Source organism: Dendropsophus ebraccatus, chromosome 2 (assembly GCF_027789765.1).
Source record: "Dendropsophus ebraccatus isolate aDenEbr1 chromosome 2, aDenEbr1.pat, whole genome shotgun sequence".
NCBI classification, from domain to species: domain Eukaryota; kingdom Metazoa; phylum Chordata; class Amphibia; order Anura; family Hylidae; genus Dendropsophus; species Dendropsophus ebraccatus.
The window spans coordinates 123,693,956-123,766,044 of NC_091455.1; the positions used below are offsets into that span (position 1 = coordinate 123,693,956).

The 72,089-nt window shown below is 44.5% G+C and overlaps 1 protein-coding gene across 1 annotated transcript; it reads right to left on the reverse strand.

Annotated features, from left to right (window-relative positions):
* Positions 1-20,876: 20,876 nt before the first annotated feature.
* On the reverse strand, positions 20,877-49,596 carry NDUFS6 (NADH:ubiquinone oxidoreductase subunit S6). Its single transcript, XM_069960274.1, has 4 exons — positions 49,341-49,596; positions 45,869-45,922; positions 23,757-23,879; positions 20,877-21,022 (listed from the first exon to the last, which is right to left on the reverse strand). The coding sequence occupies exons 1-4, from the start codon at positions 49,512-49,514 to the stop codon at positions 20,954-20,956; spliced, it is 420 nt and encodes a 139-aa protein (XP_069816375.1). The 5' UTR covers positions 49,515-49,596; the 3' UTR covers positions 20,877-20,953.
* Between the last annotated feature and the right edge of the window lie 22,493 nt (positions 49,597-72,089).

The following is a 72,089-nucleotide window of genomic DNA, read 5'->3' on the forward strand; positions in this document are numbered from 1 at the left end:
AGTGAGGACTGTGTGAGGGGAGTGAGGACTGTGTGAGGGGAGTGAGGACTGTGAGAGGGGTGAGGACTGTGAAGGAATTGAGGACTGTGTGAGGGGTGAGGAGTGAGGACTGTGAGGGGAGTGAGGACTGTGTGAGGGGAGTGAGGACTGTGTGAGGGGAGTGAGGACTGTGTGTGGGGAGTGATGACTGTGTGTGGGGAGTGATGACTGTGTGTGGGGAGTGATGACTGTGTGAGGGGAGTGAGGACTGTGTGAGGGGAGTGAGGACTGTGTGTGGGAAGTGAGGACTGTGTGTGGGGAGTGATGACTGTGTGTGGGGAGTGATGACTGTGTGAGGGGAGTGAGGACTGTGTGTGGGGAGTGATGACTGTGTGAGGGGAGTGATGACTGTGTGAGGGGAGTGATGACTGTGTGAGGGGAGTGAGGACTGTGTGAGGGGAGTGAGGACTGTGTGAGGGGTGAGGACTGTGAGAGGAGTGAGAACTGTGTGGGGAGTGATGACTGTGTGAGGGGAGTGAGGACTGTGTGAGGGGAGTGAGGACTGTGAAGGGATTGAGGACTGTGTGAGGGGAGTGAGGACTGTGAGGACTGTGAAGGGATTGAGGACTGTGTGAGTGGAGTGATGACTGTGTGAGGGGAGTGATGACTGTGTGAGGGGAGTGATGACTGTGTGAGGGGAGTGAGGACTGTGTGAGGGGAGTGAGGACTGTGTGAGGGGTGAGGACTGTGAGGGGAGTGAGGACTGTGAGGGGAGTGAGGACTGTGTGAGGGGAGTGAGGACTGTGTGAGGGGAGTGAGGACTGTGAGAGGGGTGAGGACTGTGAAGGGATTGAGGACTGTGTGAGGGGATTGAGGACTGTGTGAGGGGAGTGAGGACTGTGAGGGGAGTGAGGACTGTGTGTGGGGAGTGAGGACTGTGTGAGGGGAGTGAGGACTGTGTGAGGGGAGTGAAGACTGTGTGTGGGGAGTGAGGACTGTGTGTGGGGAGTGAGGACTGTGTGGGGAGTGAGGACTGTGTGAGGAGTGAGGACTGTGAGGGGAGTGAGGACTGTGTGAGGGGAGTGAGGACTGTGAGAGGGGTGAGGACTGTGAAGGGATTGAGGACTGTCTGAGGGGTGAGGAGTGAGGACTGTGAGGGGAGTGAGGACTGTGTGAGGGGAGTGAGGACTGTGTGTGGGGAGTGATGACTGTGTGAGGGGAGTGAGGACTGTGTGAGGGGTGAGGACTGTGAGAGGAGTGAGGACTGTGAGGGGAGTGAGGACTGAGGGGAGTGAAGACTGTGTGAGGGGAGTGAGGACTGTGTGAGGGGAGTGAGGACTGTGAGAGGGGTGAGGACTGTGAAGGGATTGAGGACTGTGTGAGGGGAGTGAGGACTGTGAGGACTGTGAAGGGATTGAGGACTGTGTGAGGGTGAGGACTGTGAGGGGAGTGAGGACTGTGTGAGGGGAGTGAGGACTGTGTGAGGGGAGTGAGGACTGTGTGTGGGGAGTGAGGACTGTGTGAGGGGAGTGAGGACTGTGTGTGGGGAGTGATGACTGTGTGAGGGGAGTGAGGACTGTGTGAGGGGAGTGAGGACTGTGTGAGGGGTGAGGACTGTGTGAGGGGAGTGAGGACTGTAAAGGAATTGAGGACTGTGAGAGGAGTGAGGACTGTGAGGGGAGTGAGGACTGTGAGGGGAGTGAGGACTGTGTGAGGGGAGTTAGAACTGTGTGAGGGGAGTGAGGACTGTGTGAGGGGAGTGAGGACTGTGAGAGGGGTGAGGACTGTGAAGGGATTGAGGACTGTGTGAGGGGAGTGAGGACTGTGAGGACTGTGAAGGGATTGAGGACTGTGTGAGGGGTGAGGACTGTGAGGGGTGAGGACTGTGAGGGGAGTGAGGACTGTGTAAGGGGAGTGAGGACTGTGTGAGGGGAGTGAGGACTGTGTGAGGGGAGTGAAGACTGTGTGTGGGGAGTGAGGACTGTGTGGGGAGTGAGGACTGTGTGAGGAGTGAGGACTGTGAGGGGAGTGAGGACTGTGTGAGGGGAGTGAGGACTGTGAGAGGGGTGAGGACTGTGAAGGGATTGAGGACTGTCTGAGGGGTGAGGAGTGAGGACTGTGAGGGGAGTGAGGACTGTGTGAGGAGAGTGAGGACTGTGTGGGGAGTGATGACTGTGTGAGGGGAGTGAGGACTGTGTGTGGGGAGTGATGACTGTGTGAGGGGAGTGAGGACTGTATGAGGGGAGTGAGGACTGTGTGAGGGGTGAGGACTGTGAGAGGAGTGAGGACTGTGAGGGGAGTGAGGACTGAGGGGAGTGAAGACTGTGTGAGGGGAGTGAGGACTGTGTGAGGGGAGTGAGGACTGTGAGAGGGGTGAGGACTGTGAAGGGATTGAGGACTGTGTGAGGGGAGTGAGGACTGTGAGGACTGTGAAGGGATTGAGGACTGTGTGAGGGTGAGGACTGTGAGGGGAGTGAGGACTGTGTGAGGGGAGTGAGGACTGTGTGAGGGGAGTGAGGACTGTGTGTGGGGAGTGAGGACTGTGTGAGGGGAGTGAGGACTGTGTGTGGGGAGTGATGACTGTGTGAGGGGAGTGAGGACTGTGTGAGGGGAGTGAGGACTGTGTGAGGGGTGAGGACTGTGTGAGGGGAGTGAGGACTGTAAAGGAATTGAGGACTGTGAGAGGAGTGAGGACTGTGAGGGGAGTGAGGACTGTGAGGGGAGTGAGGACTGTGTGAGGGGAGTTAGAACTGTGTGAGGGGAGTGAGGACTGTGTGAGGGGAGTGAGGACTGTGAGAGGGGTGAGGACTGTGAAGGGATTGAGGACTGTGTGAGGGGAGTGAGGACTGTGAGGACTGTGAAGGGATTGAGGACTGTGTGAGGGGTGAGGACTGTGAGGGGAGTGAGGACTGTGTAAGGGGAGTGAGGACTGTGTGAGGGGAGTGAGGACTGTGTGTGGGGAGTGAGGACTGTGTGAGGGGAGTGAGGACTGTGTGTGGGGAGTGATGACTGTGTGAGGGGAGTGATGACTGTGTGAGGGGAGTGAGGACTGTGTGAGGGGAGTGAGGACTGTGTGTGGGGAGTGAGGACTGTGTGAGGGGAGTGATGACTGTATGTGGGGAGTGAGGACTGTGTGTGGGGAGTGAGGACTGTGTGTGGGGAGTGAGGACTGTGTGAGGGGAGTGAGGACTGTGTGTGGGGAGTGATGACTGTGTGTGGGGAGTGAGGACTGTGTGTGGGGAGTGAGGACTGTGTGAGGGGAGTGAGGACTGTGTGTGGGGAGTGATGACTGTGTGTGGGGAGTGATGACTGTGTGAGGGGAGTGATGACTGTGTGAGGGGAGTGAGGACTGTGTGAGGGGAGTGAGGACTGTGTGAGGGGAGTGAGGACTCTGAGGGGAGTGAGGACTGTGTGTGGGGAGTGATGACTGTGTGAGGGGAGTGATGACTGTGTGAGGGGAGTGAGGACTGTGTGAGGGGTGAGGACTGTGTGAGGGGAGTGAGGACTGTGAGAGGAGTGACAACACACACACACACAACCACAAAAATTTATTACCTATACCACTATTATTTTTAGGCAAAGATAATCTAGTTAAAAGGGTTCTCCAGAATTAAAAACAAAACAAAAACATAATTGTTTTCTTCCAAAACAGCGCCACCCCTGCTCTTAGGTTGTGTGTGGTATCACAGCTTGGCTCTATTAACTTTAGTCAAATACCACACACAAACTGAGGACAAGAGTGGTGCTGTCTGTGGAAGAAGGCAGCTATATTCTTCTAATCTTTTTGTGGCTCTATATTCCAGATGTAGAAGCCTCTTACACAGCTCTGTATCCTTATTCACTATAAGTAATGTAGAAGAATATTCCCTTTATTATTCAAAAAGCCTTGTCACCTGCTGAGGTTCCCTATGGGTAATGTTGGTTGGGGGCCCACTCAGACTCACTCGCCCCCCCTAGGCTGAACCCCTAGCTACGCCCCTGATCAGGACGAATGGAGGATAATAAGGCAGAAGCAAAATTGTGAATACAATGTGTTCATATTCAGTGCCTAAGGCAACACCAACTGTTCTGTAATTACAGCCCCGGCTAGTGCGTTGCTCAATTCTGGTTTTAAATATCCCATATACATAGATGTAATTATGTGTTCTTAACTTCCACAGTGAAGCTGAAAATATTAAGGCTTTATTTAAATCATTGCTAGCATCAACCAAGCACAAAACTGGATTTATCCACTCCATCTTTACTAAAATTGTCTAAGGCATATGGCAGATGGAAAAAAGTATTGCCCATACCGCTAATTAAATGGTTATAAAAGTTCCTAAGAACCTTAATGCATATTTTATACGTCTATGTGCATTTCCAGGATGATCAACTGAAATATAATTGGTTTAGACATTAACATTTTAAAATTTAAATACTTATACAAAAATGAAAATTTAAATCTCACCATGTCTAATAAATTAGTACTGTAATACTGATATTAGGCTCTGAGGAATCAAACCAAGTTTAGCATGACTAAAGAGATCTTGTCAAATTTAAATTTTTCAACTGTTTTTTCAGCCTAAAACTCTTCAATATTTTTACATATAAATAAAAATTAAATGATGGCTACTGTTTAGCCATAATATATAGTATAAATTCTGTTTTCTCCGCTCTTTACGTGCTCTATATTTAACATTTCTATAGTCTGGTAATTGGTCATCAACAGAACCTACAATTTTAAATGTAATAATTCCAATCTTTCCCTCCATTTATTCCATATAAAAGAGAGAAAAAAAAAAATGAGAACAAATGGCGCCGCATGTGCAGAACCTATTATATGGTTACCAGTCAGGTTAGGTAGACACAAATGCACGCTCACCTTGAGGAGTCATACATGCTTAGGTGCCTTCCAAACACCCTCCTGGGGGTCAGTAGCGAATAGGTTCACAACGGAAAGATAGTGGATCCAAGAAAGGCGCCAGAGTTCCTCTTTCAAATGTCCAATTGCCCTGCTCAGGAATATAAAGGTGTCAGGTTCTCTAGTGGTAAAAACACTTCTTTATTGGACAGTAATGCAATGCGTTTTAGGGGTCTACTGCCCCCTTTATCAAGCATGGTGCCCCAGAAACTCTTTGCATTACTGTCCAATACAGAAGTATTTTTACCACAAGAGAACTTGGCACCTTGTTATTACTGAGCTGGGCAATTGGACATTGGAAAGAGGAACTCTAACACCTTCCTTGGACAAATTCTCTTTGAATTGTGCACCTCTGGCATTTAGCCTGGCAATCAGTTACTGGGAGACAATCCTCCCCACCATTCTTTTTAGTATAAAGGGGCAAGTAACTATGAAAATTTCAGCCACATTTGTTGCTACAGATTATCTTGACTTTAAAGTTATTTATATGAAAAATAAATAAATCCTTTCCATAATCTAAGTAAATCATTTCTTTTTTTCAAATAAAAGGGGTAAACAACACATGAACAAACAAACACGCGGAAATGTCCAAACTACTAAAATTGTTATACTTTAGTAAAATAGCATTTTCATATCACAAACAATTTCCTGTTTTACAGTAAGTTTTCTGGTAAAATGAAGGGTGATGTTGAGGAGTAAATTTGGTAAAAGAAAAAAAAAAAAGCAATCTTCATAGATGAAGAAAAAAAGAGTTATAGCGGCACTATCAGCAGGTTCTTCCCAGAGAATACAGTAATACATAGCCACTATTTTCACCCCTCTCGGCCCCTGCATTGTTTTTAAAATCACTGAAGGCTCTTATGCAAATTACTAGCATAAGAGCATTTAGGGCGTTACTCAGGGCCCGGAGAGCATCGCCGCGCCCAGCCCGCCCACTATGCATATTCATAACTGCATAGTGGGCTGTATCCACGGTGGCTGTGCAGAGAAGGGCCGGGCATCAGACTGGCAGCCGAACCTCCCGCCCCCGGGGCACCCCTCCTTCCCAAGTCACAATTTGAAAAACTGTGAGCTCTTCTTGCAAAACGCTCTCAATCCAAGTTACTCTTAAACCAAGGTACCACTTGGTATTTGTTTGCTCTCTCGGTTTTTTATTTTATTTTGCAGGACTAGCCCTCTAAAGGCTTAAAGTTGTTATCCATCATTAGAAAAACATGGCCACTTTCTTCAAGAGACTGCATGACTCTTGTCTCCAGTTTGGTTGGGGTTTTGCAACTCATTTTCATTGAAGTGAATGGAGCGTAATTGCAAGCCCCAAGCGAACTGTCAACAGGGCTCCAGACTAAAAAATTTACCTAGGAGCCATTGGCTCCTAACCTGAAAAATTTAGGCGCCAAATAGAATATTTGGTCGCCAACATTTTAAACCATGTAACATTAATGTTATGTTAAATGGGACTTACTGTGTGCAGAGGCCGCGGCAGCCTCCTCCTCCTTTAGATCCTTTCATTTCTTAGTTTGAAAATGTTCAACATGGAAACTTGCAACCTGACAACCATATACAGTCTGACAACCATATACAGTCTGACAACCATATACAGTCTGACTCAGTACTTCAGCTTCACTTGGCTAGCCTTTTAATGAGGCTTACTCTTCTGAACTTGAACTTAAAGGGAACCTGTTGACCCCCGTGCCAGGGTGACAGGCTCCCAACCCCCCGTTAGAGCCCCCTATACTCACCTCATCGCGCCGGGTCCCGCTTCTGAAGATGGTCGGGTCACGGAGATCTCAGCCGCTGCAGCCCGGCGTGCGCTGAGAGATGAGTCCAACGCTCAGAGAATGACAGGAGAGTCCAGCGCTCCGTCATTCTCTATGAGGGTTGGACTCATCTCTCAGTGTGCGCGCCGGGCTGCAGCGGCTGAGATCTCCGTGACCCGACCACCTCCAGAAGCGGGATCCGGCGCGATGAGGTGAGTATAGGGGGCTCTAACGGGGGGTTGGGAGCCTGTCACCCCGGCACCGGGGGTGACAGGTTCCCTTTAAAAGCTTGCAACAGTCTATACATACTGAGCTAGACTTATGACTGCAGCCATAGTGACCCCCCACAAGATGTGTATATAGATAGATATATCTCTCACCTAGTGACTAATGCAAGTGACCCCCTACAATACAGACACCTGAGGGGCCCTGATAATAATAATTGTGCATATATCTATCTCCCAGTGTCTGCAGCCAGTTTGCCCTCCCCTTATAGATGGCCCCCTCCCCTTATAGATGACCCCCTCTACCCCCATTATAGATGCCCCCTCCTCCCCCCCATTATAGATGGCCCCCTCCCCTTATAGATGACCCCCTCTACCCCCATTATAGATGACCCCCTCTACCCCCATTATAGATGACCACCTCTACCCCCATTATAGATGCCTCCTCCTCCCCCCCATTATAGATGCCCCCTCTCCCCCCCATTATAGATGCCCCCTCTCCCCCCCATTATAGATGCCCCCTCCTCCCCCCCATTATAGATGCCCCCTCTCCCCCCCTTATAGATACCCCCTCCCCTTATAGATGACCCCCTCTACCCCCATTATAGATGCCCCCTCCTCCTCCCCATTATAGATGCCCCCTCTTCTCCCCCCCTTATAGATACCCCCTCCCCTTATAGATAGCCCCCTCTACCCCCATTATAGATGCCCCCTCCTCCTCCCCATTATAGATGCCCCCTCTTCTCCCCCCCTTATAGATCCCCCCTCCCCTTATAGATAGCCCCCTCTCCCCCCCTTGAACATGGCCCCTCTTCTCCCCCCATTATAGATGCCCCCCCTTCTCTTCCCCCCATTATAGATACCCCCTCCCCCCATTATAGATGCCCCCTCCTCCCCCCCATTATAGATGCCCCCTCTTCTCCCCCCCTTATAGATACCCCCTCCCCTTATAGATGGCCCCCTCTCCCCCCATTATAGATGCCCCCCTTCTCTTCCCCCCATTATAGATGCCCCCCCTTCCTCCTCTATGCTAAGCAGTATTTAAAAAAAATAAACACACAAACTCACCTGACAACCCGCTCCCCCGGCGATCCTCTTCTTCTTCGGACGCTGTCCCCGGCTGATGCACGGCTGCCGGGGGTGTCCCGTCCTATCCCCGGCAGCGCGGCGCGTCAGTGAGCTCTCTGTACGCCGGGGCTGTGACTTCTGACACAGGAAGCGTCTCTGACGTGCGCTTCCTGTGCCGGAAGTCAGGGCCCCAGGCAGCTCACTGATGCGCCGCGCTGCCGGGGATAGGACGGGACACCCCCGGCAGCCGTGCATCAGCCGGGAACCCGGACTTAAAGAGACAGCGCGCCGCCGCCGGGGCCAGTCGCAAATGGCGCCCAGATTAATAAATCTGGGCACCATTTGCAAAATATTAGTCGCATTGGCGACCATTTTGGTCGCCATCTGGAGCCCTGGTCAACTAGAGTGGTGCTGTCTCTGGAAGAAAGTGGCTATGTTTTCTAACGATGGATAACCCCTTTAAGCTATTAACACATAATGTACCCTAGTCCCTAGTATTTTATGTAAAACCTTTGAAGAAATACTCATGTAGTACTACAAACATAGTTTCCAAAACTTTAAAGAGTCACTGTTGTATTTTTTTATTTTTTATTTGCAGAAATCAATAGTCCAGGTGATTTTAAGAAACATTGTAATTGGGTTTATTAGGCAAATATGCCATTATCTGCATTCAAAAAGCCTTTTCCCAATTCCCCCCCCCCCCCTTCCCTCCTCAAAATATCAGGATATTGTGACTTGTTGCATCAGGCACAACCTTGTCTGTTCTACAGAGAGGGGAGGGGGAGGAGGGAGTTAGTCGTCAGCAGAGAGCAGACAACAAGGGATTACACAACACGGAGGTGGGTGACATCAGTACTCAAGAGGTCTGAGAGGTCAGTGCTGACTGTCGGGTGATTAACTGTAGATTAACTCTTTGTTGTCCTGTTTTGGTGCCTCATCTCTCTCCACCCCTCCCCTCTCCATAAGCATGCCATGAAGACAGGGGGAGAGCTTCAAAATGTTTTTTCATGATAAAAATGCATAAACCCAATTACAAAGTTTCTTAAAATCGCCTGTACTATTGATTTTTGAAAAATAAATAAATAAATGAAACGACAGTGACACTTTAAAATTTTCTTACAGGGAAACTGTTACTGCTGATAGTTTCCCTTTAAGTTAATTAAAAACCAGGAACATTTAATTAAACCCATTTTTTACCATGTGATACATATATTAAAACTTTACTGTGAGATCAGACGCATAACAACAACCTGTATACAGCCCTGCAGATTATGCTGGTGCTCTGTAAGCATGACAGTATCACACAGCTGTCTGCAAAAGCAGCTCTCTTAATGGAGTATACTGTATATAGTTTCAATGCAAATCAGGTTTTTATGACATTGGAGATCACACCCTGGTCTTGTATTCTAAATTCATAGGAAGCCAAACAATGCATCAGTTTGCCAGCGGAATCCTCAGTTATCACTTATATCTGTCTGCAAGTGAGAATGAGTTATGTGGATCAACAGGAGTTGGAAAGAGGTAATTAGGTAGCAGAATGAATTGGATGGTGGCGTTTCTCGTGTTTAAGAAAAAGCATGGGGAGTGTCACAGACTGATTCTGCCAAAGGACGTATTAGGCATAAACTTGTGTATCAAACTGCTACAAAGATAGTGCTAATATGTTATCAAATATACTTAGTTCTTGTCTGCCATCGGGATTGAGAAGATTTGCAGCTATTGCAGAGGAGAGGGCATTCCATGAAATATAAATGACCTTATACATTGAGTGACTGCTATCCCTGATACTGGTGAAAACAACTCACGAGTGACCTACTGCCATGGCATATTACAATTAGTTTGTGGTCACCTGAGTTATGAAATCTCTCGATAAAAGAATAGAGCATTATGGATAAGCCATTAAGTCACTTCAACAAAGGGTCCATGAGGAATATATTGCTTAAGTGTACTACATTTAAGCAATGCTCTACCTGCTGTTATGAAAGATACATGAAACACTTTACTTGGTACCATGGGGTTTGTATTGATGAGCTGCCAGTATGACTTTCATTGGCTGTGTGTGCACACCATCAAGCCACTGCATAGCTATTCCTTTTACAAAACTTTACAGGATTTTTTCAAGAAAAAATTGTCACAATAAAAACTACTATAGCTTATTTTAATGGTTTAAAGTTCATATGGAACTGAAATGCTGCAGATGAGCGGCAGATTTATTGCGGACGCACTTCAGATTTTGACTTGAATAAAAACTTCAACAAGGCATATGCCTATTAGTAAATCTGGTGTGGTTAATGGGGGAGGCGTCAGTGGATTTTGGCCTTAAGAGTCAGGCCAATTTTCATTTCTTTCCTCCTTGCCTTCCAAGAGCGATAGCGTTTTTGTTTTTCAACCTAAAGGGCTGTTTGGGGTCTTATTTTTTTTATTTGTTACACTTTAACCTCTTAGTGACCCATGACGTACCGGTACGTCATGGATCCCTGTCACTTAAGGACCCATGACGTATCGGTACGAGAGTCCTTTAAGAGGGCGCCGCGGGCCGCCGGGTCGCGGGAAGATGGCTGCTGTTTACTACAGCAGCCATCTTCCTGTGTTATGTAGGGGGCATCCTCACGCCCCCCCGTGACGGCGGTCACTGTGATTGGCCATTCAATTTTGAACGGCCAATCACAGCAATATTCCGGTATACGGGAGGGTATCCCGGAATTGAGCTGTGATTGGTGCTGTGAGACAGCACCAATCACTGCAGTGCCTGGGCATCATGTGCCTTTAGCACTGTGCCCCAGATCATCCGTGATTGGCCGGTAGCAACCAGCCGGCCGATCAGGGGCGAATCTCCTTCTCTCAGAAGGATCGTGTCCACCTGATGCCGCCGCCGCCACTGCCGCTTCCTCCCGCTTGTGTCCCCGTTCTGTCCCGCTGCTCAGTAATGCCGCCGCCGCCGCCTCCCTGTGTGTCCTCCTGCTGCCCCACCTCCTCTATGACACCGATGCTGCCTCCTCCTCTGTATGTCCCGTTTTCCCCGCCTACTCCGTTATGCTGCTGCTGCCGTGTGTCCCCCGCCTGTCCCTCTGCCTCCTCTTATGCTGCCGCCTGCTCCCCGGTGTGTCCCCCTACTCCCCCTTCCGTGCTGCCGCCTCCTCCTCCCTCTCCCTGCCACCCTCCATCCGCTGGCACCCTCCCCCTCCTGGAACCCTCCAGCTCCTGCCACCCTCCCTCTCCGCTGCCATCCTCCCCCTCCTGGAACCCTCCAGCTCCTGCCACCCTCCCCCTCCTGGCACCCTTCCTCTCCCTGCCACCCTCCCCCTCCAGGCACCCTCTCCCTCTGCTGCCACCCTCCAGCTCCTGCTACCCTCCCCCTCCTAGCACCCTCCCTCTCGCTGCCACCCTCCCTCTCCCTGCCACCCTCCTAGCACCCTCTCCCTGCCACCTTCCAGCTCTAAACACCCTCCCTCTCCCTGCCACCCTCCAGCTCCTTACACCCTCCCTCTCCCTGCCACCCTCCACCTACTAGAACTCTCCCTCTCCCTGCCACCCTCCAGCTCTTAGCACCCTCCCTCCGGCTCCTGCCACCCTCCAGCTCCTAACACCCTCCCTCTCCCTGCCACCCTCCACCTCCTGGCACCCTCCCCCTCCTGGAACCCTACGGCTCCTGGCACCCTCTCCCTCTGCTGCCACTCTCCCCTCCTGCCACCCTCCCCCTCCGGGCACCCTCCCCCTTCTGCCACCCTCTGCTGGCACCCTCTCCTCTCTCCTGCCACCCTGTCCTTTTTCCTGCCACCCTCTATCCTCTTACCCTCTCCTGCCACCCTTTCCTTTTTCCTGCGACCCTCTCCCCTCTGTCCTGCTGCCCCCTCTCCTGCCACACTCACCTCTTGCCACCCTCTCCTCTCTCCACTGCCACACTCTCCTTACCCTCTCTCTCCTCCCCTGCCACCCTCTACTCTCTCTTGCTTCCCACTCTTACTTCGTTTTGCTTTGAGGGTTCTCGGCAGGACGTCCCGCCCAGCCAATCAGTGGCTGCGGCAGTGCAGCACACTGATTGGCTGCACGGGATGAGCAGACGCTGGGAACCCCCGAAGCAAACCGGAGTGGGGAGCAGGTGATGTATTCTCTGGCCAGCGGGGGGGGGGGGGGGGGGGGGGGTTTACTGACTTACATGCAGCGGGATGTTAATCTCGATGCGTGTATGTATTCTCATAGGGATGCACTGACACTGGATTCACAGCGGATTTAGCTGCGAATCCACAGTGTGAAATCCGCTGCGGATCCAGTGTGTGTGAAGGCACCCTAAAGAAAAACAAAAAAATGGCCCACAGGTTGTTCTTGGCTGAGGAGGCATTTGTCTGGATTGCCTCCGATACTGAGACAACCAGTGAGGGAGAAGAGGAAGATCCCTCGTTCTTTCTTCCTTCCTCATCGTCATCATCATTTAGTGATGATAAGCCACCAAAGCGCTGCCAAATATTGTATATTTCTATAAACTGCAGGAATGTGGCAATAAAAATTGTGGTGCATTTCTCTGGAAATAGGTTTTCTATTATGAAAGATATTGGATCACAACATAATTTCTGCAAAGAAAATTTACATTTTTAATTTTCTTACACACTTAGGTTTTATTTCTGTGACTCACTTAAAGGGTTAAAACATTTTTCTGCAATTGATTTTGAACAGTTTTGGGGGTGCAGTTTCTGAAATGGGGTGCTTTGTGGGCTTCATAATATACAGCCCCCTCAAATCTACTTCAAACGTGAACTAATCCCTTTCCAAATCTGATTTTGAAATTCTTGTGAAAATGCTGCTTAACTTTGAAGCTTTCTATTGTCTTAAAAAAGTGAAGACAAGTTTCATAAATGCCGCCAACATAAAGTAGACATGTTGCTAATGCTATTTAATATATAATTGATGTGGCATAACTATTTTCCATGCAAGGAGAAAATTTCACAATTTGTCACGTTATTTTGTTTGTTTGTTTTTTTCATAAAAATTCATTATAATTATCGACTCCAATTTACCAAAAATATAAAGTACATGTCACGAGAAAACAATCTCAGAATCAGCCGGATAGGTAAAAGCATCCCGAAGTTATTAATGGATAAAGTGACACAGATCATATTCCTGAAATTTGGTCGTCCTTAAAGGGAACCAATCACGCCGAAATTGGCCCCATTGATAAGGAAACCCAGCACGCTTCTCAAACATTCCCCTGTACCCTCTGTCCCCTCCTTTATTATCACGCAATCTTACATTTGGGAAGTCCCGCACCGTATGCTTATCAGCCCCAAGTAGTCATAGTGGGCTGAACTAGTCATGGTCCTGGGCGTAGTTATCAAGGTCCTGGGCGGCTTCCAGCGCCATAATCAGACCCAAAGGGCCATGATTCAAAGACCTGCACTCCGCCGACGTTATCTCTGGCTTGCATTTCATTTCGGCGGCGCATCTCGTCTTTCGCACGCCACCCATGCGCAGTACGGCGGGAGAAGACGCTGACGTACTGCGCGTGGGAAGACTTTGGCGCACTGCCGACATGGAACGTAAGCCAGAGATGACGTCGGCGGAGTGCAGGTTCTTGAATCCTGCCCCTCTGGGCGTGATTACGGCGCTGGAAGCCACCCAGGACCCGGACAACTACGCCCAGGACCATGACTAGTTCAGCCCACCATGACTACTTGGGGCTGATTAGCATACGGCGCGGGACTTCACAAATGTAAGATTGCGGTGTAATAAAGGAGGGGACGGAGGGTACAGGGGGATGTTTGGGAAGCGTGGTGGGTGATGTACCAGCACTAAAGATGAGCGAACCTCGAGCATGCTCGAGTCGATCCGAACCCGAACTTTCGGCATTTGATTAGCGGTGGCTGCTGAACTTGGATAAAGCCCTAAGGCTATGTGGAAATCATGGATATAGTCATTGGCTGTATCCATGTTTTCCAGACAACCTTAGAGCTTTATCCAAGTTCAGCAGCCCCAGCTAATCAACGTTCGTGTTCGGATCAACTCGAACCCGGTTTGCTCCTCTTTAACCAAGTCTTCCCATTCAAAGCTGCTGCAAATGTTATTTTATTTTCAGTCGGAGACAGTGCTCTCTGCTGACATCTCTGGCAGAGACAGGAACTTTCCAGAGCAGGAAGCAAAAAAGGATTTCTATGGGAATTCCCATAGAAAACCTCTCCTGCTCCTGTCAGTTCCTGTCTCGGCCAGAGATGTCAGCAGAGAGCATTGTCTCCGACTGAAAATAAAACAACATTTCCTGCAGGGAAGACTTGAGATTTTTTTATAGAAGTAAAATTACAAATCTGTATAACGCCAGTTGATTTGAAAGAAAGATTTTCGCTGGACAACCCCTTTAACCCCTTTCCGCAAAATGACGTTCCTGGAACATCATGTAAAGCAGGTAGTTCCCGCAACATGACGTTCCAGGAACGTCATGGCTTCCCTGCCTCCCCCCTCTGTCCCTAGGTGAGATCGGGCAGCAGGAGGAGGCTGTGTCACACAGCATCCCCCTGCTGCCTCTGCCCGGAGGGGAGCCGCGCTCCCCCCGGGCAGTTAACCCCATATCGCCGCGGTCAATGCGACCGCAGCGTCTATGGGGAGATTTGTAAAATGCCGGCGATCGGGCGGAGGCTGCAACACGTTGCCTCCCCCCACCGCCACAACTAGTATGTCCCCCCTCCCCTCGTCCTCCGATACCGGAGATCACCGCTATTACCGTTATAGCGGTGATCTCCGGTACCGGGAATTACAGGCGCCGCCGAGAGCTTTCATCTCCCCCCACCGTGAATCCACGGTGGGGGGATTTGAAAAATGTCCCCTCAGACCCCAGATCAGCCCCCCGATCAGACCCCAGATCACCGTACCCGGGCGGCCATCAGATCCAAGATGGCCGCCCCCATCCCTGCGAACAAACGATGTTTGTTCGCAGGGATGGAAATATAATAATGATCAAAGCCCCATGCTCTCCGCCACCGGAGGTAGCGGAGAGCATGGGGCAGTGATCGGGGACCCCCCCGTGTGGTCCCGGAGCAGGCGATCCTAGTGCTGCCGGAACATTTTATCCCCTGTCACCATAAATCATTGGTGACAGGGGATAAAAAGTGTTACAGTGTCGCCCCCCACCCCCCCCCTGTCACCCCCGTCCCCCAGTCACATTCCCTTCCCCATATACTCACCTGATCCTGGAGCTCCTTCCTCCTCAACGTCCTGGCTGGTTATGAAGTGCGCATGCGCTTCACAACCAGCCAACTCTGAAAATTTAAAGTGACAGAGACCAATTTGGTCTCTGTCACTGAACTATGATTACTGTGATAGAAAATATCACAGTAATCATAGTGATACAGTGAAACAAATGTGTAAAAGTACAAAAAGTGACAAACACACAAAAAAAATAAAACACACACTTTTTTTTATTATAGTAATAACTGCAGTTTACTCCCAGATTACCCGTAACCGCCCCAGGTTGCCTGTAACCGCCCAGGTTGTCCGTAATCACGCCAGATTGCACGTAACCGCCCCAGATTGCACGCAACCACCGCACGTTGCCCGTAACCACCACACGTTGACCGTAACCACCGCACACTGCCTCTAACCACCCCACGTCGCCTCTAACCACCGCACCTTGCCTCTGACCACCGCACGTCGCCTCTAACCACCGCACGTCGCCTCTGACAACAGCACGTCGCCTCTGACAACAGCACGTCGCCTCTGACAACAGCACGTCGCCTCTGACAACAGCACCTTGCCTCTAACCACCGCACGTTGCCCCTGACCACCCCACATTGCCCGTAACCACTGCACGTTGCCCGTAACCACCGCACGTTGCCTCTAACCACCCCAAATTGCCAATGACCCCCTCAAGATTGCCCGTAACCACGTCAGATTGCCGTAACCAACCCAAATTACATATAAGCACTTTAGTTTATCCGTAACCAACCCAGATTGTCCGTAACCACCTCACGTTGGCCGTAACCACAGCAGGTTGCCTGTAATCACCTCAAGATTACCCGTAACCACAGCAGGTTGCCTGTAATCACCTCAAGATTACCCGTAACCACCGCAGGTTGCCCATCACCACCCCAGGTTGCCCGTAAACCACCCCGCATTACCTGTAATCTCATTTTTTATTGTATTTTAGTAACTGCGCTGTTCTAATAACCATTAATAGCTGCGGTTTTGCTCCAGCAAATTGGCGCTCCCTTCCTTCTGAGCCCTGCTGTGTGCCCATACAGTGGTTTATGCCCACATATGGGGTACTGTTCTACTCAGGAGAACCTGCGTTACAGATTTTGGGGTGAATTTTTTCTCTTATTCCTCGTGAAATTTAGAAATTTTAAACTAAACCAACATATTATTGGAAAAACTCGAGTTTTTCATTTTTAATGGCCAATTTTGAATACTTTCCTCTAATACCTGTGGGGTCAAAATGCTCACGACACCCCAAGATGAATTCTCTGAGGGGTGCACTTTCCAAAATGGGGTGACTTATGGTGAGATTTTACTCCGCTGGCACTACAGGGGCTCTGCAAATGCACCTGGCGCTCAGAAACTTCTTCAGTAAAATCTGCACTGAAAATGCTAATTGGCGCTCCCTTCCTTCTGAGCCCTCCTGTGTGCCCATACAATGGTTTATGCCCATATATGGGGTACCTTTCTACTCAGGAGAACCTGCGTTACAGATTGGGGGGTGAATGTTCTCTCCTGTTCCTCGTGAAATTTAGAAATTTCTAACTAAGCAAACATATTATTGGAAAAATTCGAGTTTTTCATTTTTACTCTCTACTTTTGAATACTTTCCTCTAATACCTGTGAGGTCAAAATGCTCACCACACCCCAAAATGAATTCTTTGAGGGGTGTACTTTTCAAAATGGAGTGACTTATGGGGAGATTTTACTCCTCTGGCACTACAGGGGCTCTGCAAACGCACCTGGCGCTCAGAAACTTCTTCAGCAAATTCTACACTGAAAATGCTAATTGGCGCTCCTTCCCTTCTGAGCCCGGCTGTGTGCCCATACAGTGGTTTATGCCCACGTATGGGGTACCGTTCTACTCAGGAGAACCTGCGTTACAGATTTTGGGGTACTTTTTTTCTCCTGTTCCTTGTGAAATTTCAAACTAAACTAACATATTATTGGCAAAAATTCAGGTTTTTCATTTTAACTGTCTAATTCTGAATACTTTCCTCTAATACCTGTGGGGTCAAAATGGTCACCACACACCAAGATGTATTCTTTGAGGGGTGTACTTTCGAAAATGGGGTGACTTATGGGGGGTTTCTCTCTGCTGACACTACAGTTTACACTGCAAACACACCTGGCGCTCGGAAACTTCTTCAGCAAAATCTGCATTAAAAAAAGCTAATTGGCGCTCCCTTCCTTCTGAGCCCCGCTGTGTGCCCATACGGTGGTTTACGTCCACATATGGGGTACTGTTGTACTCAAGATAACCTGCGTTACAAATTTTGGGTTGCTTTTTTTCCTCATGTTCCTTTTGAAAATTAGAAACTTTAATCTAAACGTATATATTATTGGAAAATTTAAATTTTCCATTTTTTTACGGCCTAATGGTGAACACTTTCCTCCAGCCCCTGTAGGGTTAAAATGCTCATTATACCCCTAGATTAATTCTTTAAGGTGTCTAGTTTCCAAAATGGGGTAACTTATGGGGGTTTCCAGTATACAAGCCTCCTAAATCCATTTAAAAAAAGAACTGGTCCCTAAAGAAAATCCATTTTGGAAATTTCATTAAAATTTGATATATTGCTAATAAATTTCTAAGCCCCGTAACACCTTAAAAAAGTAAAATATGTTTACCAAATTATGCCAGAATAAAGAAGACATATTGATAATGTGATTTAGTAACTAATTTATGTGCTATGACTTCCTTTTTTAAGAAGCAGAGAATTTCAAAGTTCATAAAATGCTAATTTTTCATGATATTTTGATGTTTTTCACAAAAAAAACACAAAGTAGTGACCAAATTTTGCCACTAACATAAAGTGCCATATGTGACGAAAAAACATTCTCAGAATCGCTAGCATACTTTAAAGCATCACTGAGCTATAAGCGCATAAATTGAGACAGGTCAGATTTTAAAAAATTAGTTTGGTCAGTAAGGCCAAAACAGGCTTTAGAGGCAAGGGGTTAATCACTCTTTATTATTTTATTTTATGATATATAACGTAACAAAAAAAAAAAAAAAATCTGCAATCCTTGCCCCTTATTTATGCCATTCACCATATGGGAGCACTTTTGTTATATTTTTTTAGATCATACAATTACACACCCTGCCTATTAGAAGTCAGTGGGATTTCTAAATCTGCCCAGAAAACAACATGGAGGAGGTCACCCAAAAGGACCCCACACCAACTGGCACCCTGGAAGGCCCACCGATGGCTGAAAACGACAGGGTGGTGCAGGACCTACCAACTGATTCTGGAATCCATCCCCACAGAGGACTCCAAGGATAGACCACCATAAAAAGGGAAGTAAGGAGCCAGAGACTGCAATCAATCCTGTGTGATCACAAAGACTGGGAAGGGGGGGGGGGGGGAATTTATCAAACTGGTGTAAAGTAGAATTGTCTTAGTTGCCCCAAGCAACCAATCAGATTCCACTTTTCATTCCTCACACATTCTTTGAAAAATGAAAGGTGGAGTCTGATTAGTTGCTAGGGGCAACTAAGACAGTTCTACTTAATACCTAGGGGGAGATTTATCAAACTGGTGTAAAGTAGAACTGTCTTAGTTGCCCCTAGCAACCAATCAGATTCCACCTTTTATTCCTTACAGATTCTTTGAAAAATGAAAGGTGGAGTCTGATTAGTTGCTAGGGGCAACTAAGACAGTTCTACTTTACACCAGTTTGATAAATCTCCCCCTAGGTATTATTTCTCCTTTACTGCGGAAGACCCCTCCCCCTCATGCCCACATTAGGACTGGAAAAGCACTGATAGAGGGAAGGGGAGGAGCTTTTAATCTCTTATGCTGTCCTTTTTCTATCCCTATGGTACTGACTCTGTGGAAGTCTAATGGAGTTAAGGAGAGAAAATAAACATCCCACTAAAAAAATAAAAAGTAAAAATAAGGATCCTCCTCTTTCTGCACAATGTAAGCACATCTGACATCCATTTTACTCTGTATTGTTTCAATTTTAAGTAGTAGAGAAGCATGAGTAGAGTGGTATTGGGTTTGGAGGCTGTATGCCAATCAGACTCCACCTTTCATTTTTCAAAGAATCTGTGAGGAATAAAAGGTGGAATCTGATTGGTTGCTAGGGGCAACTAAGACAGTTCTACTTTACACCAATCTCCCCCAAGGTATTAAGTAGAACTGTCTTAGTTCTCACTTTGCCTCCACTTTACAAACCTGTCTGTTGCTTTATTACAGCAAGAACCTTCACACACACACACACACACACACTACTGAGAGTAAAACCACCAACCAAGAAACTAAGCATTGCCCTCTTATCTGATTAAAGAAGAGATCTCTGCCAGTGTGCAGCAAACACTATTGGTGTTTATTTTCCTTTTAGTTGTAAAGCAGACCTATAAGCTAAAAAAAGAGGCTAGTAAATAGGCACAAGGCTAGACAGGGCTGGCATGATTCCAGATATCCCTTTTTACCTCCATAGTCCTTTCTAGCAGTGACATATAAGTCTTTTTGTCAATATACAAATAAGACTGCAATGCTTGGTGGGTGTTCCCCAGCAAGGAGAAAGCTCAGGTAAGTTCAGCCCATGTCCCCTTTATCTAGTGGCTGTCAGTCAATGGCATATGAGGGTGCAAGTGGATACAAAGGCAGTGAATAAGGCATGAATAAGGGGGAAGTCTTCTCTTTGGAGTCTCATTTGCATATTAACAAAAGGTTTATGTCTCAGTGCTAGAAACTACAATCAGCCCGATTGTGCTCATATGGCTCCCAGCTGCACCCTACAGATCTAGGATACAGTTCCCCTAGCATAGGAGCAGCGTCTGCCAGAGTATCTTTATATTGTGGGAAGAGGGGCTGCAACTAGTCATGGGTGGAGAGCTGCAAGGCTGTCAGCACGCTTTGCAGGGATATATGACAAGCAGAGAGACCTCTTAGTGGCCTCCCTGCCTGTCAGCCACGACTACTCATGGGCAGCTCCCCGCCCAGATGACTAGTTGCCGGCCCTCTCCCAGCTTTACGCCCCACAGGAAAGCAATTTTTTTCCCACGATACCCTGGCAGACGCTGCTCATATGCTAGGGGAGCTGCATCCTAGATCTGTAGGATGCAGCTGGGAGCAATATCAGTACAATCCAACCAATGCTGATTGGTTCCCTTTAAGGCCCCGTTCATACTACAGAATCCTGCCTTCAGTCTGTTTGAACGGGAGGGCTCGCGTGCCTCCACGATCAAAGAATTGACATGCACGATTCTTTAAGCGGAGAGCGGAGGCGCGCAAGCCCTCCCATTCAAACACACTGGAGACAGGATTTGGCGCAGATGAGGGGGTTTTCTCACTGAGTCTCGGCACTGATTTCTTGATCAGGTCCTAATATATAATTTTTTTTTACATCCCAAACCTTATTACATTTTTTGGTCACAAAGGATAAAACACCAAGACAGGAGGCATGTGGCAGATTGATGATTAAAAAAAAAAAAAAAAAAATCCTTTATAAGGGTACGTGCACACTACGGAAAGGTGACGGAAAACCTGTTGCGCATTCCGCAGCTCGCACGTGCGTCTCCTGTTCATTCTTTGGAGGGATGATGGAATCCGCCCGTGCATAGAATGGAGTCTATGACACAAGCGGAGAAGCGTGCGCTTGCCACAGTCGGCAAGCGGGTGCGAGCTGCAAAATGCGCAATGGGTTTTCTCTAGCCATTCTGTAGTGTGCACGTACCCTAGCACAATGCAACAGCTGTGGTGATACTACTATATTCAAAAGAAAGCTGATTAAAAAACGGGAGAAGAAAACACAACGCTGAAGTGAAGTCTGAGGCATCAGATATATTTAATAGATAATGATTTTACAAATACAATATACATTTTGCTGAGAATTGATGACTAATGATGATGCTTCTGTTTAAACTGCAGCCCACAGTATCCACAAGTTCCTATTTTTGTTTCCTTGTCCTGTTGGGAAGAAAGAGATAAAGGCCATAATTAATCATGACTCTCTTCTAAGAAGTAGTCACTACAGAGATAAGGCTATCACCATTACCAGTGATCGTTTGATTTCCTCTCAGAATGTCCACCTAATGTGACAAGTGCAGGTGGACACACGCTCTGTCACACCAACTAGATCCTGTCGTACATGGACATTAGAGTGTTTTTTCTCACCTGAACTTAAAGGACAAGTGCCATGAAAACCTTTTTCCCAGTAATTTAAACACATTACAAAGTTATATAACTCTGTAATGTGCTTCAATCACCTCTCTGCCTCCCTTCCCTGTCTTTTCCCCCCTCCACCCCCCACCAGGAAGTGTCCTGACTCACACAGACCTGATTACTGTCGTCACCATCACCAAGCTCTACTCTCAGCTCCTTCTCCTGTTACACTAGCCTCCCCCTCCCCTGCCTTGTCAGGTGACAGGCTTGCTCACCTCCGATTGGCTGAACAACTGCAAGCCATCACTTGTCACATCTCGCTTGCTTATCTTCCCTCCGACTGACTCCGGCACATAGGCAGCTCCCCCCTCCCCTCATACCCTCTCTCCTGCTGCTGTGGACTCAGTGAAGGAGTCATGTCACTAGAGAAGATAAGCTGAGAAAGCAGAGTCACCTGACAAGGAGGGGAGTGGGATGCTGGTGTAACAGGACCTTGAGCAGCCCTCCTGCTGATGACTCATCCTCACATGAAGAAGCTGCCTGGTGACGGTGACGACAGTAATCAGGTCTGTGAGTCAGGACACTTCCTGGTGGGGGGTGGAGGGGGGAAAAGACAGGGAAGGGAGGCAGATAGGTGATTGAAGCATATTACAGAGTTATATAACTTTGTAATGTGCTTCAATTACTGGGAAAAAGTTTTTCATGGCACTTGTCCTTTAAAGTGACACTGTCACCCCCTTTTTGCATTCTAACTTCTCTACACAGGTGTAAAAGGGAAATTTAGCAGTCTTCATACCTTATTTTATATCATACGTGATGGTGCTTGTTCAAGAAAAAAGTGATCTTTTATCAACAGCAGATTGTGCTAAGTGGGCGGGGCTTCTCAGTAACTGCCCCACTTAGCCCCGCCCACATCTGTTAGCCCCACCCCCTCCATTACATCATAGGCACATAGGCCCTCGCCCCCTAGCCGACCATTGGAACAGGCTGGCCTAATAGTCTAGGCCTCACCTCCTCTAGGCCAGCCCATACCAATGGCTGCTGAGGTGCGGGGCCAATGTGTCAACAGTTGTGCTGTGGGCAGGGCTAAGTGGTGATGTTGCCATGTCGCTCCGCCCACTTAGCACAATCCGCAGATGATAAAAGATCACTATTTACTTCAACAAGCACGACGACGTATGATATAAAATAGGGTATGAAAACTGTGTAGAGAAGTCAGAATGCAAAAAAAAGGGGGAGGGGGGAGACATTGTCACTTTAACAAATTTAATGTAAAGTCTATAGAAGTGTGTAGTGTCACATGATCTCGCTTAACAAGGTAACCGTTCTTAACATGTGACATGCACTTCACACTCTTCATAAATAGTTGTCACAGACCACATCATATAAATAAGCCCTTCTGCTGACTGGCATGGACACGCTAAAATCAAACCTGGCCAAGATTCCACCCCTACTTTGTGCTAACAGAGAGGAAGAATACAAAGTGGCCCAAATGTATCAATCTGAAACAAGCCGGTCTGTTTCTGTCTATAACAACCAATCACAGATCAAATTTCATTTTACCTGAGCTCACTAAGGTATGATTGGTTGCTATAGGCAAAACCAGACTGGAACCAAGTGATAGTGTGACCCCTTTTACGCTTAATTTTTCTGGTGGACAGTGTCGACTAGGTCAAGTCAGGAGATGAGGTCCAACTGCTGTGAAGTCCCGCCCAGTTGACATTGTAAACCAATAAAATGAAGCAAGACTAAAAGGGGGTGACAATATCACTTTAACGGTGGGTTCAAACATAACATATTTTGCAGCGAAATCCGTTGTGGATCTCTTCACTGCGGCGGGGCAGCGCACTGACTGGCTAAGCGGGACCTCCAGAACACCAGGAATCCTCGAGCAAGCCTGAGGGCGGACCGGTAATGTACCCACCCAGCTGCGGGGGGTTAAGGGGGCTGCCTTTTACATATTCGCAGTGGAATGACATATCATATACGAGTATGTAATCTTGTGACAGTGAGGAGATCCCCAGCGGATTTCACTTTGAGCTCGCAGCGTGAAATCCGCTGCGGATCCATTATGTGTGAACCCAGCCTAAGGCAGATTGATGAATATGGTTCAGTTTGTTCACTGTCTATTACTATGGAGATGCATAGTCTGCATAGGATTTATAGTAACAAAATGGTGATCCCCTTATCAATCCTGACAATAGAGGGGCTGCAGTGTTCATTTAGTTTTTCCTTGCACAGCAGTGGTGACCCAATGTGCAGGAGAACAGCAGCAAACGAATAGGGCCAGATAAGTTCCATGCACGACCTGGGAACCGACAACACCACTGTTCAAGGGGGGGGGGGGAATTAAGAAGCCATAGCAATGATTCATAGCTGCAAGCCCTTTATGTTTTCAGTATTAGATGGGGTCTGTGAGATCAGATCCCCAGCAATTATCAATTATTGCATATTCTAGTGATATGCCATTATTTCAGAAAATGGGAATATTCCTTTAAATTCAAGTTTTTCAGGCAGACAATTAGATAGATGAACTTACCAAGTTAATATAAACTTTGGGGTGACCTAAAGCTCCACCTCCACCATCACAGGATACTATTCTACTTTCTTCTTCATTCACAGGTTGCTCAGCAATCAAGTTAATGGCAAACTGCTCATTTACCTGCAAAGACAATGGGTACTTTCAGAATCAGAATAGACATTTAATTTCAATATAGTCATTTAATTTCAATATAGTAAGGATAAGACACAAACAAAGCTTCGTATCAATCGCTTATATGCTTAAATCCATATGCAATATGTACAAGGTCACAAAATTATGATCAAACAGAAAATTCACCCAAGTATTTGGAAGGCTAGATCAGGTCTTGACACTAGGACAGAGCGCTCTTCCCATCTGGGCATCCATGGAGGCTCTCACCCTCCACAGTCAGGATGCGCAACGTTTCGGGGTCCACCCCTTTCTCAAGTGCCAATGAAGTGAATACCAAACACCATATATATAAAAAATCAAGTAATTGTGACAGTGCCTCACTACAAAAGGGAGAAATACAAATATTAACAGTTACTTAACAGCATATCATTACAATTGAGAGAAATATCAGAGTTACATTAAAACGGCTGTGCAGCAAATTTTTTTTCCTTTCAAATCAACTGGTGTCAGAAAGTTATATAGATTTGTAATTTACTTCTTTTTAAAAATCTCAAGTCTTCCCATACTTATAAGCTGCTGTATATCCTGCAGGAAATGTTGTTTTATTTACATTAAGAAACAGTGCTCTCTGCTAACATCTCTGGCCGAGACAGGAACTCTGGCTGAATTCCCATAGAAAACCTCTCCTGCTCTGGAGTGTTCCTGTCTCAGCCAGCAATGTCAGGAGAGAGCACTGTTTCTGAATGTAAATAAAACATTTCCTGCAGGACATATAGTAGCCTATGGGAAGACTGGAGATTGTTAAATAAAAGTAAATTACAAATCTCCAGTCTTCCCATAGGCTACTATATGTCCTGCAGGAAATGTTTTATTTACATTCAGAAACAGTGCTCTCTGCTGACATCTCTGGCCGAGACAGGAACACTCCAGAGCAGGAGAGGTTTTCTATGGGAATTCAGCCACAGTTCCTGTCTCGGCCAGAGATGTTAGCAGAGAGCACTGTTTCTTAATGTAAATAAAACAACATTTCCTGCAGGATATACAGCAGCTTATAAGTATGGGAAGACTTGAGATTTTTAAATAGAAGTAAATTACAAATCTATATAACTCTGACAATTTGATCTGAAAAAAAAAAAAAAAAAAAAAATTCACTGGACAACCCCTTTAAATTACATAATTTACATAAACGCTAAAAAATACATTCAATTCATATTAAGACATGATGTTAATAACTCCCATAACCGTAGTCAGGCAAAAATTGCATAGCGCTTTTAACTCTTTCGGACTCAGAGACTCAAGTCTCTGTATCCAAAATGTTTCCTTCTGTAATAATGTACGTTTTCTCTCATTGCGTAAAAACACCGCCTCTAAAATTAACCATCTCAGGTGGTCAAATACCTTATGTGTGTGTTCATTCTTGCGGTCCTCTTTTTGACAAATCCTCTTGTTTCAGTCGCTGTTCATACAGACGAATAGCCGATCTATGTTCATTTAATCTTACTTTTATGGCCCGAGATGTCTGGCCAACATATACTAAGCAACATGGGCACTTGAGCATATAAACGGCATTTACGGTATTACAAGTGTACATTCCTCTAATTGGTATAGCCTGTCCACTGCATGGATGTGTTACAGTGTCACTTTCAATTACACCACTACAATTTTGGCAGGATAGACATAGGAACGTGCCTTTAGGGCATGAACGTAATTTCATCTCAATATTCTTAATACTTGTCCCAATGTCCGACCATATGATCTCACTTTCCTTCCTTTCCTATAAGCAAACGTTGGGGTGGGGGGGGGGGTCAGTTGACCATATTTTCCATTGTGTCTCAACATGGACCAATGCTTTACAATAGTGCTTTTTTGAATCTTTGCATCGGTGTCAAATTTATAGATAAACTTAACTCTTCGTCCCTCATTTTTTTTTTTCTCGTTTATTGCAAAGCTCATCTCTAGAAATCCTATGTACTTCTGCAGCAACTCCCTCTATTTCACGTCTTCCATGACCTCTTTCACAAAATTTTCTAACGACTGTGAGCAATGAGACTGAGAGAAAACACATTATTACAATAGGAAACATTATGGATACAGACACTTGAGTTTCTGAGTCTGAAAGGGTTAAACGAGCAATGCAATTTTTCTGTATTATTGTAGAATTTTACCTGATGTGTACTATACTATTACTTTTTCATTAGAGAAACAGATCACGATCACTGATCACAGGGAGACCAGCCAAAGATAACATTGCCGGATAAATTCTAAGAGTCTCGAAACACAGGAATAGCCAGATATCCCTCCGGGAAGGGCTCCTGTAGTGGAACCACCAAAACCACCATTTTAGCAATGCAGCTAGGACTTACCACATTGAGCACTTTAACCTGCAGCATTATCGTTTGGCTGGTCTCTCTGAGATCAGCAATCTGTTTCTCTTATGGCTCTACTAGGCATTGCTCCCACCGTGCCAGTATCCTGCTCCACACTGATGAGGGGCAACACCCCGAAACAGCTGTATGTGGATGGATACCTGGTCTTGGTTTTTCCTTTGTCACTACATTGACTTATAGGGCCACCTAATATGATGGTTTCCCTACAGGAGCCACCACCTGGCTAGGTACTTCCCTGGAGGGATATCTTGCTATTCCTGTGTTTCAAGACTCTTAAATGAGGCTCCACGGGCTCTTTTGCATATTTACATTACTTTTTCATTGTCAACTATGGTTAAGTGATTTATTAACATCATGTCCCTTAATATAATTGAATCTTTTTTTTAGCGCATATTTATGTAAATTAACCTCTTAAGGACATATGACGTACTGGTACGTCATATGTCCCCAGGAGGTGTTCAGAGCGGGCCGCGCGGCGACCCCGCTCTGAACAGCCGTGATCCCGAGTGCCGCGTGTAGCCCGGGATCGCTGTGCCCGCTAATCAGGTAATCGGAGGCAGCTGTCAAAGTTGACAGCTGCCTCCGATTACCGGCTGCAGCACTTCCCTGGTGTGCAGCACTTCCCTGGTGTGCTGCTCCCAAAGGAGCGATCTCTTCACCTGCTGCCGGGCGGGGTCCGCTCCAAGATGGCGCCGTCCCCGGCTCGGCACTCGTTTGTTTTCGGCTGCAGCAGCCGAAAGCAAACGAGTGCCGATCTCATTGATCTTTGCTGTATAACTATACAGCAAAGATCTCAATGAGAGATCAAAGTGTATATACTAGAAGTCCCCCAGGGGGGTTTCTAGTATATGTGTAAAAAAAAAAAAAAGTATCGTTATTAGTAAAAAGCCCCCTCCCCTAATGAAAGTCTGAATCACCCCCCCTTTTCCCAGGTTTTAAATAAAAGTAAATAAACAAACATGTTTGCTATCGCCGCGTGCGTAATAGCCCATACTATTAAATCACATTCCTGTTCTCGCACGGTGAACGGCGTCAGCGCCCAAAAATCCCAAAATGCAAAATTGCGCATTTTTGGTCGCATGAAATTTAAAAAAAATGTAATAAAAAGCTATCAAAAAGTCATACATGCGCAATCAAGGTACCGATAGAAAGTAAACATCATGGCGCAAAAAATGACGCCTAGCAAAGCCCCATAGACCAAAGGATAAAAGCGCTATAAGCATGGGAATAGAGCGATTTTAAGGAACATGTATTTGTTAACAATGGTTTGAATTTTGTACAGGCCATCAGATACAAGAAAAGTTATACATGGTATATATCGTTTTAATCATAACGACTTGAGGAACATGCATAACAAGTCAGTTTTACCCCAGGGAGAATGGCGTAAAAACACATTCCCCCCCAAATAAAAGAAATTCTTTTTTTTTTCAATTTCATCACACATTGAATTTTTTTCTGGTTTCGCAGTGTACTTTATGCAAAAATTCTGCCTGTCATTGCAAAGTACAATTAGTGACGCAAAAAATAAGGGCTCATGTGGGTTTCTAGGTGGAAAAATGCAAATGCTATGGCCTTTTAAACACAAGGAGCAAAAACGAAAATTGGCCCCGTCCTTAACCCTATGCGGACAGGAACAGGACGTGTGAATAGGGCCTAAGGGTGCCTTCACACCTACCGGGATCCGCAGTGGATTTCACGCTGCAAATTCGCATCAAAATCCGCTGCGGATACAGTGTCATTCAACCCTATGACACTGCATACTTGCAGAGAGATTGACATCCCGCTGTGAGTATGTAAATTAACCCCCTTGGCGGCTGGAGCTTAACTTACACTGACAGAGGCAACCATCATCCCGCCCGCACAGACCGCTGTTAGGCCGGGTTCACACTGAGCAAAACTAGCGGAATTCCATGGCGGAAGAATGCAGTTAGCCTCCCTCCCATAATGTGAGTCTATGGGAGGCACACGCTGCTGTTCTCACAGCGTCTCTCCGCGCTAAAGAATGAACATGTTCATTCTTCAGCGCGGACAGAGCAGGAGCGTGCGCCTCCCATAGACTCCCATTATGAGAGGGAGGCTAACGGAATTCCGCTAGTTTTGCTCAGTGTGAACACGGCCTTAGATCGTGCGAGCTCCCCTCCAGTGTGTTCAGCGCTGCGCTGCTGCTGCCGCCAGGCACGGCTCTGGACGTCCCCACCGAAGCAAGCTGGAGCGCTGTGTGCAGCGTCCTAAGCCGCAAGGAGAGAGCTGTGCCCGGCAGCAGCAGCACAGCGCTGAACACACTGAAGGGGAGCCTGCACGATCTAACAACAGTCTGTGCGGGCGGGATGGTGGTTGCCTCTGTCAGTGTAAGTTACTCTCCTGCCGCCAAGTGTGTTAATTTACATACTCGCAGCGGGATGTAAATCTTGCTGTGAGTATGTAGTGTCATAGGGTTGAATGGCACTGGATCTGCAGCGGAAGTGTACAGAGTATGGGGGATACCTGCAAGTAGGGGGAGTGTATAGAGTATGGGGGCTACCCGCAGGGGTGGGGGGTGTATACAATATGGGGGCTACCTGCAAGTAAGGGGAGTGTATACAGTATGGGGGCAACCTGCAAGAAGGGGGGCAGTGTAGAGAGTATGGGGGCTACCTGCGGGGGTGGAGTGCATACATTATAGGGACTACCTGCAAGGGGGGAGGGGGTTATAGAGTATGGGGGCTACCTGCAAGTGGGGGAAGTGTATAGAGTATGGGGGCTACCCGCCGGGATGGGGGGTGTATACAGTATGGGGCCACCTGTGGGGGGAGTGTATACAATATGGGGCTACCTGCAGGGACGGAGTGTATACAGTATAGTAGTACCTGCAAAGGGGGGGGGGGGGAGTGTATTAGAAACTTTGAAACCTCTTCTGTGTTGTCCTCACCAAGGATGAAAGGTAGTGCCTAGAGGGCCAGATTATGATGATGCAGAATTGTGTATGCACTTATTATAAGCTGCAGGTTTTCTGCACACACACCTTACTTATGGTCTGCAGTTGGCTGGGGGGGGGGGGGGCTTGGTTGGAGAGAAGGACCCCCAAACTACACACTACAGGTATACAGGTATTAAGATGTTTAAAGTTTTTAGTTTATTTCTAACCTACAATTTACATACACAGTGCAGAACTGTTGTGGTATATAGCTTATAAAGGGATATATAGGGCTCCTGACGATTTCCCATTAAACAAAAAAAACAAGGGCATAGATTTGCCTCCTGGGCGACCTTGGAACAAATCTAATTAACACACTGACACTTTATACCCGGGCAGCTCCGGGTACATTTTCTAGTATATATAGACAGCGCCTACGTCACCTCCGTGCTGTCGGTGGAGAGCCTCCATGGATGCCCAGATCTGAAGAGCACTATGCCCTAGCATGAAGACCTGGTCTAGCCGTCTGAAAACTTGGGTGAATTTTCTGTTTGATCATAATTTTGTGACCTTGGACATTTTGCATATGGATTTAAGCATATAAAAAAGAGATTGATGTGAAGCTTTGTGTCTTATCCTTACTATATTGGAGCTATAATGTGCCCTGGACTAGCACCTGGCAGCTTTAGACACAGTTTACCCAGTGCGTTATTTATGGGGTTTTTTTCAATATGAGTAGACCTTTATTTTCAGCATTTTATTCACAATTTTATATCACACTCATTAATTTGCCCACACTTGTTATACACAATCAATAAAAAATAAGTGATAGCTGTAAACGTACATACCACTAATTAAAGTATAAGAAAAAAAATATAACACATTTGAAGTCAAAATACAGCTTTTCTATTACATTATACTGTAATTCTAAGTACCTTCTCTTCGCTGAGCATAAGTCTCTTTGTCTCCTTACGGGGGTATTCTTAATAGGTGCATTAAAATGATGTACTGTTTCCATCTGCTCGTGCTGATGGATAAGACGGCTAACCGCACATCGGCTGTGTTACAGTTTAAAGTAATGTGATGTCTCGGTGACTGACAACACAAATACCTTCCAGGTTACTCTGGCAGACATCAAGGCACCGACTGTGGCAGCTGAAAGACCCCATCTACCTACTTTGTGGGACGGCCATGCGATGCCTTGACACTTCTGAATGACAAAAGGGCCATACTACTGTCACTTAATGCAAGGCTCTCAAGGCATGGATGACCTTATTATTAATGCTTGGTCTCTGAAAATCAATCCTAGTGGAGAAATACGCACGCATCCTTTCTAGCAGATAAATGAGCAGGGATGGAAAATAAAATATTTGTTGTGCTTGAAGAGAAGTACAAAGTGGTCAACAAATAGCACTGCACAGTCTCTGCATTGTGAATCACCTTCATCTGATAAAGCAGTAAGAGTTCAGTTATCAGCTTCTGTCTGGTCACTTCAATTTAGGGTTTAGGCCGATTAATGGGCAACATACTTTATTCTATTATGTGAGGAGGCATGGGTGATATACTGTTATAAAGAGGTTGTCCGGCAATAGAGAACATGTTCAGAAGTGTTCAGGCAGAGTATAAAATAAATAGCAACAGGGGATGTGATATAAAGTATGTTTGCAATTTACATAAATAACTAGATTTGCATTTCCAGGAAAATGCATAGTGCTTGAAAAGAGCGCCCCATTACCAGTGACTTGCAGAGCGCCCCTTTACCAGTGACTTCCTTTTAAGAGAAACTTTAATCCTGGGTGCCGTCGTTTAAGAGCGACTTGGTTCCCATCCCTTTAAGAGCAACTTGGCTCCCGTCCCTTTAAGAGCGACCTGGGTCCCTTTAAGAGCGAAGGGAGGCTCTTAAAGGGATCCATTCTGCTCTTAAAGGGACCTATTTCGCTCTTAAAGGGACCCATTTAGAGCGAATTGGGTCCCTTTAAGAGCTACTTATGTAATTCACCTTACACAGCGACTTGGTTACCATCCCTTTAAGAGTGGCTTCGGTACCATCCCTTTAAGAGCGGCTTGGGTAACGTCTCTTTAAGAGCAGCTTGTGTACCATCCCTGCTACATGCCTGCCTCAGCTCTGCTATTTTACTGAATGAACTCTGCTACTTATAACGGTAAAGATCATTGCTCGGTTACCATGACAATCTTACTCATGTCAGTGAGACAAAATCGTTAAGGACCTTCCATATATTACATCTTCTATTGGCCAATAGTGGACATGTGACTGTGGATGTTATGATACATGACTGACAAGACCTTAGAGTTCCTATTGGCTGCTATATCTCAACTATTTGCATATGTGCTGTGATTGGCTGTTAGCGGTTAGAGTGTGGCCATTATTTGCAATGGGCCATTATTTTCTATGGGAAACTAGGGGTCTTTAAACGTAAACTTCTTAAAAACGACATATCCGATCGAAATGAAAAATAGATAGCACACCACACACCGCCGAGGGCTTCGAAACGCAGTTTGAACGGAGTCTGTGCGCAAAGCGGTTCGGGCTGTATTACGCGCAGAAGAATTGCTGGAAGAAGAATACGGATTACAATATAGTGCTTTTCAAGCAATATAATTATTATTATTATTATCTTTAGTTACCAAGCTTTAAAAAAAGGCTATACTTACCTGTATCCAGGTCCAGTCTCCTGAAGAAAACTTTTTAGTCTTGTGCCGGTTGAAAAACCAGAGAGCAAACACACCAGCCATTTAATTGACAGGCGCATTGAGCTGTACCCTATAGTGGCCAGGACGTCCTGCACAAGGCTAAAATGCTGCCTTTAGGAGACTGGACCTGGATACAAGTATAGGTTTGTTTTAAAGCATGATAACTAAATGTAAATTTAAAATTTGCTTTATTTCACATCCCCTGTTGATTTAGAAAGTTATAACGCCAGGTACACTTAGTTTTCCTTTGAAGCAATTTATTTAAAAAAAATATATATCAGTAGGTTATAAGACGTGATTTCCATAGGGCCAGGGACACTGAGGATGGAGGACTACCGTCATTACTGCACTGATCTGCCCTGCAGGTCCCTCTTCATGAATATTCATTTGGCAGTCTGTGGTGATGAGGGCCTGAAGTGATGGCAATGCAGGGCGCTTCCAAAACATTCATGAGAACGCATGAGAAAACTAGGTCTATACTAATGCATCATATTAAATGAAATATATTTCTAACATACAAGCATTTCTTCAAATGTATCATTTGAAAGATATAGACTCACTAACCCCAATAGGCCTGCTTTATTTGATAACCTGTCTTAGTTACAGCCGCCAGGCTTCCACTAGGTTGGGTCACTCATGCTTAGTTTAGTTGCAGTCTCCTGATCTGTCCCATTAGTACTGGCTGTTGGTTTTCACCCCACATGCAGAGTACTTTTGCATGAGAACAGCAGGGTCACAGTTCAGAGAGGAAACCAGAGTGGATAGATCCTTGGGGGATAAAAGTGGCAAATGGATGTAAGTTACTTTACTTAAAATACCATATTTGCACTCCTTTAAATATACAGAGGGGAAAATAAGTATTTGATACACTGCCGATACACTTACCTATAAAAAATAGAGAGTTCTGTAACTTTTATTGTAGGTAAACGGATTTTAACTCCATCTGGGATTAATGAGGGGGTTAAAGAGGTTATCCAGTATTAGGGTGCGTGCACACTATGGAACGGCGACGGAAAACATGTTGTGCATTCCGCAGCTTGCACCTGCCCGTCATTCTTTGAATGGACATCGGAATCCACCCGTGCATAGAATGGAGTCTATGACACGGGAGGAGACGCGTGTGCACGTCACAGTCCGCGAGCGGGTGCAAGCTGCGGAATGCGCAACGGGTTTTCTGTCACCGTTCCATAGTGTGCACGCACCCTAAGAGAGACACGGCCACTTTCTTGGAGAGAAAACACCACTCTCGTCTCCAGTTCAGGTGTGGTTTGCAATTATGCTCCTTTAACTTCAATAGAACTCAGTGGCAAAACCCAACCCAAACTGGAGACAAGAGTGGTGCAGTCTCTGGAAGAAAGGGGAAATGTTTTCCTAATGCTGGCCTTCTAAAACAAACTGCTATAGTGCATGTAGTTGTAGGTCAGTTCCACACAAATGTTCTATGACTGCATTTCTGAGTATACTACTTTTGTTAGAAATTGCCCAAATGTGTGACCGTCTTTAACCCCCTTCAGGAGTGGCCTATTTTTTTTTTTGCGTTTTCATTTTTTTCCTCCTCGTGTAATTAAAAGGCCATAGTGCTTGCATTTTTTCACCTACAGACCCACATGAGCCCTTATTTTTTGTGCCACTAAATGTACTTTACAATGACAGACTTAATTTTTAAGTATGCTGTACAACCAGAAAAAAAATTATATGCACGGTGAAATTTAAAAAAAAAAAAAAAAAAAAAAGAAGGAATTTTATTTAATTTTGGGGGGTTTCGTGTTTACGCCATTGACCCTATGGGAAAACAGACATGTTATACACGTTCCTTTAAGTCAGTACGATTACAAAGATATGTAACTTAAATGACTTATTTTATCTGATGGCTTTTAGAAAATTAAAACTTTTTTTTTTTTTTAAACTAAATGTGTTTGAAATTGCTCTATTCCCAGCCTTATAACGCTTTTATCCTTTGGTCTATGGGGCTGTGTGAGGTGTCATTTTTGGCGACATGATCTGTACTTTCTTTCGTTACCTTGATTGCGACTTTTTGATCCAGGGATTATTCTGATTGCCACTGGAGTCGGGAAGGAATTCTCTCCCTGTGATGGGGCAATTGTCATCTGCCTCATGGGGGTTTTTGCCTTCCCCTGGATTAACACAGTAGGGTTTCCCTAGGTTGAACCTGAGACTCCTGTCTTCTTTCAACCCTATTTACTATGTTATCAGGAATGTGATAACTTAATAGTTTGAGCGATTACGCATGTGGCGATGCCAAGTATTTTTGTTCATTTATTTATTTATATTTATGAAATGGGAAAAGGGGGTGCTTCAAACTTATTAGGGATGGGGATTTTTTATTAGACCCCCACCCGCATCAGATGTGGGAAGGGGTTAAAAAATTTATTTTGATATGTCAGACATGCACACATAAAAATAATTCCTTAATGGGGTCGTGTCATGAAGCAAAGAAGGTAAAATCGTGTACCACATACCTATGTGTAAAAGAGAACAAATGTGCTGTTTTTAGTAAAGTAACTTCCATCATTGTACTGTTTTTTTCCCCTATGTATCCGATCACTTCCTGGTTTCCTTGTTACAATCCCCCTTGCTTGCATGTAAAGTGAAAACCAACAGCCAGTACTAATAGGACAGATTAGGAGACTGCAGTTGGACTGAGCTTGAGTGACCTAATTTATGGATGCACAAAGCTGGTTTTAACCAAAGGCAACTGATTACAACTGGTTATAAGGGTGCCTTCACACCAACCGACTCGCAGCGTTAATAACGCTGCGAGTCGGCTAGTTCCTGGCAGATCACTGTCAGTACATACACGCAGCGGTCTGAACGACCGCTGCGTGTATGTAAATCTACCGGCCGCTTAACCCCTTCTCATGCCGGCCGGCCGCTTCCCGCTCAGCTCTGTATACATTACCTCCTCGCTCCACGGGGTCCCGCTCTCCCGCCCGGCCAATTAGTGGCTGCGGCAGGGCAACACACTGATTGGCCGGGCGCAAGAGCAGGACGCCGGGACCCCGTGGAGCGAGGAGTTGGTAGGTGTGAAGGCACCCTAAGGGTATGAAATAAAGCAGGCACATGGCGGATTGGTCTAGTCTAAATGAGTCCAACTGCTGATTAAAAGCTGTCTGCCTATACAAAATATAAACAACTGACAACCAGCAGCCGGTGAGCAGAGAGAACTGGTTTTTATGAATATTGAGGAGTACAGAGCACATGCACATAATGGAAAGGTCTAGTGTGCGGTGCTTAGATTCCTCGGTATTCAGACGAATACCTCAGAATCAACTGCACGGAAAAATGTTAGCGACACATGATTCTGTTCAGCTTCTCGAACAAATTCATGCTTCATTTTACACTGGCTGATTATCAGTAAGGGGCGTTGTAGAAAGGCTCCTTCGTCCGATAATCTCCCTGTGTAAAAGTGTCAGCAATTAGCCAAGAAGCAGGAAATCTGCATAATGTCTGATCACATTTTTTGTACAGATATGTGCATAGGGCCATAGAAATGAATGGGTTCGCATTCTGTCCACATTAGCAGATGTATGAAAGTGGCTATGTACATTTTTATGACCTGTTTCTGAGAGCAAGGAAACTATGTTTATTATTTTATTTAATTTTTTTATCAAAGAGATATATGTCAACAGTTGATCAATTGGATTTTGGGTGCTGAGCCTCCTCCAATAGAACAAGTTGAGAGAAGTGCTCAGATAAGCGCTACTTTCCATGCTGTCTCCATAGCATTTGCCTTCTGCTGTGAGAAGAGAAGCTCTCAGCTTCTTCCTGCTTGTTCTTGTGATTGGTGGGGGTCTTAGCACCCGGACCCTGACCAATACAAACTTTTAACATCTGTTAATGATTTTGAAACGGCAATTTTTTTTCTATACTGCTCTCCATGACAGTACCCTATATCTACACAAAGATCTTCAGCATGCACATTATACACTTGGCTCTGCTACACAAAACACACAACTTTGCTACATCAGCATACACACAGAGCTCCGATATAAATCTCTAGTACAACAGGTAATGGTCCTATGTTCAACTTACAACGTAAAGGGGTTATCCAGCGCTACAAAAACATGGCCACTTTATTGCAGAGACAGCCCCACACTTGGGAGGGGTTTGTCTGCTCAGTTCCATTGAAGTAAATGGAACTTAATTGCAAACCGTACCTGAACTGGAGACTCATGTTGTCTCTGAAAGAAAGTGGACAAGTTTTTGTAGCACTGGATAACCCCTTTAACCCCTTAGCGACCCATGACGTATCTGATACGTCATGGTCCCGCGGGGGGTGTTCAGAGCGGGGTCCCGCCGGGACCCCGCTCTGAACTACGCTGATCCCGGCTGACACGTGCCGAGCCGGGCAGTGCCTCTGTTAGCCGGCGCGGGTCCCGTTGTCGTGCCGGCTAATTAAGCACTTCAATGCAGCTGTCAAACCTGACAGCTGCATTGAAGTGCTTTATGCACACTATCCCTGGTGTCTAGTGGGTCGGATGCGATCGCGGGGGGGAGATCCGTTCTTCTGCCCGTGCCGGGCCTCAGCGTCGGAATGACGCTGATCCCGGCTCGGCAATAGATTGCTATGGCCTGCAGCAGGCCATAGCAATCTATGACCGATCTCATGGATCTTTGCTGTGTATATACACAGCATTGATCTCTATGAGAGATCAGTGCTGTCTATATACAAGTCCCCCAGGGGGGCTTCTAGTCCATGTAAAAAAAATAAAGTAAAAAAGTGTTTTTATTAATAAAAAATCCCCTCCCCTAATAAAAGTCCAAATCACCCCCCTTTTCCCATTTTATAAATATAAATTAATAAATAAATAAATTAATAAACATAATTAGTATCACCGCACACGTAATCGCCCGAACTATTAATTAATCACATTCCTGATCTCGCACGGTAAACGGCGTCAGCACAAAAAAATTCCAAAGTGCAAAATTGCGCATTTTTGGTCGCATCAAATCCAGAAAAAATGTAATAAAAAGTGATCAAAAAGTCGTATATGCGCAATCAAGGTACCGATAGAAAGAACGCATCATGGCGCAAAAAATAACACCTCACACAGCCCCATAGACCAAAGGATAAAAGCGCTATAAGCCTGGGAATGGAGCGATTTTAAGGAACGTATATTTGTTAACGGTTTGAATTTTTTACAGGCCATCCGATACATTTAATCTGTTACATTTAATGCTCAATCACCTGGTCACAGATAGTTACATTTGGTAACACCTATTATCTCCTACATATAAGGAAAACGCAGCTCTGACATTCCCACTGAGTCTGAATCTGACCTATGCTATTAAACCGCAATATGGCTACACTAGCCAGCGGACTCACTGAAAGCCCCAACACAAATCCCTCTGATACACCTGGGGCCTCCAACATAGAAGAGGAACGGGAACGTAAGCTCACCATGGTGTTTGATCTTCTTGGAGAGCTCAACCCAGAATGCAAGACATTGTTCCAAAAATGGGAAAAGCTATGTATTCAAGAGCTCAAACTGTGGTGGGACTACAGTACATTAAAAACATACCTAGATAAAAATATGATCCCCAGAGGACTCCGAATTTACAAGAACTCTACAACTGTTTTCTGTGATGAATTTCAATCAGAATGGGAAGAAGCATTAACTGAATGCTCTCTCAGACTGATTCGTCTCATTACCAAATATGAACAGAAAAAACTTGTGGAGGTTAAAGCCCAATTAGAGGAGACCAAAGTGTCTCTCCAGGTTTTTTCAGGTACCGCAGAATATGAGGAGTTAAACTCCAAGATGAAACAAAAAATTCAAGAGATGGAAAACTACATTGTGTCCGTAAAAAAAAGTAAATTTCAGCGGGACAATGAAGATTATTCCTTGAACCAGGTCTACACTTGGAAGCGTTATCGTACCTACAAACCACGTTCCATTCTCAAGAAAAACCCACAAACTAAATCACGTGAGAACACACATGTCAGCTTCTCCTCAATGGAATCTGAGAGATCAGAAGAGTCGGATTATGACATCACATCAGATACAAGTACAGAGGAACTAACCACCAGAACACGTAAAAATAACTATTACACTAAGAGCAAGGAGGGTGCACGTAGTTCTCAACCTACACGACAACAAGCCACATCCTTGAGACAAACACAAACCAATAGTCGGGATGGTGATGAACCAACGTCAAAAAACGGATCAGACGAGGGGGAAGGAAACACAAATCCAAGAAAAACCCCCAAAAAAACCACGAAAGGGAAGAAACGTTAACTGTCAGCCCACGTCCACATACATCACAGGAAGAGCCCATTAATGATAACATAATCAATCTATCTTCAGTGTCACTTACACAAGAGGACATTAACATACTTTCCAAAGGCTTGTCCTTTGTTCCCATGTGCCACTTCAATCTGTTTGACACTTTAATGGATATCAACAGACTAGCCAGACTACTCACCGTCAAAAGACATTTCCATATGCAGGAACACACCCCCAAGTCTGTACTCCAGCCACGTATGGCTTCCAGCAATGAATTTGGCAACTTACTCTTTGACGAACAGGTTAATCTGGTAGAACTCCTAGACTTACAATATGAAAGTGGAACAACAGAAAACCAGTCTATCCATTATGCCTCCATGCCGCACACGAATCCAGCCTATTACCCATACAAATCAAGAGTAGAAGCTCTGGACACTTTCCAATTCACAATGGAACGGGATCTTAAGAGGCTCTATGACACCATGCGCACAAAGCCATTCATGCCCAATACCACCCTTAAGGAACGAGAGGCCATTAAGAAACTCAGTAGCAATCCACAGCTTATCATAAAAATGGCCGACAAGGGCGGTAAGATAGTTCTGATGGACAGAGATCTATATGTACAACTAGCTGACAATATACTTCTGGATCAGGACACATACAGGAAATTACCTGGGGATCCAACTGCTATCTATAAACCGGAACTTTGTGCTTTAATACAAGAGGGCATTGCCCTTGGTATCCTGAATGAAAAAGATGCCTCTAATCTCATTCCAGATTTCCCTTTAACAGCAGTCTTTTACGGTTTACCAAAGGTGCACAAGGGGGTTTCCCCTCCACCCCTGCGCCCCATCATTTCTGGTGTGGGCTCTTTGGGAGAAAAATTATGCGCATGGGTGGATGGGTTACTACAGCCCCTTGTCGCCAGAACTCCAGGTTACCTTAAAGACAGCAGTAGTGTGTTGCGTGCATTTGATGACTTTGACTGGCATGACAATTTTATGTGGCTCAGTTGTGATATTTCTGCCTTATACTCCTCCATTCCCCACGAACAGGCCCTCCTAGCACTTGCCCATCATCTGTACCGTTATAGCGCATATAGCTTCGAGCTACGTGAATTCATTCTTGACTGCACCTCTTACCTATTGAAACATAATTACTTTTCCTTTAATGGTGAGTTTTTTCTCCAGATAAGAGGTGCTCCTATGGGAGCCAAATTTTCACCCATGCTGGCAGGCCTGTTCGTGGCATGGTGGGAGGAGAGATACATTTTCTGTCACTCTAACCCCTTCTCCTCTGCCATACGCTGGTACGGACGTTATATTGATGACGTGCTCGTCGTGTGGCAGGGGGGAAGGGGGAGCATTGAAGATTTTGTGCAGTACATCAACAACAATGATAATAATTTACAATTCACTCATCAGTTTCATCCTACATGTATTCCATTTCTTGATATAATGCTTACAGCTAACTTTACTACTATGAAAGTGGATACATCGCTGTATAGAAAGCCCACGGCGGGCAACACACTTTTACATGCAACTAGTAGCCATCCGGCTCATACTATTAGATCGATTCCAGTAGGCGAATTAACACGAGTGAAACGCGCTTGTTCCTCTTCCATCACATGCAAATTACAAACCACAGAAGCATGCAATCGCATGATGGAACGAGGTTACAAGCGCACTCATCTGAACAGGGCTCTCAAAATAACTTCCAACAAAACAAGAACCACCCTATTAAGGGATAAAAACAAAATCAACCAGAGTGATAGGGATATCCCTATAACTTTTTCCACACGGTTCTCCACCGAATATAAGCACATCACTGATATCCTCATGAAAAATCTTAACATCCTACGGCAAGACCCCACACTAAGTGACATCTTAGACAGAGGTATTCGTTGTGTGGCACGTAAGGGACGCACACTGGGTGATCAGCTCTCCCCCAGTGGATTGCCACCTCTGAATTCCAACACATTACACAATAAATCGGGTAATCACAGATGTAGCCTGCCAAGATGCAATATGTGCAGATATATGCTCACAACCAAAATTTACACCAATAGTGAGAATACACATACATATAGAATCATGGATAACATCAACTGTGAAAGCGATCATGTCATCTACATAATAGAATGCACATCATGCCGTTTAAAATATGTAGGGTGCACTATACGTAAACTTAAGAGGAGAATCAGCGAACACATAACAGATATTAAGAAAGGACATATCACAAGCTCATCTGGTGCAGTCAAACATTTCATTGACGTACACCGCAGCAACATGTCCTCATTCACATTCTATGGTATCAAGATAGTAGAAAATCCAATGAGAGGAGGCAACAGACAACAACTCCTCCTACATAAAGAGGCGGAGTATATTTTTAAGCTGAATACTCGCTTTCCAAATGGATTGAATTTTAAGAATGATCTTCTATATCACTATACCTACTAGTTTCTTGCCTTATGTTTCTGCATTTTCATATTGCCTTTACATAGTATAATCAATTTTTCTATTATATCATATATCTTATTTCATCGGTAGTTGGGCATACATACATTCATAAATACGTGCACATACCTCCATCTGTTCCCCCAGGTACACCTGATCATCCATGTACAACCCTTGATTGAATTTAATTTATTTTATTTATGGTTTAAGTACTATGATCATATCTGTTTGAGCCACTGACTGGTGCACCGCCGGATTTATTATATCCATATATATTTCCACTCCTGCACCACACTGGTTTGCCATACCGACTCTCCCTCCTCCCTCTCTCAATCATGTCGAGCTGCCTTTCACCTGAGTACAAAGGAACCATACACCTCACCTGATAGGCTGCTTTCTGTTTTTAATCATGTGTGTAGCAAGTGTGCATTATACCAGGACTAAGCGCGCATGCGCGCGAAACGCGTCGGTTTGACCCGCAGCAGATTTTATTTGTTTGATATGGAATAAAGCATTAAGATTTTAATCCTCTTTTGGAGTGCCGGGACCCTTGCTTTCTACCTCTCCTAAGTTATACATGTTATATATCATAGTAATCGTAACGACTTGATATAACAAGTCAGTTTTACCATAGGACGAACGGCGTAAATGCAAAACTCCCCGAAATCAAAACAAATTATTTTTTTTTTCAATTTGACAGTGCAAATGATTTTTTTCTGGTTTCGCAGCATATGTTATGGAAAAATAATGCCTGTCATTACAAAGTACAATTGGTTTTGCAAAAAATAAGCGCTCATATACGTCTCTAGGTGAAAAAATGCAAGCACTGTTGACTTTTAAACTTAAAATGGAATAAGCAAAAGCGCAAAAACGAAAATTGGCTTTGACCTTAAGGAGTTAATGGTAGGATAACCCCTTTAATGGTAGATGAAGGTATGATCAAAACATTGACATCATTGATAGTCCTGCAGGACTTTTATCTCCTGTTCTGGACAAGTATGAACATAGGTACTCATTGTGCAAAGCTGCATGCAATGTTCTCATTGCAACTAGCTTCCTCTCTGCCCGGCTGTGATCTCAAAGATCAGAAATGGGCAGGATGAGAGGTCTGTGCAGCTGTCGGTAGAATTATGAATTATTGCTTCAGCCGTTGATGGACGGAATGACACAGGTGGGCCACCCTGACTGCAGACACACAGGCCCTTTTTAGCAAGAAGTTTTACTGAAATGTTTTTAAGTTATAAGATTATGTTTTCAAGTTATAAGATTCTTTATAACAACCACTTTAACAAGCAGCATAACAAATGCACACAGAGGTGATTAATCAAATACAGAAATCAATAGTACAGGCATTAAGAAACTTTGAAATTGGATTAATTAGACAAATATGCCTTTATCTGCATTCAAAAAGACTTTCCCCAGGTCCCCCCCCCCTCTCTCATTCACTAATCATTATCAGGAAATCTTGACTCTTTTACATCAGTCGAGCCCTGTCTAACCTATGGAGAGGGGAGGGGGAAGGAGGGAGATTAGTCACCAGCAGAGAGCAGAGAACAAAGGATTACACAGTGGGAGCTGTGTGAAAGCTGATGTTCTCAGGTCAGAGAGGTCAGTGCTGACTTCAGAGGAGATAGCCAGTGATGTAGCTGTAAATTAAATCTGTGTTGCCCTGTTTTGGTGCCTCATCTCCCTTCACCCCTCCCCAAAGAAAAGCATGAAAATAGGGGGAGAGCTTCAAACTGTTTTTTCATGATAAAAATGCATTTTTCGGCTAATAAACCCAATAACAAAGTTTCTTAAAATCGCCTGGACTATTGATTTCTGCAAAAAAAATTAAACAGTGACATTCATGCTTCATCTACTCCAGCACTTAAGACCTCCATTCTGAGGTTGTCTGCAAGTAAGAAAATGTGCGAAACTCCAATGCGGAGGCCATCAGTGCAGGAGCCAAAGAGGCATAAATGTAGTCTACTGCTCCTTAACTCTTTCTGTGCTGCAGCATGTAAGTGATGCAGAGCTTAATTACTTTGTGTTACTAACATGCTGCAGCACAGAAAGGGTTAAAGAGCAGGGCACTACCAGGGGCAGATGAACAAGGGGAGGGGGGGGGGCTAAATGGGTTAGACACTCAGGCAGCCTATGTCTTTAACTACAAAGGCTCAGAGCCCATAGCAAATGCCTGACATTACTGCTGTTTCAGTAACAGTACCCCAAGTTACAGTATTGTAATGGTAGTAAACTAGAGCATATGTAAAACTTACATATTGGAGTAATAAATGACAATGTGATTAACAAGTAAATATGCATACACTTGTGGTATGGCAACTGAGGGATTAGAAATGCAAAACACGCTAGCAGAAACCATGCAGAGATTATCAAGTAGTAGCAATGGGGCATGTCTATATAATCTGTAACTGACAGACTAAAGTTGTGTATACACCTCATGTAACATATAAAGAACTCAGATTACATCTAACTGGCTGCTATAGTAGACTGCTCTCCATTCACAGAAAATTCTGTGCAATAAAATAGTTTAGCTGTGCATGTAAAGAAGGTATTCATGCAAAATGATCCAAAATGTCTTTCTAATGTGTTGAAGATGCAGCAAGTGGAGAATGAGGCAACCCTGTAGAACAGGAGTTAATAGGTGGGGGCCTGAGAAACACATTGGCTCAGATTTACTAATGTGTCTCCTCCAGAATTTTGGCTGAAAGAAATGTTGTACAGGACTTTTCTCCACATTTAGGCTATGTTCACACGCCGGAACAGACCGGCTGTTCCGTGACCCGACCGGGTCACGGAACGGCCGGTCTCTGTAAAGATCATCCCGGCCACAGAGTTCTGATGCGGGCGCATCCCTGCGCGCCCGCATCAGAACTCCCCATAGCACGCACTGAAGCAAGCGGCCAGAGCCGCTTGCTCCATTGTGTGAACTGACAGGGTTTCCTATGGCCGCAATTCACTGAATTGCAGCCGCAGAAAACTGACAAGTCAGTTCTTTGCGGCGCCACATGGGATCCAGGCGGGAAAGTATACTATGTGTATACGCTCCGGCCGGGATCCCATAGAAGAACATGAGGCTACTCCACACGTACAAAGTACGGCCGTTGTTGCTGATGGCAACAACTGTCGTACTTTTACATAGTGTGAACATAGCCTTCCTTTGCATTTTAGACATTTTCCCACCACTTTTAACCCGTTGCCTCCGCAGCCTGTTTTGGCCTTAAAGGACAAGTGCCATGAAAAACTTTTTCCCGGTAATTGAAGCACATTACAAAGTTATATAACTGTGTAATATGCTTCAATCACCTATCTGCCTCCCTGCCCTGTCTTTTCCCCCCTCCACCCCCCACCAGGAAGTGTAAGAAACTCACACAGACCCTAATTACTGTCATCACCAGTTTCTTCTCTCAGCTTCTTGTGACGATGAGTCATCAGCAGGAGGGCTGCTCTAGCTTCTGTTACACCAGCCTCCCCCTCCCCTGCCTTGTCAGGTGACTCAGCTTGCTCAGCTCCGATTGGCTGAACAACTGCAAGCCATTTAAGTCCATGTCCCTTGCTTATCTTCCCTAGTGACATGACTCCTTCATTCACTGAGTCCACTCGGCAGCAGGAGAGAGTATGAGGGGAGGCTGCCTATGTGCTGGGAGTCAGTTGGAGAGAAGATAAGCAAGTGACATGACTCAGATGGCTTGCAGTTGTTCAGCCAATCGGAGCTGAGCAAGCTGAGTTACCTGACAAGGCAGGGGAGGGGGAGGCTGGTGTAACAGGAGCTAGAGCAGCCCTCCTGCTGATGACTCATCGTCACTAGAAGAAGCTGAGAGAAGAGCTTGGTGACCACAGTAATTAGGTATGTGTGAGTTTAGTGCACTTCCTGGTGGGGGGTGGAGGGGGGAAAAGACAGGGAAGGGAGGCAAATAGGTGATTGAAGTATATTACAGAGTTACATAACTTTGTAATGTGCTTCAATTACTGAGAAAAGGTTTTTCATGGCACATGTCCTTTAATGCCCAGTGCCTATTTTTCAAACCTGACCTGTCTCTCTTTATGTAGTGATAACTCTGCGATGCTTTTAATCATCGCGGTTATTCTGAGACTATTTTTTAGGGGGCAGGATGAACAAAAAAAATGTCATTTTGTTTTTTGTTTTTTTACGGCATTAATGGGGCGGGATAATTAATGTAACGGGTTAATAGATGGGGTCATTACGGACGCGGAGATACCAAATGTGTATTTTATTCATAGGGGATCATTTATAAATGGGGGGGTGGGGAATGTGTATATTTATTTATATATTTAATTTATTTATTTATTTAACTTAGTTGTTTATTTATGTATGTAATTGTGTGTGATTTTAACTGTAACTTTTACAGGTACATCAGTGATCAGTGCTGTAACGTATTATAGAGTAAATGAGCTGTCAGAACACTGACACCTCATTCAAACGATTAGACCCCTGCCTCAGTGCAGGGGCCTGATCCTTATGATCGATAGCAGCCCAGACACATTAAGCGAGGGGGGAGGGGGGGTGTATGTGAAAGGGGGGGAGGGGGTCGGAGGAAGCAGATCTCCCTCCGGATTTCCCATAGATGCTGCCGTTCCAGGGACCGCGGAGCCTATGGGTTTAACTGCCCAGGGGGGACAGCCTCCTCCTGCTACCCGATTGCCGCTAGGGACAGCGGAGGAAGGCAGGGGCAGCATGATGTTCCTGGACGTCATGTTGCAGGAACTACCTGCTTTACATGACGTTCCAGGAACATCATTTTGCGGCAAGGGGTTAAACACTTCACCACCTAGTTCAAAAAAGATGCACCAAAAAATGCACCCGAATCTGGCGGAAAATTCTGGAGGACTTTGATCCAATTAATAAGTGTTGTAAACTTTGCATAAAAAAATAAATAAATAAAAAAAAAAAATAGACAGTTTTGAGTGCGACAGATTTACCAAACAGCCTTATAATTCTGACACATTTAAAGACTGTCTAGTCTACATCTGCACAGTCAGTTTAATAAATGTTGGCCATTCTGTATTTTACTTTCGTTATATAAAAACATATACTATATAAGTCTATATGATTCTATACAGAACAAAAATGTCAACCTATTAAACTGTATACCAAAAGGACACTTTTGGGATAAACCTAAACCATAGTAGTCTCTGTGTACATCACAGTATACAAAGCTATAATTGTGACAGCTAACAGAACAATTCTTCATCAGAAGGAATGGCTACAGAAAATGGAAGGATAACTCATCTGTAGCCCTGACACCACAAGAAACCAGATGTTATCTTCACGCCTTACCTCCTTCTGCTTTCCAACAAATCTTACTTTCCTGTAGTCACCTTCATCAAAAACCTAAAAATTAAAAGAGAAATTATTCCCTTTTAATGAAAATAATGACATGCAGTAAAATCACCTGAGAAGATCACCTTCCATCTACATTGCTTTTTGTATGACCTAGTTTTCTCCCATTACAGCCTATGGAAGCTATCCTTCTATAAACAAACAACCCCTCTAGCTGAACTTTTTTACCACATTTTTCAGTGGGAACCGCTTTGAAAAGCCCACATATTAGAATGATATGCATTCTGAGTAATCTGCATACAGATTTGATCTGTGCTATATCACCAAAGTGGAGTGAGGTTTGTAAGCGATATCGAGGGAGATACTGGGTAACTGGATAGAAGTCTGAAGAAAGGAGGCTTTAAGAGACTGGCAGGGTGCAGCTTACTGCTGCAGTGGACAGAGGAACGAGAAGGGAGAGTAATGCTGTGAACCTGAAATGAGTTGGGGATCCATGCATCAGACTAGTATAAGCAGCCATGCTGAGGACCAGGAAAGACATGCGAAGCCATGTATGGAAACAAAAACGAAGAGGAGCCATGTTGCAGACTTTTAATAAGATGCCACACTGTGGCACTATGCTGTGGACCAATAAGATGGGGGAGCTATGCTGTGTGCTAGAAATGACTTGTTCACCAAAATTTTTCTTTCAAATCAACTGGTCTAAGCAAGTGCCAGAGATTTGTAGTTAACTACTATTAAAAAAATCTCAAGCCTTCTACTACTTATCAGCTGCTGTACGTCCTGTAGGAAGTGGTGTATTCTTTCTGGTCTGACACAGTGCTCTCTGCTGCCACCTCTGTCCGTGTAAGGAACTGTACAGAATAGCAAATTCCCATAGAAAACCTCTCCTCCTATCTAGAAAAGACATTATGTATTATAGTATGTACAGTTTTGAACTGAATCTATAATGGGGTCCCAACCCCTTCCCCCCCCCCCCCTCTTTTCTCTGTACTCCCTAAAGTATTGTTGTAAACACTAAAAAACCAATAAATAAAGATTGAAAGAGAAAACCTCTCCTCCTCTCTCAATCGGAAAGACTACCAGTTCCTGCAGAACACACAGCAGTTGATAAGTACTGGAAGACATGAGATTTTAAATGAAGTAAACTACAAATCTCTCTTTTTTTTTTTTTTTTGAACAACACCTTTAAGGAGCCTTGATGGAGAACAGGGGTGAGATAAAGAGCCATATTGTAGACAAGGAATAAGATTGGGAGCTATGCTGGGAACTATGAATGAAGTGGGGAGCCATAATGTAGAATGGGAATTCTAGTATATATGAAAAAACGTCCGTTATTTGGACATTGTGGGCACATAGCCTACAAGCAGCATTTAAAATTAGGCTGATAGAACAATGATGGTGCAGTGAAGTGCTATTAGGAGGGTAATAAGTCATTACACAGTGCTTATTCAGATCAATGTGTTGTCTGCAGAACATGCGACACCGGCTCAGACAGGTCAGCATGGTTTAGAAGCTAAACAACGTAAATGGTGGAAGGATGTGGTACATCTATCACAGTGGCTCAGGCTGTTTGACAAGTTTGGTAAAGCCTTAGGCTGCATTCCCACGTTCCGTGATCCGGACGTGGAATGCATGTACTGGAGTCCCCCCGCGCCCGGACAGCATCTGTAATTAGATGCTGGGAGCGGGGGAGACTGTTCATAAGCGCCGCAATGAATCAGCCGCGGGGTGCTGTTACTACAGCGCGGCGCTTATGAATACAGTCTCCCCGGCTCCCAGCATCTAATTACAGATGCTGTCCGGGCGCGGGGGGACCCTGGTACATGCATTCCACGTCTGTGATTCGTCAGGATCACGGAACGTGGGAATGCAGCCTTAGACTGTCTAGTCACAGTTTTAGACCTAACTTTTAGCTATAGACTCCATTCTATGCACAGGAAGATTCCGCCATCTGCCGAAAGAATTGACATTTCCTGTTGACTAGTCAATTCTTTTGGCGGAAGGCGGAATCCGCCTGTGCATAAAATAGAGTCTATCGCACAGGCGGAAATGCGGGTGGGCAGGAGCGAGGATGAGCGATGGATTACGCCAGAACTTCTCTGCGCGAATTCCTCAGTGTGAACTCACCCTATATTAGGAGCAGAGCTGAACAGAATGATGTAAGTAATACACCGATCTGTTCAGCATTGGTCACTTGAATACAGCATAGGTCAACTGTAAAAACCTGTTTGTAAATGTTGGCGCAGTGTACCACATTATTTTTTAGCCTTGGACACCAAACCAGGTAGGACTAAACATTTTTTTAAAACACACAGTAAGGGTCTGTTCAAACGTACAGACTCGCTGCGCATTTATCGCTGCTAGTTTCTCACACATAAATCCACAGTGATACAGACTGCTATCAAGTCAATGTATGCGTATTCTCACTGCGTGTTTGGTGCGATTTTTACATGCGAGTTTTGATTTTCACATGATTTTCACAGGCGAGTTCAACAGCACAAAAAAACCCAGCTACCTTTGTGCGAGTTTGATGCGAGTTCTGTGCGAGTTTTATGCAGCGAGTCTGTGCGTGTGAACAGACCCTAAATGTGTTTTAGATAATGTTGGGCCATAGTCAAGATGCAGAGAGATGAATAAATATGCGTCTCCAATATTTATTGCCATTCCCCAATAGGGAGTATAACAAGTCTTTCCTAGACTCCTACACTTTAGGAGTATACTGGAAACAGCACACTAACAGAAGAAGAGGAGAAGATGAAATAGAGTAGGGTGTGTTCTACACTGAAGCCGTTGTTGCACATTGTCACACCTGGCAAAAGAAATACCAGGGCCTGCAGCTCTATCAGACACCAGGGTGGAGTTATAGGAACATGTGGTGTTATCACATAAATAACAAAAGTCAGGGCTGCCGGATCAGACTACACATACATCTGCTTGTAGTCTGTAACCATAGAAACAAACTGGTCAGAAGAATAACTGTACATAAACATAAGACTTATTTTAATGACATCAACTTGCTAAATATTCCTAAGGCCTTTAAAGGGATTCTCTCAACTTCCAGCTCTCCACTTTTCATAGAGAATAATGCTGGGTGTGTGGCCACTGGGATCCCCACTGATCCTAAGAACACAAGGGAAATGTCACCCTAAAAGAACAGAGTGGTGATGCAGGTGTGCAGTCAGCACCCCCCTCATTCTCTATGGGCTCCAGCACTCAGCAATGTCCAGGGGCCCCATAGAGAATACACCAAGCTCTGACTGCACACTGTCACTCATCTGGTTATCCTCGCCCCACCGTGACGGGGAATCCCCTCTAAGTATCTGTGTAGTCGGGGCATTATCCTGCACACCGGGCGTACACATCAGCGCTGCTGCCCGCTCCTCACTATACCCGGGACTGCCCAGAGAAGCTGCGCGCAGTCCTGTGTCTGTATGATACATGGAAGGGCTGGGAGATAAACAATGACCTGTCCAGTGTGGGTGACCTTCTCCCCAGTAGATGACACTGCGGTGCTGAGCTGTCTCCCGGTATGTACGGCCCCACATGCCCGCGGCAGGGAATTCCGGGAGCTCCAGCTCTGCCATTTCCCCACAATATCACGAACACAGCAACGTCTCAGTGCCAACCAGGAGGCCGCCATGTTGAATGTCACCTCCGGCCTTCCAGCTCCGCCTTCGATAAACCTGACTCCGGAAGTACTATATGTAACTACAAGTGTCTCCGAGACTGGAGCGGTTACGAGCCAATGAGAGGAGAGCGTACGCGTCACGTGCGTCACCCTCCGTCAGACAGAGGAGGTTGTGGAGTGCGCATGCTTGGAGTGTCGCGGACGGCTAAGGTCGGTGTACAGGATTCTCACGCGGTGACTCGGTATTCTGAGCCGGGGAGGAGGGCGGCTATGTTTACCGGAGCTGTAAGGAGCTTCTCTGGGTCTAGTCACGTGGTTCTGGCCTTTGCGTTGCTTTCATTGAACGTCCAATTAACGTCCTTTTTTTTATTTTTAGTGAGTCTTTTAAAATTTTTTTTTTCTTCAAGATTAAAAAAAAAAATCTTATTAAGAAAAGCATTGCTGCCACTTCCGGTGTTTCGATGCTGAGGTGGTCCTGCAGAGGCTGTAGTCATGTGACTGATCACTTTCTGTGGGCTGTGGAGAGTCCTGGGCAGCATTGGCCACAGCAGTTACATGATACATAATCTCTCTGTCACTATGAACGTGTCAGAAGTTAAAGGGGTATTCCAAGATTTAGGAAAAGTTAGAGATCATGGGGGTCTGGCCTCAATATCCCCCCTGCTAATCTCCAGAGGTCAGATCCCCTGTGATCTCATACTTGTCCTGTAGGTTAATGGCAGGCAGCCGCATGATCACGGCAGGCCGCCATTGAGTGCGAGCTTCCCTCATAGGCCGGCGGGGCATTTGTTTGCGCCCATTTGTGCCAAGGCCCAGGCTGTGGGGGCATAAATGTATGCCTGTGGTCGTTAAGGGGTTAAAGAACTTAGAAGTTTAGCAGCAAATATGACAATTAATAAAAAACAATCTAAGGGACCATTTCTTTTCAGTAGTGGGTAAAAGAAGCCTGTGTATTAGAAACCCCCATAAAGGACCCCATTTAAAAAAAAAACAAAAAAAAAAACTTCAGGCCTCAAAGGAGTTGCGGCCGGCTATAGCAACTTAAACCCCTTTAGGTGGTTGACAGCAATTAAAGCAAAATGGAGGTGAAATTTAAAAAAAATTCTACTGTTTTGCAAATTTTCAAATTTAATCCACTTGTTCTTGTAACACAGAAGGTGTAGTTTATTACCCTGAATCCTTAGCTTTTAGAAATATCCCATGTTTGGCCATAGTGGGGTACTTGCCTTCCACACAGGGCATAGAAGTAAACCGCTCGTTTTATCAGGGTTTTTTTTTATACGCACCATTGGGTTTGTGAAATGTCCGATACACATCCCTCACGTAAAAAAAACAAAATTGTTTATATAGGGAGATATTGAGCTTTTGACCCCAACAGATGTTTCAACAGAATGTGTTAGATTTGGGTCATAAAAGTTTTAAAAATGTATGTTTCCAATATTATGCTATTTCAGCTTATATTTAATGTTTTTTTTTTTTTGTTTTTTTTTTTACATAGATTAAAGGGGTTGTCCGGCGATAAAAAATTATTCACAGAATAACACACATTACAAAGTTATACAACTTTGTAATGTATGTTATGTCTGTGAATGGCCCCCTTCCCCGTGTCCCACCACCCCCACCCGTGTACCCGGAAGTGTGGTGCGCTATACATTACCTGTCACGTGCCGACCACGGTCTCCGATCCTCAGCAGTGACGTCTTCTTCGGGAGGCCGGCGGATCTTCCCGAGTGCCGGCCGCCCTCTGCAGCGTCATCCGAAGCTCAGCCGCGATTGGCTGAGCATAACTGTGCTCAGCCAATCCCGGCTGAGCGGCTGATGATGCGGCCATCAGTTATTCTCAGCCAATCGCGGCTGAGCTTCGGATGACGCTGCAGAGGGCGGCCGGCACTCGGGAAGATCCGCCGGTCTCCAGAAGAAGACGTCACTGCTGAGGATCGGAGACCGTGGACGACACGAGATGCGGTGAGTATAATGCACCACACTTCCGGGTCTAGCGTGGGTGGGGGGAAACACGGGGAAGGGGACCATTCACAGACATAACATACATTACAAAGTTGTATAACTTTGTAATGTGTGTTATTCTGTGAATAATTTTTTATCGCCGGACAACCCCTTTAAGGAATAAGTGCACAATAATTTGTTACGCAATTTTTCCTGAGTACAGCAGTATCCAATTTGTGCCCATATTTTGCTGTTTGGGCATATATGCCATTCCATTGCATCATATGTTGCTTCCCGCTTGTACCATCAGAGACGCAATCATCCTTTACATTTCGGCTTAGCAAGTTTATATTGATTTCTATAAGTTTAAAGGGAACCTGTCACCCGACATTGTGGCGCAGAGCTCGCCACACCCCCCCAGTGGAGCCCCGGATACTTACCCTTTCCTGCAAGTCCCGCTCCTGGACCTGTTCCCGGGACGGAGATATCGCCGCCGGAAGCCCGGCACGCGCGCTCAAGAGATGAGTCAGACGCCCATAGAGAATAATGGCTCTAGTCATTCTCTATGGGCATCGGACTCCTCTCTGGTAATTAGCATAGAGTGCGCGCTCACCTCCTGGCGCTGATATCTCTGTCCTTTGTCTGGGTCCATGAGCGGCACTTGGGGTCAGGGGGGTTCTGCGCCGCGATGCTGGGTGACAGGTTCCCTAATACTCTAATACTTTTTATTATTTTACTACTTTTTCACAATTAAAGGGTTATCCCAAGAATACAACCTACCACCCTTCTGCAGGATGGGTGATAAGTGCTCAATGGGGAGCACAGAGAGATAATCATAGGCTTTTTGTTACTGTATTTTTCACGTATGCAGCACAATATCAAAACTATTAAAGCACTTAAACTACTTTAACATTTTCTAGGGCCACCTTTTGCTGCAATTACAGCTGCAAGTCTTTTGGGGTATGTCTCTACCAGCTTTATGCATCTAAAGGCTGAACGTTTTGCCCTTTCTTCTTTGCAAAATAACTCAAGCTCTGTTCATGGATGTTCCCCATCAGGTCTTGCCACAGTATTTCAGTTGAATTTAGGTCTGGACCCTGGGCCATACTAACACATGACTAACGGTCCTATTCCATAGGCCGACCAGGGCCCGATCAACGATGTAAACGAGCGCCGGTCTGCTAGATCAGCACTCGTTTACTCTGCCAATTCCAAGGCCTGACAATTGTTTAGCGAGGGCTGCAGGGACATCGTTACTGATGTCCTTGCAGCCCTCGTTTAATACTTTACCTGTCCAGGCTGCAGGTCTTCTTCCACTGGTCCCACGCCGCAGCAGCTTCGGAGAGGCCTGTCTGAACTGACATTGCTCAGCCAATCACTGGCCACGGCCGCCACGTAGCAATGTGCAGGTGGCGACCGATGATTTTAGGTTTGAACCTAAATGAACGATCAGCGAATGACACGATCATGTGCTGATGCTTCTCTTTATTCCACGGAGCGATAATCTGCCAAATCGGGCCGATTATCGCTCTGTGGAATAGGCCCCTAAGTTTTGATCTAAACTATGCCATTGCAGCTCTTGCTTTATTATTAGGGTCATGGACTTCCGCCCCAGTTTCAAGTCTTTTGCAGCCTCTAAGGACTGCTCTGTATTTATCACTAATACACCTTACTATCAATTCTGACCAGCTTCTCTGTCGCTGCTGAAAAAACCATCCCCAAAGCATAATGCCAGCACCATGTATCACAGCGAGGGTGATGTGCAGTGTGTCTTCCCCCACACATGGGGGTGGGGCGTTTTTCAAGGGCTATTTTTCGGTGAATAAATGTTGGATATGCCCATTGTTTGGTCTAAGTGGTATTTATGAATCGGTATGTGATGTGCAAATAATTATTAGATCTGATTGTTTATACAATTTCTAATAAATAAATATTCGCATAATATGGGGTTTGCACCATATTTATCACGTGCAAAAATTTTAAATTCGCACCTACTGGTGCAGGCCTACATCTGGTCTGGCCTGGGTGAATACATTTCATTTGTTTCTTAGACAAAAAATGCTGTGCACAGTTTTTTGAGCCGCACACAATTTTTTTTTTTTTTGATTTCTGATTTCAACAGTCCCTTTTATGACTGGTTACTTTATGATTTGTGCATTTAATTTTGAGTTTAGACGTAAAGTTATTACCTGGGATAAAATGGAGTTTACATAATATAAAAATTTCTGTTTGCAGGTGTGACTATGGCTTCGCTTCTTCTCAGGAGGGCTTTATGCACTTTGTCGAATTCTCTGACAGTTGTAGGCAAGAGCACTCTACATTATTCTTCCATATCAAGAGCCTTTGGTGCATGCACTCGATACTGCAATCCAAACAACATTATGGACTTTAAAAACCTATTTCTTCTGCCCAGTACTTACTTGTTACCAGTACAACAGATATCTGGCATGAAAACTAAAGGTGTCCTTAAGAAGCGCTGCAAAGACTGTTACATTGTGAGAAGACGTGGGAGGCTTTATGTGTACTGCAAGAGTAATGGCAAACACAAGCAAAGATTGCTATAGTTTATATTTGTCTATACAAAATACCTATTATTGGACTGTATAGTTTAGTACCTTCAATGTTCCTGGAACACAATAAAATTACATGTTATATTGTGAAAACTGTCATTAGAGCTTCATCTCTCATGGTTTGATGACAACCCATATGACCAATAACCTTTAATAAGCATTTCTCGCTCTATTTCCTTTGTGTAAAAAAAAAAAAAATGTATGCAAAACTACCTCAAAAGTAATGTTTTGTTTCCCAAGGATCTACATTTCTTCAACCTCAAACTGAATATTTATTTTCGATCTTAAAGGGGTACTCTAGAGAAAAAATGCTTTTAAATCAACTGGTGTAAAAAAGTTATTCAGATTTGCAAATTACTCTTTACTTATCAGCTGCTGTCCGTGTCATTTTTTACATTGAGTAAATACTAATCAGGAAGTCTTTCGTGGAAGCAGCAGTATTTCCTGACTGTAAAAATTGAACAGAAAAAGGTCATACTCTCATTCTGAACGTCTGCAGCGATGCTCTCCTCTGGCTTCTCCCTCTCCCTTCTTGGTTCGCAAGCGCAGGAGTGACATCCCTCATGCGCCGCAGTGCTGGGGAGGAGATGGTGGCAACTTGTGGCTGAAGGCACAATGCTGTCTCCAGCCACAAGGCTCCTCACCCTGTCAAACACAGTGCCGCATTTAACCTTATGACTTCCTGATTTGGAGCAGACTCAGCACCCAGTAGTACCTGCCCGGGTGTTTGCTAGCAGCACGTTTGCAACTCAAGACAGTTGCCAGATGCGCATCTGGAGCTTTTATGGGGTCATCCGTACAAACAAAAATAGACAGAAAAAAATAGAATAGGATCTATAATTTTACACATTGAAACCCCTTAGGAAAAATACTAAAGGAATCTGGCCCAATAGAAGCTTAAGAAATACAGATACATTTTTGGACCCATAAGCTTCTATTGGGCACTGACAGTATTTTTCCTGAAGGAAATTTACTGGATGTAAGCATGAGGCCTAACACTGTGTTCTATAGGGGTTTTTTTTTTCATCATCCAGGCAAGTTATTCCTTTCTCAGCTCACCCTGACAGTGCTGATGAAGTGGGGGGCAACCTTTTTCCTGCTCTTCCATCAGCCAGGCTCTTTCAATAAGCATTCTACAGGCACATACAATACAAAATCATACATTTACATAAATATATGCAAGTAAATTGTCAGCTTCCCACTTTCCAGACCTAGCATGATCCTAAATGTTGGGTGAGAAGCACTGATGCATTACATTCAATCAAAGTCCAATGGCTTTAAATTTCTTAATGTGATACAGACAAGTGCAATATAATGTAGAGGTGGCTGAAAGAGTTAATACAAAGCATTTTGCATGGTTATTTCTGCAACCAAGCTAAAATCAAATTTCCAAGAAGCAAATAAAGCATTGGTATTGATGGTCCTTTAATTTACATGACATTTACATGGTGCACCAGCTGCAACCCTTAAAATGCTGAGATTGAAAACAGATTGCAGTTTGTAATTATGTTTTTTTCCCCTTTAGATGAGGACAACAATGTAATCTGGTTGTTGCCCTTCACAGCATAGTGTTTTTATAGTTGATAATACTGTATTTAATTGTGAGGTCTGGTGTCTGCTGCTCTGAATAAATACAGACCATGATAAACAGCAGTCTGCATTATGCTGGTGAATTCAGTTGCTATGGCAGCAGGTGACTTCCTAAGTAGAAATGAGTCAATTTATAGAAATAATGAAGCAAAACGCTTTATCATTTCTAAAAATCCGCTCATCAGCCTGTTTCTATTTAACTGACGTCCACTTCATGCTGCTCTTCCTCAGGTGCTCAGAAAAGCTGGATCCAGTCCTGGGAAATTTCTCCCAGTTTCCCATGGCTGGATCCCGCTTTTCCCAGCACCCGGCAGGAGCGGAAGTGAGTTAAATGGAATCAGGATGATGAGTGGATTTCAAGATAACGGGCTTCGCTTTAAATTTGCTCATTTCTATTCCTAAGGACTATAACATATTGTAACACATTGGTAGTTTGACAGTTAACTGTAATAAATATAAATTGCAGTAAACTGTACAAGTTTTAATATTTATTGTATTTTAATATTAACCAACAGGTTGGAAATAGTAACCACAATATAATAATTTCAATTTGTCCTTCAATAACGTCTTTTGTTCAGTAGCCACACAAACACTGAATTACCATAAGGGTGCCTTCACACGTACCGACTCGCAGCTTATTTTCTGCAGAAAATCCACATGGTACAAATAAACGCACATAATAAACTGCTGTGGGAATACATTGCCATTGAGTTACATAGTAATCATTATCGCAGCGGATTTCATAGCAATAAACCTGCAGCGTGAAATAAGCTGCGAGTCGGTACGTGTGAAGGCATCCTAAAGAAAAGTTTCATAATAGAGAAGCCCTTAACTAGTGATGAGCAAATTTACATTAATAGTAGTTTACTAATTTTTAATTGCAGAACAGTACTGTGTGGCTTAAAGCTCAGGAGGGTGCACAGCCTCATTGTACCAGACCCCAGTTCTAACGTCAAATATGAAGAAGGCGGCACTCCAATATATTTGAATAAAATGGTTTAGTTTATTCACCCAACATGTGCAACGTTTCAATCTTTTCTATGAGATTTTTGCCAAGCAACAGATTGGGACTGGAATTAAGCAACCAGTAAGCCAGCCCACAAATTAGTGACATCATCATCAAAAATGTAAACATAACTTAATACATCATAAATGTGCAAGTGAAAATATGACAGTAACCCGTCATACATACAATCATAATCACATATCCAGTGGATAATCATGCTTATGTCAAGCATAAGTAACATAAAATAAAGTCCAGCAATGTCATGGTTAATGGAGGAAGGCCGTACCTCACCAAAAGTTTATAGCAAGCAGCTGTCTCTCCGCGCTGTACAACGCCGTGGCTCACTCATCACAAAGCCACTGCGCTTTGGAGGAGGAGTCTGTTACAGGATTGTCATCACCCCCAATCGACTTCAATATTATGCGCATGTGCTTCTAAAAAAAACGGGCATCACATCTGCCATTTTAAGTCAGGTCTCATGTCCGATCAGCTCAGAGCACACGTAAAACTTCTTACTTGACATCATCAGTATTCAGCAGCTTTGCGCATGCGCCCCCTCGGTGACGGGCTTCACCTCCACCATCTTTAATGAGGTCTACTTGCCCGATTAGCACTGTGTCTCTGTCTGTCTGCGCTTACAAGAGCATATTGATGTGGAGCAGAGTTTTTGGTCTTCAGTACTGCACCAAACCTATGTCTTCATGATTACCACCAAACTAGTTAATCCTCTGGCAGTCATTTACACCATATGCCGAGTTCTTCCTACCTGCTTCCACTTAATGATAGATAATGATACATAATGATAGATGGTAGCGATGTGGCAGAGATTATATAATGAAATGAAAACAAATGCAGAAATAACACCCCCACCCCCAAAAAAAAGTTACGGTCAAACGTTTTGACACTCCATCATTACTTCCTCATATGACACAATCAAAAAATTAAACGGTGAGTAAGTGGCCATCATCCTGTACAGTATCTACAATAAAGAAAGAAGAAAAGAGGAATAAATATTCATACATACCACTGTAATATATGCAAGGTGACAGATGTATACAAAATATAAAAATATTCCTATACTTGTGTAGTTATCCCCACAATCCAGCAGGGTTGGGCAAGGTCTACTACATAAATGCCCTCAGTGAAAAGTCTGTAATAAAACCATTAGGTTTTAAAATAACGGAAATTATTTGCCATTATATGGCGGCCATCCACTTAATTTCCACAGTGTTTGAGCATAGCCTTTCTGTGTTTTCAATGCACTCCTGGTTTTGGTTACAAAATACTGAGCAAAAATTCTGAGTGGGAACATAGCCTAATAGTGCGCTCCATTAACCCCTTGCCGCAAAATGACGTTTGGGAAACGTCATGTAAAGCAGGTAGTTCCCGCAACATGACGTTTCCCAAACGTCATGTCTTCCCTGCCTCCCCCCGCTGTCCCGAGGTGAGATCGGGCAGCGGGAGGAGGCTATGTCACATAGCCTCCTCCCGCTGCCTCTGCTCGGAGGGGAGCCGCGCTCCCCCCGGGCAGTTAACCCCATAGACGCCGCGGTCAATGCGACCGCAGCGTCTATGGGGATATGTTTGCATTGGGAGGCGATCGGGCGGCGGGAGGGGGCTGTTGCATGTTGCCTCCTCCCGCCGCCACTACAGATCCTCCCCCGGCAGTTCCCTTTCCCCCCCCGGTACTGGCGGATCGCCGCTATTACCGTTATAGCGGCGATCCGCCAGTACCGGCGCCGCCGCTGCATTTCATCTCCCCCCACCGTGAATCCACGGTGGGGGGAGATGAAATAAGTATTAATCAGACCTCAGATCAGTCCCCTTGTGGCCGATCTCTACCCCCCCCCCCCTCCCCGGGCGGCCATCAAATCCAAGATGGCCGCCCCCATCGCTGCGAATAAACGATGTTTGTTCGCAGCGATGGAAATAAAAAATGAATGAAAACCCCATGCTCTCCGCCACCGGAGGTAGCGGAGAGCATGGGGCAGTGATCGGGGACCCCCCCTGTGGGGTCCCGGAACAGGCGATCGGCGGTATATACTATATACCGCCGATCGCCTGTTCCCAGTGCTGCCCGGCACTTTTTATCCCCTGTCACCATAAATCATTGGTGACAGGGGATAAAAAGTGTCACCGTGCCCCCCCCAAGTCGCCCCCCACCCCCCCAGTCACCCCCGTCCCCCAGTCACCCCCCCTTCCCCACATACGTTACCTGATCCTGGAGCTCCGTCCTCCTCGACGTCCTGACTGCTTCTGATGTGCGCATGCGCGTCAGAAGCAGTTAGCTCTGAAAATTTAAAGTGACAGAGACCAATTTGGTCTCTGTCACTAAACTATGATTACTGTGATAGAAAATATCACAGTAATCATAGTAATACAGTGAAAATGAAAGTGAAAAAAGTACAAGTGAAAAAGTGTAAATGTGAAAAAGTGAAAAACATACAAACAAAATAAAACACACTTTTTATTATAGTAATAATTGCGTTTTACTCCCAGATTACCCGTAACCACCGCAGGTTGCCCGTATCCGCCCCAGTTTGCCCGTAACCACCGCAGGTTGCCCGTATCCGCCCCAGTTTGCCCGTAACCGCCGCAGGTTGCCCGTAAACACGCCAGATTACATGTAACCACCGCACGTTGCCCATAACCACCACATCTTGACCGTAACCACCCCAAATTGCCAGTGACCCCCTCCAGATTGCCCGTAACTACCGCACGCTGCCGCTGACCACCGCACGTTGCCTCTGACCACGGCACGTTGCCCCTGACCACCGCACGCTGCCTCTGACCACCGCACGTTGCCATTGACCACCGCACGCTGCCTCTGACCACCGCACGTTGCCTCTAACCACCGCACGTTGCCTCTAACCACCGCACGTTGCCTATAACCACCGCACATTGCCTCTGACCACCGCACGTTGCCTCTGACCACCGCAGGTTGCCCCTGACCACCGCAGGTTGCCTCTAACCACCGCACGTTGCCTCTGACCACCGCACGTTGCCTCTAATCACCGCACGTTGCCTCTGACCACCGCAGGTTGCCCCTGACCACCGCACGTTGCCCCTGACCACCGCACGTTGCCCCTGACCACCGCACGTTGCCCCTGACCACCGCACGTTGCCTATAACCACCGCACATTGCCTCTAACCCTCTCCAGATTGCCCGTAACCACGCCAGATTACAGGTATCCATCCCAGATTACCTATAAGCACTTCAGTTTATCCGTAACCACCCCACGTTGCCCGTTACCACCCCACGTTGCCCGTAACCACCCCGCGTTGCCCGTAACCACCCCATGTTGCCTGTAACCACCCCAGATTCTCTGTAACCACCCCAGGTTGCCCATAACCACCCCAGGTTGCCCGTGACCACCCCAGGTTGCCCGTGACCACCCCAGGTTGCCTGTGACCACCCCAGGTTGCCCGTGACCACCCCAGGTTGCCTGTGACCACCCCAGGTTGCCCGTGACCACCCCACATTACCTGTAATCTAATTTTTTATTGTATTTTAGTAACTGCGCTATTCTAATAACTATTACTAGCTGCGGTTTTGCTCCAGCAAATTGGCGCTCCCTTCCTTCTGAGCCCGGCTGTGTGCCCATACTGTGGTTTATGCCCACATATGGGGTACCGTTTTACTCAGAAGAAGCTGCGTTACAGATTTTGGGGTACGTTTTCTCTCCTGTTCCTCGTGAAATTAAGAAATTTTAAACTAAACGAACATATTATTGGAAAAATTCGAGTTTTTCATTTTTACTGTCTTATTTTGAATACTTTCCTCTAATACCTGTGGGGTCAAACCGCTCACTGCACCCCAAGATGAATTCTTTCAGGGGTGTACTTTCCTAAATGGGGTGACTTTTGCTGGGGTTCTATTCTTCTGACACTACAGGGGCACTGCAAACGCACCTGGCACTCAGAAACTTCTTCGGAAAAATCTGCACTGAAAATGCTAATTGGCGCTCCTTCCCTTCTGAGCCCGGCTGTGTGCCCATACAGTGGTTTATGCCCACATATGGGGTACCGTTCTACTCAGGGGAACCTGCGTTACAGTTTGGGCATGCAGCCTATCCCCTGTTCCTAGTGAAATTGAGAAATTTCAAACTAAACGAACATATTATTGGAAAAATTCTAGTTTTTCAATTTTACTGTCTTATTTTGAATACTTTCCTCTAATACCTTTGGGGTCAAAATGGTCACCACACCCCAAGATGAATTCTTTGAGGGGTGTACTTTCCAAAATGGGGGGACTTTTGGGGGGGTTCTCTTCTGCGGACACTACAGGGGCGCTGCAAACGCACCTGGCGCTCAGAAATTTGTTCAGCAAAATCTGAACTGAAAATGCTAATTGGCGCTCCCTTCTTTCTGAGCCTTCCTGTGTGGCCATGCAGTGGTTTATGCCCCAATATGGGGTACCGTTGTATTCAGGAGAACCTTCTTTACAAATTTGGGGGTACTTTTTTTCTCTTGTTCCTCGTGAAATTGAGAAATTTCAAACTAAACAAACATATTATAGGAAAAATTCAAGTTTTTCATTTTTACTATCTAATTTTAAATACTTTCCTCTAATACCTGTGGGGTCAAAATGGTCACCACACCCCAAGATGAATTCTTTGAGGGGTGTACTTTCCAAAATGGGGTGACTTTTGGGGGGTTTCTCTTCTGCGGGCACTACAGGGGCGCTGCAAATGCACCTGGCGCTCAGAAACTTCTTCAGCAAAATCTGCATTGAAAAAGCTAATTGGCGCTCCTTTTCTTCTGAGCCCGGCTGTGTGCCCATAGAGTGGTTTACACCCACATATGGGGTACCGTTGTATTCAGGAGAACCTTCTTTACAAATTTTGGGGTACTTTTTTTCTCTTGTTCCTCGTGAAATTGAGAAATTTCAAACTAAACAAACATATTATTGGAAAAATTCGTGTTTTTCATTTTTACTGTCTAATTTTGAATACTTTCCTCTAATACATGTGGGGTCAAAATGCTCATCCTACCCCAAGATGATTTCTTTGAGGGGTGTACTTTCGAAAATGGGGTGACTTTTGGGGGGATTCTATTCTGCGGACACTACAGGGGCTCTGCAAATGCACCTGGCGCTCAGAAACTTCTTCAGCAAAATCTGCATTAAAAAAGCTAATTGGCGCTCCTTTACTTCTGAGCCCGGCTGTGTGCCCATACAGTGGTTTACGCCCACATCTGGGGTACCGTTGTATTCAGGAGAACCTGCGTTACAAATTTTGGCATGCTTTTTTTCTCATGTTCCTTTTAAAAATGAGAAACTTTAATCTAAACGTATATATTATTTGAAAATTTACATTTTCGATTTTTTTACGGCCTAATTGTAAATACTTTCCTCCAGCCCCTGTAGGGTTAAAATGCTCATTATACCCCTAGATTAATTCTTTAAGGTGTCTAGTTTCCAAAATGGGGTCACTTATGGGGGGTTTCAGTATACAAGCCCTCTAAATCCATTTAAAAAAATAACTGGTCCCTAAAAAAAATCAGTTTTGGAAATTTTCACAAAATGTGATAATTTGCTCATAAATTTCTAAGCCCCGTAACACCCTAAAAAAGTAAAATATGTTTCCCAAATTATGCCAGAATAAAGAGGACATATTGGTAATGTGACTTAGTAACTAATTTATGTGCTATGACTTCCTTTTTTAGAAGCAGAGAATTTCAGAAGTTCATAAAATGCTAAATTTTCAAATTTTTCTTGATATTTTGATGTTTTTCACAAAAAATACACAAAGTAGTGACCAAATTTTGCTACTAATATAAAGTGCCATATGTGACGAAAAAACAATCTCAGAATCGCTAGCATACGTTAAAGCATCACTGAGCTATAAGAGCATAAAGTGAGACAGGTCAGATTTTGAAAAATGAGCCTGGTCATTAAGGCCAAAACAGGCTTTAGAGGCAAGGGGTTAAAGTTAATGGAAAATTACTCAGCAGAGTACACACCATATAGAATAACAATAATTATCCGAAAAATGAATTGGCTCATTATTTACAATCTGCTTTTGCAAAATATGGTCATTTTTTATCTGTTCAAACATGTTTTATTTTCACAAAAAATTACGTCTGTATTTTGCTTTTATTTTACTTGTGTAAACATAGCCTTTGGGTGCCGTCACATGTACCGAATCTGCAGCGGATTTCACGCTGTGAGTTTGCAGCGAAATCTGCTGCGGATCCTGGTATAGTGAAGGTCTATGGGGTCACATACCCGCAGCAGAGTGAAAATTCCACTGCGGGTATGTGACTCCATAGAACTTCACTATACCTGGATCTGGAGCGTATTTAGCTGCAAATCGCTGTGTGAAATCCGCTGCGGATCCGGTACATGTGATGCTTCCCTTAAACATTTTCTCCATTGTATTCACAGATAAAATGCCAGGTGAAGTTTTTCTATGTGTGTTTTTTTTTTGCCTAAAAATATTGACTAAAATGTGAACCAAGCCTTATAGGTTTATTTCATTTTTATCAATTTACTACTTTTTGTGGTCGGTAACAGTACAAACAGTACATCTAGTACGTCCAGACAGTACACACAACATACCACAAAGACCTATGTAAATCTGTCCGTGTTTTGACCTCAGTATCTATTGTGGTTTCATGACTGGCAATTACCATTTTCAGTCTAAGGGTCCTATTACACGAAACGATCTTTAACGACTAACGATAAACGATCGCAAACGAGATTGTTTATCATTAACCTGAAATCGTTCACCATATTACACAGAACGATAATCTTTAGTTACGAGTGTTACTACGATCATTATTGTGATCGTTACTATGATCGTTAATGGTGCATTTACACAGACAGATTTATCTGACAGATCTTTGAAGCCAAAATCAGGAGCAGACTATAAACAGGTATCAGGTCAGAAAGGAAAGACTGGGATCTATCCTCTTTCTAAATCCATTCCTGGCTTTGGCTTACAAAATCTGTCAGATAAATCTTTCTGTGTAAACGCACCCTTGCTCCTTCTGATCCCAGCAAATCAATGGACAATGTGCAATTACACTAAACGATTAGTGAAAAAATGTGAAACTTGAGCGAACGAATGTGGAATTACAGTGGATGATTAGCGATCGATTAACGATGATTTTAGGTTCAGATCTAAATCAACAATCAACAACATACAAACGATTTTTCGAATGTTGCCTGCAATTACACAGAACGATTATCGTTTAAATTCAAATGATTTAACGATTTTTTGCACGATAATCGTCCTGTGTAATAGGGCCCTAAGTTGTCTTTATTTTTCACCACACAGCCTGTGGTCTCGCTGTAAATAACACGAGATACTATTCTTAAGCCCAATATTGCAGCTACTAGTATGTCCAGGTCCCTGTTTGTGTGGTAAGGTTAGCTTTAAGATCACCTTGAATCTAAGACTCCTAGAAAAGATATCCTAGCCTCTATCCCTAGGCTAAAACTGGCAACAGGATTTTTGTCTGACGCCCTTAGCGGAATGTGTTAAAATGGTGGCCAAGTCTGCCATTCTTTCTGTCTCTTCTAGGAGAGCCCTCTGGCTTAGGCATTGGCAGGGTGATACAGCATCCAAAAATAAGCTCTGCTCAGGAGAAACAAGCAATTGAAAGTCCGAGTCAAAAACTGTTGTATATAGCCAATAAGTAACAATTGTGATGGCCAATAAATCTCATAAAAGTACGATACAATATAACCTGCAAACAAAAGAAGGGTGGACGGAAAAGGAACAGGTATAAATCACCCAATAAGTAATAGGAAGAGAGTAGGACACAATCCAAGTTCCTTCAATCAGTTACTGGTAAGTTATCCTGCTGTGGATAATTCATAAGTACATTTTGCCTGGGATACCCCTCTTACTTCTGAAGCTAAATTAAAAAAAAAAAAAAAGGATTTTTAATGTTCCGTGATCACTGAATTCTTTCTTATTGCTATTGCAAAAACCTCTTACAATGGAGCTTCCTGAAGACTCATTAACTAAACTCACCATAATTTACCGTATTTTTCGCTTTATAGGACGCGCCTTTTGATAAGACGCACCCCTGATTTTAGGGGGGAAAAATAGAAAAAAAAATACTTTGCTCATTGTCACAGTTTGGAGATAGCAGCAGTGTGATTGGTGCCAATCCCCCCATATAGTGCCTCACATAGTAGCCAATGCCCCCATATAGTGCCCCACATAGTAGCCAATGCCCCCATATAGTGCCCACATAGTAGCCAATGCCCCCATATAGTGCCCCCCATAGTAGCCAATGCCCTCATATAGTAGTCAATGCCCCTATATAGTAGCCAATGCCCCACATAGTAGCCAATGCCCCCATACAGTGCCCCCATTGTAGCCAGTGCCCCCCATAGTAGCCAATGCCCCCATACAGTAGCCAATGCCCCCATACAGTGCCCCCATAATAGCCAATGCCCCCATACAGTGCCCCCATAGTAGCCAATGCCCCCATACAGTGCCCCCATTGTAGCCAGTGCCCCCCATAGTAGCCAATGCCCCCATACAGTAGCCAATGGCCCCATACAGTGCCCCCATAATAGCCAATGCCCCCATACAGTGCCCCCATAGTAGCCAATGCCCCCATACAGTGCCCCCATTGTAGCCAGTGCCCCCATAGTAGCAAATGCCCCCATACAGTAGCCAATGCCCCCTGCGACCAGAAAAACAACAAACAGGTTACTCACCTGTCCGCCGACACCAGCAGCTCCTCTCCCGACACTCGGGTCTCCCGTCATCCTCCGGCACAGGCAGTGGGGTACAGAGAGACTGCCTGTGCCAGAAGTGTCCTGCAGCCGCTGCAGAACACTTCCGGGTCACAGGCAGCGTCTCTGTACCCCGCTGCCTGTGCCGGAGGATGACGGGAGACCCGAGTGTCGGGAGAGGAGCTGCTGGTGCTGGCGGACAGGTGAGTAGGACAGCGATCCCCTCCGCCCGCCCAGCCCGCCCCCTCCATCGCCGCTTAGCCGATCAGGAGCCCAGGAAAGTGCTGCTCATTGCACTTTCCCGGGCTTCTGATCGGCTCAGCTGAGCGGCGATAGAAGGGGCGGGCTGGGCGGGCGGAGAGGATCACTCAGGGCCGCTCACTATGCATATGCATAGTGAGCGGCAATACAGGGGGCGGGCGGGACGGCTTCCTTGCGGTGCTCAGCACTGCTTGGGAGCCGTCTTCGCTTTATAGGACGCACTTGGTTTTTCCTCCCACTTTGGGAGGAAAAAAAGTGCGTCTTATAAAGCGAAAAATACGGTATATAATGTAATGTAGAACTGTAAGAAAATATCAGTAATTGACAGTAGGTTCTGTACTAGCCCCAATAATGACAAATATAAAGTATGTGACTGTTTTACCTCAGGCAGACGTCATGAAAGTCCGGCTATCTAGGCATAGACTGGAATTGATGCTCACAGAGAAAAGCTCTTGTCTTTTATGCTGCTCTCTGACATCAGCCACCAACTGGCCAAAAATAAACTGCAATTTTACTTTAATACTGGTAGATGCCGCTATGACTGCTCACCCGAGACAGGGCAGGTTACTAGTCTCCATCTACAAGAGACTTATTTAATACCAAAAACCAAATCCAGATACCGACTATGGATAGATAGATGTATTAATACTGGTTTTACTTGCTCACATTTGTAAGACCTACACGATTTTCCTAGGTTTCACAACCTTTTTCCATTATTGTTTTTTTAAACAAGCATAAAGTAGAATTTATTTACATAAAGCAATGATCCATGAAGGTTACCATAACATCAAGGGACCATATTAGCCGCTTGAATGAAATTCATTAGAAATTAACCACCACTTAAATTAATTTTCTCACATTCACAAGGTTGTAATGGCGGAAAAAGAAACCGTCCATCAGTATGTAGTGACAGGAAAGCTGTCATTGCATTTATTTATAGGTGAATATATTAACCCATGGCACAGGTTTTTCATACTGAAATCACTTCTGTTTGCAGAGGAATAATTCTTCAAAAATAATGCTTTCTTTTTGCTTTGTTTAACTCTGTCTATCAAGCAATGCCTTCATATTAGGTACCAGAACAAGAAACACAGCCAAATATAAGAGGAAATAGTAATTATATACTTTACAACTTGACTTTATATTAGCTGTAACATTATTATTTTTAGTTACTGTGCTAAATCTACTAACACATATCTAACATGTCTCTTACACTGGAACCAGAGCAGTAATGTTTCTTCTTGAGGAGAGTGTCATACCGATATGTGGAGACTTATAGTCCATTAAAATGATCATATAGTCCATTAAAGTAAAGTTTATCCACCAAACCTCCCCCCCCCCCAAACTGTTCATGAAAGTAAAGGCCCTATTACATGAAGCGATTATCGGCCATGCAATAGGAGCTGCTGTGGCAGACCGCTGTTATCTCCTATGGGCTGCCTGGAGCCTCCCGCAGCTCCCCACGACCCACACACATACTTACCTGCTCACTGTCGGTGCATGTAATAGCACAAGCAGGGAGCGGGGAATGAGGAGCAAGCGAGTGCTGACCTATCCAGTTAATCGCCCTGTGTCATAGGGCCTTCCTGTTTTAAAATGTTCCTGGTGCCTTGGTTAGGGTAAGAAAATATATCTTTAATCTGCAGCATATTTGTGGAAATGAATTCTCACGTGTGTATGACGTCCACATGTTCACGTCACAGATTGGGCAATTATCTATGATATAAAGCACTTGTTATGTGTGTATTCACTGGCTTGAGAAAGCTCCTATCGAGGGAGCGAAACGTCACTATTTTTCCTGTGTGTATTTTTATGGAATAAATCTTCACTTCACTGAAGTCTGTGGTGCTGCGGTCATTTCCACAAATATACTGAAGTTCACCCTTGGACCGGGGTGAGGCGGCAGGCACCCAGCACAAACCCTAACTTGAGTGCTGCGCATTATATATTTTCTACATTTTAATCTGCAGCAGCCGTGTCAATGAGGCATGGTACTGTTTAGACAAGTCATGAATAGGAGAAATCCCGGGGGCGTTCCTAATGACAAAGCGGGTGGAGAGGAAGAAAGGAGAGGAGTTGCAGGCCTAGAGCACTTTCCCTTCTTGGAAGTTTCTGGCTTGGTTTCGTAAACCCTCAGTAAAGTCCTAAATTGAATTTGTCATCCCCTGACCGCCTACTGAGCTGGCAGCACTGCTGGATAGATATCAGTGAAAGCATTCAGAACATAACTTTGCTCTCAGTTTCTGTGTTTTTAGTTTCATAAAAATACACCTTTATTTGGTATTATACCCCTGGGCTATTCTGCTATGCCTTACTATGCTGTATGCCTGCCCTGTGTATAATCTGCAACGTACATTGTTCATACAACACACTCTTAAATGAAGCAGCTCAGACTGGGCCAAAGGCTCACTCTCAAACAAGACAATGACTCCAGCCAAAACAATATAGAAATGTATTTGGGGCAACTTGATATATGTCCTTGGTGGCCCAGCCAGGGCCCTGACTTCAACCCAGTCGAACATCTCTGAAGAGACCTAAAAATGGCTGTCCACAGTCCCCATCCAACCTTACAGAGCTTGAGAGGATCTGCAGAGAGGAATGAGAAAATCCCTAAATCCCGACGTGCACACCTTGTGGCATCATATCCAAGAAGACTGGAGGCTGTACTTACTGCTAAATATTAAGTAGGATCTGAGTAATTTTGCCTTTTCAATAAATTAGCAATGATTTCTAACATTCTGTTTTCACCTTGCTATGGCAATATTTGTTGCAGTAGGATGGGGAAAACGTGAATTTGTTTTTTTATTATTTTTTTTTATTTTATCACAAGGCTGCAACATAATCAAATGTCATAAATGTAAAATGGTCTTAAGACTTTCCAAATCCATTATACAGTATGTCTGCTGTAGACTGCCAATAAAAAAGTTTACCACATAGTACCCCTTGACTGGCTTTTATGTTGATTGTGATATTAATTTAGTCTACTTCTAGCTCATATTTGAAGATACATCCTTTCATCTAATAGATGTGATGCAAATATGTAGGGTTAGAGTTCTGAAGGCTGCGCCATGAGCATCTGGAGCAGGCGCAAATTCTTACCTAGAAAAAAAGACAATTTTTTTTCAGCTCTCCTAGAACACCCTGCATGCCCAGAGCATAGGCTTATTACTTGCCATGGAGAGACTAAAGTACACTGTAGGCTCATTATTTTTGTGGAGATTTTTTTTGGCAGTTGAGGGGCTGCTTTTAATGATTTTAATATCTGTAGTGGGTCTGTATCTTGCCATTGCGGTGAGCTGTTGCATTGCACTGTGTTTTTGTGTATTTGCAAATTCTTACCTGCTCCGATACATACACTAGCTGTAACCTCTCCATGCCTAATTTATCAAGGTTTACACCTGAAAACAGGCATAAACCTGGCGAAATTTACACTTGCTTGAAAAAAGGGTGCGGGGTATTATTTAAGACTGGTGTATGAGTATACCAGCCTTGATAAATGCCCCCCCCCCCTTGTATCTTTGCTCTAGTTTGTAGAAATCGTTTGCTAGTTAACAATATCAGATTGAAATATTTGGGTTTCTGTACAATAAAGAATGATCATATGGAAGCATTACATTAATGATTTTTGAACCAAATCAAAGGTCAATGAAATGTGTATGTAACAACCAAGTTTTTTTTTTAAGTATATTTTATATTACTGCAGCAGCAGCAGATCTCCAGTTCACCACGGTTGCCTGCCCTTGCTCTACATAGCTAACTGCCTTTCTCATTTACTTCCATTTAAAGCATCCCTTTTGCCTTCAATTTAAATCATCCCTCCACTTGTTCAAGAATATGCTAAAAGAAAAGGAGCAGGAAACACTGAAATGAACTTTTAGCCAATTAATTTTTTACAAGTTTTTGCTGTTGTCAACAATGATAGAAACTTATTTCTAGCACTATCAAATATTAATTGTGCAGCACATGCCTGAAATGGTTAGCCACATGCAAAGGAGATGTGATTGTCCCACTGCTACCTCTACAATAAGCTTTACTTCTCCCCTGGCACACACTCTCCATTATTTTGTTGGCAGCATTTGAATTCAGAGCTGGTTATGATTAACCTGTACAATGTGTTCCTCTTAATGCAAAGCTGTTTTCTTACCCCATTCAATTCGACAAAATGGAAAAAGGAAAGCATATAGCCTGAGGCCACATCAAATAATACTAGTGTCAAGCTTTAAAAAACATATTTGTTTTGTGTCCTCCAAGGACAAATGATAGGCATGTAAAATGTTTTCTCTGTTCCTGTTTCAGGGAATACTTAGTTTAGATTTAACTTCTGTCAGAGAAAACATAATTTATTGTACCTGCCATATATCACATCTCACTATTTCTGATGTAGTGGTTAAAATTCTACACAATAGATGACATGTGCGATTACACGCTTGCAAAATCTGATTATGATTTTTTTCCCTTACCGTGTACTCGCTTAAAAAAAAAAACACTACAATTTTTTTCTGGAAAGAACAACCCACATCTCCTGTTGTATTAGTGAGGTTGCAGTTGCACACCTCAGTAAATAGGTTATATATAACTTTGTCATTGCCTTCTGTCAAACACATGTACAAAGTAATAACAATTGAAGTTGCATAAATAACAAACTTATAGTAGCAGAAGCTATAGAATGAAACAGCTGTATTAACGGGCCTTTGAAATGTAAATTCAGCCATGTGGAGCACACAACCCTTTCAGACACTGCACAATGTGTGATTTATAACAATGTAACAGAAGTAATGACTTTTTGTATTCTACTTTAATTTTAACATAGACCTTTGTACTCAGCAACAGATTTCCAGCAACACTGGAACTTTAGTACATCATGGCTGTATACCTATAGGTTGCAGCATGTCCCAAAATGGCTTTGAATTGCCAATATATACATTTAACGTTCACAGAACCAAGCCTTATTCCCCTCATGTGCTTTCTTTGGTATGGAGCAAAAAATGTTTGCCCTATATGTGTCGAGTAACTTTAAGGCTCTATAAAATAGTATATCAACAGGAACCCGGTAATTAAAAGGCTGTCTTGACAGAAGGACGGGATCACAGCATCCAAGCACTTGCCTATCTGGGCTGTATTTGTGGCTATGAAGGGTAATGAGCTCTTATTGGAAATTGAGTGTTAATTATTTGCCTAAAGATGTCATGTTTTAAAAATTCAAATACTTGATAAACCTGCAAAATAAATATTCTGCTTTCATTCCTTCAAATAATGTGAGCAATAAATTAGATATTCACTGTAAGCTTTATGTTACCTATGTCGGCAGGCTTCACAATTATTAAAAAATGTAAAGGTCATGCATTGAATGCAGCATTAATTGGACACGAAGCTTTCAAATTTCATAGAATTTTTTGACATTGTATTCCATAGCTAAAGTTCATTTAACACCTTATATTCTGTATAGTTGAAATATAATAAAAATACATTTATTGCACATAAAACACAACCTGTATCTTCCTATGGTAAATTGTCTATCTATTTCCATGTCACCTTTTATTGTAAATGTAAATATAATATGTAAAAGCTATCACTACAATTGCCACTTTTCCTTCTACAACCAATAGTAATCACATTAATAATAATAACAATAACAACATGAAAGCAAAAGCAAATTTCTCATGACAATTAAACCTTAGGCAAGTTTCAGACAATTGAAATCCAGGTCCTGGTGTTTTAAGATGTCTGATTTGACCCCAACAACTAATCACAGCTCCCCTCACTTCTCATTGCCCTGGTAAAATGAAAGCTGAGCTGTGATTGGCTGCTATGAACACTTAAGACTATTTTTTTTATTTTTTTTTTTGTGTTCACGTAATGCACTTTACGGTAAAACCAACATGATATTTTCATTCTATAGATCAGTCTGAATACAGAGATATGCATGTTTATATACACTCACCAGCCACTTTATTAGGTACATCTGTCCAACTGCACGTTACCACTTAATTTCTAATCAGCCAATCACATGGCGGCAACTCAGTGCATTTAGGCATGTAGACATGGTCAAGACAATCTCCTGCAGTTCAAACCGAGCATCAGTATGGGGAAGAAAGGTGATTAGAGTGCCTTTGAACGTGGCATGGTTGTTGGTGCCAGAAGGGCTGGTCTGAGTATTTCAGAAACTGCTGATCTACTGGGATTTTCATGCACAACCATCTCTAGGGTTTACAGAGAATGGTCCGAAAAAGAAAAAACATCCAGTGAGCGGCAGTTCTGTGGGCGGAAATGCCTTGTTGATGCCAGAGGTCAGAGGAGAATGGGCAGACTGGTTCGAGCTGATAGAAAGGCAACAGTGACTCAAATAGCCAACCGTTAAAACCAAGGTAGGCAGAAGAGCATCTCTGAACGCACAGTACGTCGAACTTTGAGGCAGATGGGCTACAGCGGCAGAAGACCACACCGGGTGCCACTCAGCTAAGAACAGGAAACTGAGGCTAAAATTTGCACAAGCTCATCGAAATTGGACAGTAGAA

What these genes read in the sequence shown, in the direction of transcription:
- NDUFS6 (XM_069960274.1), bottom strand. Translation starts at nt 49,514, where the DNA reads ATGGCGGCCTCCTGGTTGGCACTGAGACGTTGCTGTGTTCGTGATATT. An exon ending in AGGTCACCCACACTGGACAG is followed by an intron (nt 45,923 to 49,340) that starts GTCATTGTTTAT and finishes TTTAATTTTTAG; the next exon opens with GTTTTTGATGAAGGTGACTA. An exon ending in CCAAAGTTTATATTAACTTG is followed by an intron (nt 21,023 to 23,756) that starts GTAAGTTCATCT and finishes TCTTCCCAACAG; the next exon opens with GACAAGGAAACAAAAATAGG.